This window comes from Bidens hawaiensis, unplaced genomic scaffold (genome assembly GCF_021521415.1).
Source record: "Bidens hawaiensis isolate Kalapana, Puna unplaced genomic scaffold, B.hawaiensis_p1.1 tig00006258_1, whole genome shotgun sequence".
NCBI classification, from domain to species: Eukaryota; Viridiplantae; Streptophyta; class Magnoliopsida; order Asterales; family Asteraceae; genus Bidens; species Bidens hawaiensis.
The window spans coordinates 1,113,275-1,174,320 of NW_027491415.1; the positions used below are offsets into that span (position 1 = coordinate 1,113,275).

A 61,046-nucleotide genomic window follows, 5' to 3' on the forward strand; every position below is an offset into this window, starting at 1 on the left:
TGCCTTCGCGCTCGCGCTCTCTTGACCTTCTGTGTCTGCCTTCGCGCCTTAGCCTTCTCGCGCTGAATCCTTCGAGTTTTCTTCTGTTTAAGCTAGCCGTTGCTTTTGAGTTGTCTTATCTTTTGAGCTGTTGACCTAATCTGCTTTATGTCTGAAAAGTTACTTTCGGCGCAGCATGCGCACCAACCCCATTGGTTGACAGATAAAGTGACTGACATTATCTTTTGAGATCTGCTTTTGCCATGCTTGACCTGTACCTTTATCTGATCCGCCCATGCTTTTTTTTACTGTTCCCTGACAGCTTTATCTTGCCCCCCTGCAGCTGCCATATCTTTCCATATCTTTTGCTTTTGGAATCTTTTGCTTTTTAAGATTCTTTTCCCCTTTTCTAGGGATTGTGTTCCCTAGGGTTTCCCTATAAATAATAATGTTATATTCCTAACACTTCACACACAAACACTTATTTTAACCTCCTCCTTGATCTCTCTGCCGCCTCCCTCTCTGCCTCCGTCTTCCTCCCTGTTCTGCCCTGCTTTTCCGGTAATATATATATTATATATAATAATTTACTTATTAATTATGCTAACTTATAATCAAGACTTAAATCAAATCATTAAAACAATAATCTTTAATTATAGGTTAACTTTGCTTGTTTGGTTCTTGCTTTACCTATCTTCACATCGTTTATCAAGTGAGTAATCTCGTACCTAATCCCTTTTTATTTTTAATGTTTTGGGATGTTCATGTGTTCATACAAACTTAGAGTCTTAAACTTGTTTATGAACTTTAGTCGCGCAGTATCCCATGTGTTGAGGACGTAGACTTGGCTGTTTATTTGTATGTGTGGATCATTAACCGTCTTGTCGGTCTATTCCGCAGTTTTCATGGTACCATTAGATGAACACGGGAGAACAATCGTTTATGATTTCTCTTTTGTTTACACTTGCACAGTTTTCTTGTTTTATGCTCAATTGGGAGCACAGATTGACTATGAGCTATGAATCTTAGACTTGATCCCGATCTGATTACACCCTTGTTGAAAACCAGACATACACATGTTGCGCGCAGATTTATTGTTATCTATGCATTGTATTAAACTTGATTTCTCACCAACACGCAAGTGTTTGACGTTTATTTTAACACATGTTCAGGTTTGCAGTAGCTGTTTTGGAGCTTGTGGACACCTAGGAAGTTTTCTTTATTTTGGACCTAGATTAAAATGTATCAAGACAAGTTATTGCTGTTTTATTATTATAATTTATAATATATTGATTTATGATGATTTATGTTATCTTATGTTTACTTTGCGCGTGCGCGAATGAACGTATTTATTAAATATTGACACCCAATAGTGTCACGAGTAATGAAACAATATGTGGCGCCCCGATGTATAATCCGCCTTTGGTCGGGGTGTTACAAATGTGAGGTTGAAAAGTTGTCCAAAACAATATACATGAGGTGAGAAGTCCAATGATAGAAAAATAATATATAACGTGCAAATAATGCAACATAACTAATCTCATTTTTCAATCTTAACATAAACCACACGGCGTACATTAAACATGGGAAGAAAGAGACATCATATAGCCGGTGCAACAACGGTTTCCAAGTACACGGCACCTAAACCACCATTTAGTGAGTTGACACTGTGAAAATATTGCAGGGGTCTCATATCAGTATCGATTTCATAAAGTGTTCGTAAGTTACTCATGACAAACCACTTCCCATTTGTCATGTAGTGTGTGATTGAGCACCATAAACGCTCTGGTATAGGGGGGATGGGAGGAGGGGTGAAGAGATTGATCCAATGGTCTTGTCTTAGGATCCATAGCTGGAGCGTCCGATTCTTTAGGCCATTTGTAACAATCATGTAAAGATCAACTTGAATAGTAAGCATGTTGGTTTCGAGAACCCCGGTTGTTTGGACTGGTGGGAACTGTAGCTCTGCCACATGCCCAGAGAAGGCATCGAATGCAATGACGACATTTTCACCTTGTATCATGGGTTGGGTAACTGTGTAGTAGATGGTCGTACCACATTGAGTCCTGATGGACCAACAGAATTTGTGGTCTAGGTAGTCTACTTTTGCTGTGAATGGTATTTCCGTCCAAGATGCTAGTAAACGGGAGTATATATGGGCTTCGAAGGCATTTGATTTTCAGACCACGTGCATGACTTTGTAGTCGTTCAAATGGTCCTTGATCAAAGCAACTGTATCTGTGGAGTCTACAAATATGCCTCGGCCAGTAGAGTTTGATAATCTCTTGTAGGCAGTAGTGGTTGGATTCCACAAGAACAATTCATGTGTATCATGTACCCAAGCACATAAGAGGTCATCCATGTGTGAGAGGATGGAGATGCATGTAATATCCTAGTAGAAATGGCATGTGATGGGTTTACCTGGGCCGTATTCACCGGTTGGAAGTCAAGTGGATGAACAGTTCCGATGAGGCGATGGATCACAAGTGTTTTTTGGTTACTCGGAAGAAGTGATCGATACGAATGGAGCTTTTCAAAATTTCGGGTTGATAGTAAGTCGTGTCATTCCTTGCATACAAGCTTAAACCGGCCAACGACTTTTGCTAGTAGCCTTGTGAGTATCTCAAGAACAACTGCGTCTGGAGACATCGTAAACAAGAGGTGGGAGGCTTTCATGGAGCCTTGAACCGGCATATCTAAGTAGGATAAGAAACCAATTTATCAATTTTGTAGTGGTGTGCTACAAGTTATATGAGTGAAATTGGGTAAAGAAAGGTCATGCAATAAAAAATAATAAATAAAAAGAGGTTGGATGATCAAACGTGCAGTATTGACACCAAAAAATTAATATCAATAACACCAAATAAATTGCAATATATGATATCATGCTTAAAACAATATTGTTAAAAAAAATTCAAATTAAGTAAAAAGAATAAAAAATCGAAGAGCTTATGAATATTTATAAAGAAATGAATCTTGACTTTCGCTTAGATGTCTAAAAACGATTTCAATAAACTATATTTTGCTATGTTATATAATGAAGCTTAGCCGGGCATCTTTTTCTCGGCAATTTCATGTTGGATTGCACAACCCTAAAGACGATGGGTTGCTAGGGTCCATTTTAAAATAAATATAAATGTTAGTTATTGAAATCATTTTTAGTTATCTAACTGCAAGCCAACATTCTTTTCCCATTAAAAGCTCACCAGCTCTCGAATTTATTAAACTTTTTTACTTAATCAAAAAATGAAAAGTTTTTAAATTTTCATTCTTTTTATTTCACACATGAGTTAATGAATTATAAATCTCGTCCAACAAAGTAGTTAATTCATTATATTTATGATTTGATCTTATATGTTACATTTACTCTTGTACTCTAAAGTATGTTTCTCATTGTACAACTATTATTTAATTGCATTAAATTGACTTGCATGTTTGTTTATTAGCATGCTCTCCGTATTCATTTAGACATGCCATCGTAAACACTTTTGGTAACTTACTCATCAATCATTTGATTTCTTGAACCTGTACACTATCCTATAATCTTTAGGGAGTTAATAAAACCTATTATTTTTTTATATATAAAACTCATTGTTGACATGTACAAATGGTCTTACATATTAGATGGTTAGATTTTTGTTAAAAATTGCCTAAAGTTGTCTAAAAATCGGCAAACTTTTTAAAAAAGATAATGCAAACAAACCTCCAATTACAAATGGCTGCTCAATAATTGTTCTACAAAGATGAATGCCATAAATTTTCCCACCTTCATCTTTATCCCCTTCTCCCACAATTATACCGGTTTGCAACATTACATGAGTCAATTTTTTTTGAAAACTCAAGACTACCACCTTAAAGAATAATGAAGTGACAATCATAATAAAGTTAATAATAAGGATGTAACATTTAAATTTCATATTAGGTGACATGACACATCAATTGGCTATGAGTTCTCATACAAAAAATCATAATGTTAAAATATATTTGTCATGAAGTATGAAGTAGTAGAACTATACAATTAACATATACAGTTATAGGATAAAAATAGTATGCGTAAAGAAAAGCGGATGGATTTAAAACATACCTGCTTTTGTGGTGTTGGAATCTATGATCGGAAGAGTTGGTGATAGTTATTATAGGAGAAACATTGTAACGACTCTTCATGGTAGTTAATAAGGTTTAATGGGTTTTTAAGAACATTACATTGATTGTAGGCTTTTATGACAATAAATGGGTAATGGAGTATGATATCCAATAATAAACTTATAAACATACATATTGTTAATATTATAATATATTTGCTAGGTTGGTTTTTTGTTGATTACATTCCAACTAAAGAACATGCATAATTATAATTATCTAAAGTAGTTTTAATTTTTAAATCGAATGGTCAACGAATATTTTGTACCCCTATGACGTAGTTAATAAGAGTGGTGCTGCGGTGGTCTTCATTTAATGTGAGCAGGTTGCCCTTGATGAGAATTTTCATTAACAAATAGGGGAAACTATATTTTTTGACCTACTGGATCATGATAACATACGTAGTTTCCTTATCCAAAAGCAGATATCTTCTTTTCAAGGTATTATCACTGACCAACTTTGTTATTTATAAATTATTTTATAACTTTGTTATTTATAAATAATTATTTTATTTTTCATTTTCATAGATTTTATTTTATCAAGCTCCATATGTTACTTTTCCAGCAGGAAGTAGCCAAAGAATTGGGTATACCAGTACATCATCAACGTTTATGACTTTGGGCAAAACGCCAATATCATACTTACCGTCCAAATCGTCCATTGACTTTTTTAGAAGAAGCTCAATCTGTATGTACCTTTAATATTTTTAATTGGTTGGTGATCCTTAATATTGCTGAATCTGTTTTTTTTATTTTAATTTATGTTTAGGTTGGACATTTGAGAGATGTATCAAATAAGGATAACAATGCTGAGTTTAAGTTGTTTTTGGAGGTAGAAGGACATATATCATTTATTGATATGGATTCATATGTAAATTATACACCTTCAGCTCTTTATTATATGGTAATATTAATAATAATATTTTATTAATTTCACTGATTATTTTATTGATGTAGGATTCACAGCCAGTTTCCCCACCTGCGAAAACTAAGGAGGAGATCCTAGTTTTCTTTAAGCTTTAAAAAGGGAGCTTCGGTAACTCTCTCTCTCTCTCTCTCTCTCTCTCTCTCGTGTACACACACATGTATATATGACACTTATTTATGTAAAACTATTTGATTTCTAGTTTTTGTTACATTACTCATTTTCACATAAAACATTATTATCACTTTCATCAACCATATACATCAAATACATGTTTGATTTAAAGTAGCATAAACATTAAACATTCTAATTTCTACACAGCATTCCCCGAAATGAGAACCAACAACGATTAGTCCACCCTTCTAAATCCAAAGTCGGGCCTTGCTTTACGTTAGTTGTCGTTGTCGTTGTCGTTTTGAATAGTATATAGAGAGCATAATAAGTAGAGAAAAGAGAGTTTGTTCTTCATTGGTATGTATGCATGTATACACAAGAAGCCACTATATATAGGCTACCAAAGTTAATAGACACATAATGACACATGAGAGTTAAGAATGTGAATAGTCACCATAATAATAATAACATATTTAAACCAAAACCTTTTGTTTTCTAAAGGATTGAAAAGTAATGTCACAAAACGTGAAGCTTCATGATGTTGTACCAAAAGCTTTAAGAATTGATGTATACGTTGACAAATTACTTTTCTTGCCCTATTATGAAATGTCGAGTTTACCCTTGTCATGCAATTATGAAATTACTTTTGTGCCCATCACTCCTCTTTTATATATAATATAGATAAATAACAATAAAATTTGATTCAAGTTAAAAGGTTTGAAGTATGCGCTCATTATTAACATTTCATATTTTGTGCATTAACAGACATGCCCCTAGGATTCAAGGGTCACCGACCCTAGTGGTTATAGATATGACATCCAATTGATATAATGAAGTTGGTTTTGGTTTTCATGGAATGATTGAAATTGTTAATTATGTTGTAGTTGGTTTTGTTGTTCTCTTGTATAACAATCCTATATATGTGTGTAGGGATGTTCAAAATGCTCGCCGCTCGTTTGTCGTTTGCTCGAAAATTGCTTGAAAAATGCTTGTTCGATTTCGGCTCAGTTTGGAAGTGAGCCGTTCGGCTCGGCTCGGTTTGGAAGTGAGCCGTTCAGCTCGGTTCGGTTTAAAAACAATCCAAGCACGAGCAATGCCTCGCTCGGTTTTGTTCGGTTCGTTTTGCTCGAATTATTTTTTATTTATTAGTTTTATATATAAACTTTATGAATATATATATATATATATATATATATAAAAGTATCAAAAGGATCAAATAAGAAGTTTGGTTTTCCTAAGAAGGCTAGGAAGGTGGGTATTTTAGTCTACTACCTTAATATTGAAACCCACTTAATTTAATTTCAAAAACCCACTTAATTAAAACACACTTAATTAAAACCCACTTAAATTTTCACTCATCTCCTACAACTACCACCGCCCACCGCCACCCACCGCCACCACCTTGCCGGAAAAGTCTTCTGAAATTTCACCGGAAATAAAACACTATGAAAAATACAATGAAAAAGACACAATGTAAAAAACACAATGGAATAAACATTATGAAAATAAAAACACAATGACAAAAACACAATGAAAACACAATTAAATAACACAATGTAAAAAACACAATGCAAAAACACTATGAAAAAATAAAACACACTTGTATAACACAATTTTTGTAAAACACAATTATGATAATACACACCTTGTAAAAACCCATGAATTTTTTTTTATTTTTATAAAGTAATATGGTACTCATATAAAAGATAAAAAAACACTCGTTTTTATGATGAAATTGTTTTGAAAAAAAAATGTCGTATAAAAAAGTTACTGACGTTTTAAAATGATGGGGGAATTTGACATGTGTCTTGCATGTGAAGAGAGAAAGTCAACAAATGTGTTATCCCTATTATGTCTTCACCCTTGTTTTTACACTTTATGATCTCTCTAATCTAATCTTAACCATTCAATTCTCAAATTAATGGACAAGATTATTTCCTATTATTCCTAGGAAAACCAATCTTCTTATTATAACTCAACCCTATAAAAGTATACTATTTTTTAAAGTTTTAAATATTTCAATCTTTTATGTTAAATTCAAAGTTCAAATTTAAACCATAACAACTCGTTTTATATATGTTTTATTGTTAACTTTGAGTTTTATACATTTTAAAGGTGGAACTTTAGACAATTTAGAATTGAAAGTCTTGATTTAATGACATTTTGAAGTTTTAGAAATTTAAAATTGGAAACTTTGTACGAAATCAAGCAAAAAAAAGCTGAACCAAGCCGCTCAGTTTCAAACCGAACCAAGTTCAAGCATAAAGATATCGCTCGTTTCTTTAAATTCAATCCGCTCGGTTCGGCTCGCTTCCAAACCAAACCAAGTATGAGCATAACCGCATTCGGTTCGGTTCGTTTCGTAAACAGCCCAATGTGTGTATCTATCAAAATTATACCAAAATATATCGATAAAATTTTATAGTTGACTTGTCTTTGCATTCATACAATTTAATTGAAATGTAATAAAATTAAAAGGCCAGTGTAATATTTATTTCTTTTAAACTTAATTTATTAAGAGTTATAGAAAAACAAAACTAGATGTAACCTATTTTGGTATCACTTGTGCAATAATCATAAAAGCTTGGCGCAAGAAGATAGGAGTTTTATCTTAATTGCAACAATTGATTAATAAATGAATAAAAAAAAATAAAAAAAATATAGGATGGGCTACAAAGTACAAACTACTAGCTCGATCACAGCACAATTAAGTGCTTAAAATATGCTAGTCTATATATAAAAAAACAACTATACACTTTTAGTGTGTATGAACTCTAAAACATGAGACATTGAATAAGAGCAATTTTAGCTAGTCCAACTTAGACCTAACACTAGTGTTCATTTATTATACATTTGCCTTTAAAGACCATTTTCCTCTTCCTCAATTAACACTTCTTCTTCTCTTCTTCTTCCTTAGCAAATGCCCACAGAAAGGTACATCAGTCTCCCCTTTTTAATTCAATCCATGTAATCAAATTTAGAGTATCCATAATAGTCGTTTTGACGTGCGTTTGAGAAGATAATGTTCTTGTGTGAAAAGACCAAGAAGGCAAGAACCAATATTGTGAGTGAAGTGAGGAGAGAAAGGGTGTGTTTCTTCAACTTGTTTACCCTATGAGAAGGGTAAAGCATGGGTAGTCCATGGGTCTTATTGCCTTAGATACTAATTATCATCGAAGAGCATTTGACCTAGTGGTATCTGCTTCTTTCTTTGAAGGTCGAGGGTTAAAATCCCATGGTTTTATGAGAAATAATCATCATAAGAAAATATAAAGATCAAGCAATATATTACATGCTTGTTGTCACTTTTGACCAACCAATTAAGTTTCTTGTTATACATTTAATGGTTTCTTGATTCTTGTTTCTAGGGAATTCAATGATGAAGCAGGGAAGAGGATAAAAAGAGAGATCGATGATTATATAAACACGACAAAGTTAACGGCACAAATGGGAAGGAGACAGACATTGATTCCGGGACCAGGTACTTTGAACACAATCACACCTTGTGCTGCTTGTAAGCTGCTGAGAAGAAGGTGTGCAGAAGATTGTCCATTTGTACCCTATTTCTCACCTCATGAACCCTTTAAGTTTGCTGCTGTTCACAAAATCTTTGGTGCTAGCAACGTCTCAAAGCTCCTTATGGTATGCTATCTCATACTTGTATATGTCTGTTATCAAATTTATTAAGGTTTCTTTATATGTTGTTTTGATATATTTAGGAAGTGCCTGAAAGCCAAAGAGCAGATGCAGCAAACAGTTTGGTATATGAAGCAAATGTGAGGCTAAGAGATCCAATCTACGGCTGCGTGGGCGCAATTTCCGCATTACAACAACAAATTCAATCTTTACAAGCTGATCTCAATGCAATAAGGGCTGAAATTGCGAGATACAAATATAGAGAAGTTGCTGTGAATACTCGTCACGTTAATAATATTGCTTCTACTTTAGTTTCTTCAGGCTGTACCGAGGCGGCTCAGCTTTCAACCGTCCCTGAACCGCCTACTCCACCACCACCACGGCCGTCCATTGTTATCTCATCTTCTTCTTCGTTGTCATCTTCGTCTTCGGTTAATCTTTATAGTACTAGTACCGTTCCGAATAATAATTTATCAAGCTACTTTGCTTGATTGTGTTAAACCTTAGTTCATTCACTTTTTTTAATATGTTTCTATATGTATTAGTCATTTATAAAAAGTTTATTTATTAGTTAAAGCAAAATAAGTTAATGTCTAGATTGATAAAGTGAAATAGTTGATATTATTATATTATGCATGCATGTTACGTATTAGTCAGCGCCAAATTAATTAAGAGAACGTGAGATGCAATTAATTAAAGCCCACACTCACGCTGAAGAGACAAATTGTATATTCTGCTCCTTCACCATATATATAGAAACTGATTGGTTCATTCTGACCTGATTGAGTCAGATCTGAATGAGCATTTGTCTCATTCAACAACAACAATAAGTCTGAATGATTCAGACATAATTTTAATTATTCAGATGTTTTTCTGTTTGGAACCAAACAGTCTTATTAAAGTGTTTTAATTGTTGTTTTTTACTGTTCTAACTATCATTGTTTTGTTTAATAAAAATACTAATAGAGATAAAAAAGAAACAAAAAAAACAAATAAGATCTATTATGCTGCTACGAATTCGAACTCTACCCACTGTTACATTTAGGAAGTAAACTTACTAGCTAAAAAAACATCTTACTGTGGGGGTGTGCATGTTGATGCTTTTGATGTTCATTCGGATGGTCCGATGATCATTATGTGGTTACGGATGATCATGTTGAGACAAGTTAGTTTTGTAAACTTTAATAGAGTTAATTAAGTTTACAAAAGTGTTGTATCTTGTCATTATGTTTAATTGTTATCTTTCATATGTTCACTAGGGGCTGTAAAATAAAACCACTGGTAGCCAAAATCATTTTCCTACATGTTCGAAAATTTTGACGACATATTGTTTATCACTTAAGTTTGGGTTTTCTACAAGGTTGATGTTGAAATTTCTATGGATGTGATGTCAAAATACAAAAACAAAATTTTACACAAGTTCAACTGAGCCCGTTTTCCTAAAGCTGCCTACGCCCGTATTCTTTAGGAGGAGGAACCATCACTGAATGAATAATGGATTTAATTTTAATTCTATGGGTGAATCAAATTTTAGGCCCATATATATTCTTTATCGTCTGCTTTGGGCAGCCCATTTCATATATTATTCATGAGTTGAGCCCAAGGCCGTCCAAACCGTTCGTCGCTCGAACTCGCTCGCTGCTCGCTCGTTTTTTGCTCGATTATAGATGAGCTGCTCTGCTCGGTTCGGTTTGTAAACGAGCCAAGCAGCGACCAAAGGTCTGCTCGTTCGATTCGGCTCGAATAATTTTAATTATATATATAATTATATATGAACAAATATATAAATAACACACATAAAATATAAGTATACACTTTTTTAAACCCATTTAATTTTTTCCTATTCCGTCAATTTTATAATTTTATTAGTATGATTCAAGTTTTCAGAATATTAAAAGTTTGTTTAAATGTTCATTATATCTCACTACAAATGTTTTTCTTCTAAAAATTTACAACTTATTATACGTTTGACTTAAAAGTACTAATTTGTTTACAAAATATATTATGTACAACATTCAATTTTGTTTCTTATTGAAAATTTTAAGTGAAAAAGAAATAAATAGTGCTCGAAATCGCTCGATGTTCGATCGAAAAATGCTCGGTTCGATTTTGGCTCGTTTCGTTTTTCGCTCGGTTCGAATTTCAGTCGTTCGGATCGGTCCGGTTGTAAACGAGCAAGCCTTCGCTCGGTTCGGCTCGGCTCGTGAATAGCCCTAGTTGAGCCGGACACGATCGACTTGATTACGACCACTGAATGAGAATCGCCTAAACGTCGCTAGGGTGTGACATACTTGTCGGTAAAAACATCAAGACGTGAAGAAACTAAGGGTGTGTAATCGACCATGGTCTGAACTCTTAACACAAATTTACTGGCCCGATTTCTCATTTGTTTGTTTTTTGGATGTGACTTTATTATGATGGTTGGGGTTTCATGAAGAATTTAAGTACAACTATATCTCGTGTAACACGCCTTGTATTATTTTTCCTGCTAGCTACTTTAACCTTTGTTGTTGTCAACTAATTTTCCAAAGTCCACTAGCTAATTATAAATTTAAAGCCAAGATGAATCAGTTTTCCACCAAGTCACTGAAATGATTGGACTACTTTCCGATTACTATATAACTATAATATCATGTTACATGAGATGTGATCGATTCCATGACGTTACTGGAAATCTTTTCATGAAGGTCGGAAAAATTTTGAGTGTCAGCTGTATACTATTAAACGTTAACAAAAATGTTGGTCAGGTACGGGTCAGGTTGGGTCGCGCCACAAAATAATGTACACATTAAAAAATCAACATTCACTAATCAAGTATAGAGGTTCACAAAATAACCGATTCCGGATCCGACCCAGAACTGTTGAGAAACTTCCCCTAGTATTTGCATCGAGCTATCTCCGTTGTGACCGACATAACACAAACCGGATGCTCGTTGTGTTTGTTAAAAAAACACATTGTTTAACATATTCTCATTGTGTTAAAAACTTCTCATTGCGTTAAAAAAAGAAAAGTATATATATTCTCATTGAAGGATACATACACAATATGGTGTCAGCCAGGTTAACAAAATATGAAATGTTAAACATGTATGTGTGTATATTATCTTCATGCATTTAAACGGATAGAAAGGGTTTAATCCATAGTGTCACTTCAATATTCTAATATTTGAAATGTGTAGTATAGGCGTATAGCTATGGATTGTTAAACTTTAAAGCGGGTAAATCAAGAACACGAATACGAGATTTGATCAATACACAATTAACTCTTTTATTAAGAAAACGACAAACGTGAAAAACTTAATAACTAATTACCAAATTGAACCTAGGGTATATATAAACCCACTGTTCCAATCATACACTAACTCAAATACATAATTTGAATCCAAAACAAATACGATTAAATAAAATAAGACTAATTTATCATATAATAATAAATTAATTATTATATTAAATATTATTTAAAATTCTAGAAGTCTCCAATCTAATTTATTGTTGGACACGTTTAACATGTATTGCACTTTATCAAGGATAAATATTGGTAAAGATTTATGTACCTTGAAATTCTGTTTTCCGTCATTCAAAATTGTCCGATCTCCGTCACAGGCTCAAACAAATTAACCCCAATTCCGTCAGGCCACTGACGATACGAAGCTCCTTCTTCAAGATCCGGTAACAACAGCCCTATTAACCCTTACCGGAGCTCTCCAACACGTCCATAACACCACCGCAGCTCATTATTCTCGCTGTACTGTTGTTTCCGGCTACTGTTGTTAACTGTCGCCGCCGCCGTCGTCTATTGCCGCCGCCGGAAAAACGATTAAGGCTCTGTGGAGGTTGCTGGGTTGCTGCGAGGTGTTATCATTGAAGGATCTTAGCTGATTCACCCTCTGCCGCCACCGTAACACGTCGCCGGAGCTCCGCCGTCGCCGCCGCTCAACGCCGCCGCCGCCGAAACTCAAGGGTTGTAGATTGTGTCAAGTTTCTAGCTTATTCTCGTTAGCTCACGGTGTCTCGTCCCGGTTTCAATATTGGTGACTTGCTAAAATCTCGGTGAGATCGTTTCATATCTTTTATTTTTGTTGGCAATAGGCCTAGATGCTGCTAGAGTAGTCAGTCCAATTTATCTGTTACTGTGTGCCGTGTGTCTATTATTATTATTATTAGTTTTTGTTACTACTATTATTATTATTATTATTGATTTGGTGTTCTGTTGCTTGTGTTTGTGTGATTAGTTGCAACCATAGAGCGTAGGAACCATGACTATTACCTGAGACCATGTCCTGAATCGAGGGGTGTAGGAAAGAGTAAAGATAGGGAGCGTATATTGCGTTTGGCTTCTTGGAATGTAGGAACATTAAATGGTAAGTTGTTAGAATTGGTAGATGTGCTTAAAAGACGTAGGGTTCAGATAGCATGCCTCCAGGAGACTAAGTGGAAAGGACATAGAGGGGCTGAGTGTAATGGGTATAAGTTGTGGTACTCGGGGTCTGATGGAGCTAGGAATGGAGTGGGGTTTCTAGTGGCTAAGGAAATACACACTAGTGTGGTGGAGGTGATAAGACATAATGACAGGATCATGGTGTTGAAATTAGTACTAGGAGAGGAAGTAGTGGCAGTAGTCTCCGCCTACGCGCCTCATGTAGGCCTAGGGGATCAGGAAAAGAGAGAATTTTGGGATTGCCTAGACGCAGTGGTAGGGGGCATACCTAGGGGGGAGAGGATTTGCATAGGAGGTGATTTTAATGGACACATTGGTAAGGCTAACGATGGTTTTCAAGCCGTTCATGGGGGTTTCGGTTTTGGTGATAGGAATGAGACCGGAACAGATCTTCTAGAGTTTGCGGTGGCACATGACCTAGGTATTATAAATTCTTTTTTTAGGAAACGAGATTCTCATTTAATCACTTTTAGCAGTGGCGGACGCGACACGCAAATTGACTACCTTTTGATGAGGCGAGGAGACCGACGTTGGTGGAAGGACTGCAAAGTCATACCTGGGGAGGCAGTTGTGACTCAACATCGACTACTAGTGACTGATATAGCCTTCAGAAATAAGCTGACTGTTCGAGAGAAGAAAGGTACACCGAGAATTCGATGGGGAAATTTGAAGGACGAAAATCTCCTTCTGTTTAAGGATAAACTCATACTACATACGCGGGCTCGACTAAATGGGGACTCGACTCATATATGGGAAGCTATGGAGACAAAGATCATCCAAGTAGCAAAGGAGACTCTCGGGGTCACAACAGGAAAGTCAAGTGGGCATAAGGAGTCTTGGTGGTGGAATGACGCAGTGCAAGACAAGATAAGGGACAAACAAGGATGTTTTAGGGAGCTAATGAGGTGCACGAATGAGGAGGAGCGAGTGGATTTGAGGGACAACTACAAAACGGCCAAGATAGAGGCAAAGAAGGCAGTGGCGGAAGCAAAGAAGGCGGCCTTTAAACGGATGTATGAAAGTCTAGAAACAAAAGAGGGGGAACATGCTATGTTTAAGATTGCCAAAGCCAGGGAGCGTAGAAGGCAAGATCTAGGACCGGTGAAGTTCATAAAGGATACAGATGGGCATGTACTGGTCAAGGAGCAGGACATCAAGCTAAGATGGCAAACCTACTTCCACAATCTTTTTAACAATGGGAGAGCTTACCAAGAAGAACATGACAACACAAACTTTCATCGACAACAATCGAATAACTGCTACTGCCGACGGATCACACGAGAAGAGGTGAAGGACGCACTTAGGAGGATGGGAAGGTCTAAGGCGGTTGGCCCAGACAACATACCCATCGAGGTGTGGAAGTGTCGAAGGAGTCATGTGGTTAACTACTCTGTTCAATAGTATTCTCAAATCAGGTAAGATGCCAGACCAGTGGAGGAGCAGCGTTGTAGTTCCTATCTATAAGAACAAAGGAGACGCCCAATGTTGTGGTAACTACCGAGGAATCAAACTACTAAGTCATACTATGAAGCTATGGGAAAGAGTGATTGAGGTTAGACTTAGACGAGAAACTCAGGTTACGGTCAACCAATTTGGCTTCATGCCGGGGCGTTCCACCACAGAGGCAATACACCTTATAAGAAGATTAATGGAAAAGTATAGGGAGAAGAAGCGTGATCTACATATGGTGTTTATCGACCTAGAAAAGGCCTACGACAGTGTGCCACGACAGGTGCTCTGGGAGTGCTTGGAGGGTAGAAGAGTGCCCAGGAAATACATAGAGATAATTATGGATATGTATACCAGGAGTGAAACAAGTGTCCGTGCGCCAGTGGGGGATACTGATTTCTTTCCTGTAGAGGCAGGTCTTCACCAGGGGTCAGCGTTGAGCCCGTTTCTTTTTGCAGTAGTCTTGGATGAGTTGTAAAAGTCGATTCAGGGGACTCTCCCGTAGTGCATGATGTTCGCAGACGATATTGTGTTACTTGCTGAGAAAAAACAAGATCTAAACATGAGGCTTGAGGAGTGGCGAACAACCTTAGAGACAAAAGGTTTAAAGATTAGCCGATCTAAGACGGAGTACCTACACTGTGATTTTGGTGAGATAAACGACAGTGAAGACGCACACATCACAATTGAAGGGCAGGTGGTCCCGCAGGTAACGAAGTTCAAGTATTTAGGATCATTTGTACAGAGCGATGGGGAATTAGACAGTGATGTGACCCACCGAGTTCAGGTAGGATGGTGTAGATGGAAAGCAGCCACATGTATATTATGCGACAAGAGTTTCCCGACTAATCTGAAGGGAAAATTCTATAGGGTGGCAGTTAGACCTGCAATGCTATATGGAACAGATTGTTGGGCCATCAAGAAGGCACAAGTGCGGAAGATGGAGGTAGCAGAAATGAGAATGCTACGTTGGATGTGTGGGCACACAAGGCTAGACAGAATAAGAAACGTTGTGCTTCGCGAGAGATTAGGGGTGGCTGTGACAATCGTCAATTTCAGGTTAACTCCGTTAACTCAACTCCGTCAATTCAAACTTTAAGATCATTGAATCTATAACGCACACATCATTACATTTAAACTAGGGTTTAAATGACGCTTAACACTTACTACATGTGTAGTCTTTCGGGATTTGCACCGAAACGCAAACGAGTTGACGCAAACGATTGATAAATAAACGAAAAACGTCAAAACAATAATTATGTGATAATTATGTGTTAGACTTATGTGTTATGTGATAACATGATTATAAACGTTAACTCAAGACGAAAACAAGCTAGTTAGGCTAGAAAAACAACACTTGAAAGTAGAGGGACTAGAGTGTAACTTGTATATCTATAAATATAACCTTAACACTTAACCCTAACTTATTATTATAAACCTACAAGCTCCGATCGGCCCCTCCCTTGCTCCCTCTTGGCTGCCGTCCACAAGCACACACACATACAAGCCCTAATCAAGTGTTTAATCCAAGAACTAGGTGCTAGGAAGGTATAATTGATCATCCTTTACCTTCTTGTTGTTTAATTTTGATGTTTAATGGGTTAATTAAGAACCCTAGGCAGCCGATTTTTATATGTATGTATGAGTTAACATGATGGTTGTTGAATTCATGATGATTGATAACTAGTATTGATGTTGTTGCTTGATTGATTGTTGTCTTTGATTTGAGTTAAAACACAAACCCTAATCTTGTATGTATGGTGTAATTGATATGCATGGATAGTGGTTGTAGTGTCTAGCATGTTATATGATTGATTTATGGTCCATAGATAGTTAAATTGTTGAGTTTTGATGTGAACAGATTCTGGACAGAATGTGTATACGATGTTTAAGTGACTGTAACGAAGTGTAAACGTGAAAATTGGTTGAGATTGTGGGTACTGCAGTAAACTAGGTTGAGTCTAGTTTCTATAAAGTATAAGTTTGTAATTTTTGGACAAGTAGAAGTTTACTTTTATGATTTTACAAAAACGTTGTGCAAAGCTGAGCTGTTAGACCTGCTGTTAGGTTATGTTGTAAATGTTATATCTCATGAACTACGAGACCAATTGGGTTGGTTCCACTTCTGGAAGTTGACTCATTGAGTTAGGAACCAAACCCAAGTAGTCTTGCATTTATTGGATTTTTCGTTTAACGGGAATTGCAAATAACATTCTGTTGCGCATGAATCTGACTGATATGAGTTTACTGTAGTGTTTTGATCATTATGAGAAATCTATATGGAATAAAAATAAGATAAAATATGTTCTGGAAACCTAAGACATGTATGTTTCAGTGGTGATTTTTGGTGAATTAATTGAGATGATATGATCGGTGAAATAGTACAATCTTTCAAGTAGAAATTCTGTCACAGTGAAACTAGCTGCTGAGTTGTGTATAAATGCATGAAATATGATATTTCTTATATAATTGTTATGTTTTGACCAAAATACCCTTGCGGGGAATAGTTGCAAATTGATTGCCATGATTTGACCAAATTGCCCTTATGGGGAATAATGGCTAGTAATTGTTATTTGTTGACCAAAATGCCCTTACGGGGATAATTGCTAGTAAAATATGTTATTAATACATGACACAAAAGTAATTGTTCACTCACGTATCGTATCACAATTGTACTTGTTTAAGTCACACACGATTCACAAACGAAACACGAAACATGTTACGTGCATAGGTATTATGTGCCGAGTCTAGAGACTCGTTAAACATACCGATACTTAGAAAATCTCTTTGTTATTTAGAACGCTAGAGAGTTTCTACGACGCGCATCACTTGGTGATCTAATTCGGGATATTCTTCGCAAACAGTGAGTTCACTTACCCCACTCTTAAACTGTTTTCAAACGTTTTTCACTTGGGGGAGATAACATACTCCGATAAACGCATTTTTGAGATAAACGCATATTTAAGATTTTGTTATAAATTATATATCACTTGTAAAGACTAAGCGGCAAACGTAACATTTGAAGTCCCACACATCGAACCGGTTAATATTTAGAATAGCGAGTCACTGTTGAGTAGTACTACTGGGTTTGACAAACCCCACCCGACGCTAAGCTCAACTGGAGGTTGAGTGGGTGTAATTTTGGCTAACACTTACCATGGTCTGGATTGACCTGGTGACGGGCACTTGATAAACAGTCAGCTTCGGTGTCGAACCACTTAGTAATACTTGTTGTATAGATTAGCTACCTATCGATATATAATTTGACATAACATTATCTGGTAACGCAAAACGCCGTAACGTGGTTACGCAAAACGCAAAACGCCGTAACGTGGTTACGCAAAACGCTTAAACGCCGTAACGAGGTTACGCAAAACACTTAACGTAAACGCTGAATGCAAACGCTAAACGATTTATCTTATATAACTTGTGAACTCACCAACCTTGTGTTGACACTTTTAGTATGTTATTCTCAGGTAGCCGAGGCGGGCGGGCGGTTTAGGAGCATGCATTAAATGAAAACACTTTTATTATGCAAACTTATTTTTAACAGTTATCTTGGGTTTTAAGTCGTCCTGCGTGACGCAACTTTTGAATTAAGGTTTTTACGCTTCCGCACTTATTTGCATTTAAACGTTTTTATGGTTTGATTATAACTGATGATTCCGATTCTGCCAGTTCACACCATCTGACGGTAAAACTCCGTGAGTGGATTTTGAGGGTGTGACAGATTGGTATCAGAGCCATTGGTTATAGCGAACTAGAAGCTGCATGCATACTAGACTATAACCGCGACGACCCATTAGTTATAATGATACGCACTGCATAGGTTTGTGTAGTCTTGAAATCTTATCTCTTTACCTATTTTCACTCATACGCGCGCGCATACACGGCTTACCTGTAGGAATGTCGACGCCACCCTCATCATCATCCGATTCGATGACGCATGCACACGGGAAGGAACCTCAGTTACCTACCGCCTCGCCACCCCGCGTAGTCCCGGAACTCGAAGCTCCCGCACCGAAGAGGTACCGCCTATCCGGAGGCCTTTACGAAAACGACGTTAGCTGGGATTGGTACCCTAACATGATCAGACGTATGGTCTATCGCGAACAAGTTCCCCCGTTGCCTCACCCGAACCATCCTGCTTATCCCAACATCCTACCACCCATAACCGAACCTGTAGAGTGAGTTCTCGCAGCTGTCGTTTCTTGTTTGGAGCGTGATGTGGGTTACATGCGCTACACGAGAGAGAACGTTTCCAGACTGTTTAAATACGGAACCGAGACTAAGGAGGAGATTGCCCGCATGGCAGCGGCAATGAAAGATATGCAAGAGACTAGTGAGCAACAAATGAAGGTTATGATGAAGATGCAAGCTGAGATGATAGACTTGCAAGAGCAACTCCAAGAAGCAAGGACCCGAACTGAGATAGCGTTAGAGCGTTGCGATGTCTTACAAATGCAACTTGCTCAGAACGCAGCCGAACCTGAGGCAGAGCCTGAGGCCGAGCCTGGGGCAGAGCCTGAAGTAGAACCTGAAGAAGATCCCGAAGAGGAGCCTAAGGAAGATCCCGAGGAAGATCCCGAGGAGGAACCCGAAGAAGAACCTGAAGAAGAACCGGCTGAGGAGGAGGCACACTCAGAGGTGTCCTCAGATGACGACATCTAGTAATGATGACACTTAGATGGAGGGGTTGTCTCCATCCGAACTATTATTCTATGATTTTAAGGATTGATTGGAAATACTTTGTAGCGAATACAATGGTTTTAATCATGAATTTTTTTTTTAGACTAATATGTGGTTGTGATGCGATGTTGTTTCTTATTTTCTTTCTTACCTATCTTTTATTACATGTATGGTGTGTTGTATATGAAAGAAAAATTCATGTTTAACATTTTATACGGTGATTCTAGGAAATGGCTGGAAGAAACGCTGGACGAGGACGTGGTAACATCAGCATGACTGCAGCTGAACTCCAAACTCTGCTGAATGACCATGTTGCGGCCGCCTTAGCCGCACACGTACAGAATCAAACTGGAGGTCCGAGTGGAACGTGTACCTTCAAGAACTACCTTGACTGCAAGCCCAGTACGTTTAAGGGCACTGAGGGAGCTATAGGCTTCCTGCGTTGGGCTGAGAAGGCCGAGTCGGCCTTTGAGATGTGTAATTGTCCCCCTGTCAGTAGGGTCAAATTCGCTGCTGGGACACTTGAGGATTCCGCCCTCACTTGGTGGAATTCAAACGTCCAGATCCTTGGGTTGGAACTGGCTAACGCGATGAACTGGGAGGAGTTCAAGAGCATGATGCGAGAGGAGTACTGTCCGAGGGAAGAAATTTCGAAGTTAGAGTCGGAATTTTGGTCGTTGAAGATGGTGGGCTCGGAAATCGAAGCCTACACTACTCGTTCGCACGAGTTGGCTGTGATGTGTCCGCGGATGGTGGATCCGCCGAGCAAGAGGATAGAAATGTACATTGATGGTTTAGCACCGCAAATTCAGGGCATGATGACGTCTTCCAGACCAGCCACGATCCAACAAGCGATCCGTTTAGCTCACAAACTGACGGATCAGGCTGTGACCCAAGGTGCGTTACCACCTAGGGGTTCGACCACTAAAGCCCGTGACAACCCGAGTAATGACCACGTCAGCAACAGTAACAGCAACAGCAACCCGAACAGCGAGAAGAGAAAGTTTGACAACACCAGATCTTCATCCTCGAACCTCCCACCGCAACAACACTACCGTAAGCCCGAGTTCACTCGGAGCTTTAACACTCAGAATCACAACAACAACAACGGTAGCGGGCAGGTTTCGAGCGGATATGCTGGGAAATATCCAAAGTGCAACAGGTGCAACTATCATCATGTTGGCCAGTGTGACCGTGTCAAGTGTCAAAGATGCGGAAAGATAGGTCACCCAGCGAAAGAGTGTAGAGGAGACCTTGCGGCAAAGGGTGCTCCTAAGCCGCCGATGACAACTAAGGGATGTTTTGAATGTGGGCAGGAAGGTCATTTCCGGAAGGATTGCCCCAAGCTGAAACAGAATGACAACAATGGGGGTAATGGAAGTGGCAGTAATGGTGGAGGAAATGGCAAAGGAAGAGCGTTTGTGATTGGATCGGGTCAAGCCCGCAATGATCCGCATGTGGTGTCTGGTAATTCCCTGTAAACGATTGTTTTGCTTCTGTTTTGTTTGACACTGGAGCTGATAGGAGTTTTGTGTCGAAAGCCTTTAGCCAACTTTTAGACCTTACTCCAACCCCGTTAGACGCTAAGTTTCCTGTTGAATTAGCTAACGGTAAAACTGTAGTAACAACTCATATACTTGCGGGATGTAAGTTGAAACTGTCAGGTCATGTCTTTGACATCGACCTTATTCCTTTTACGCTTAGTAGTTTCGATGTCGTTGTCGGCATGGACTGGTTATCCGAGAACCGAGCGGAGATTATATGCCATGATAAGATAGTCCATATTACCACCCCTTCCGGCGAGATCATTTCGGTCCGAGGCGAGAGAAGCGGCATGACCACCAGCGTCATTACCCTTATGAAGGCACAGAAGTATCTACGAAAGGGTCATCCGGCAATTTTGGCGCAGATTGTTGAGAAACCCGCGGAGGAGAAACGAATTGAAGATATACCTGTTGTGCGAGACTTCCCGGAAGTTTTCCCAGAGGATTTGCCCGGACTCCCTCCTATTCGTCAAGTCGAATTCCAAATCGAGTTGACACCCGGTGCAGCACCCATAGCACGAGCCCCGTATCGGCTCGCACCGGCGGAACTTCAGGAGTTGTCCACTCAGTTGCAAGATTTGTTGGATAAGGGTTTTATCCGACCTAGCTCATCGCCATGGGGAGCCCCTGTCTTGTTTGTCCGAAAGAAAGACGGGACTTTCCGAATGTGCATCGACTACCGGGAGTTGAACAAGGTGACGGTCAAGAACCGTTATCCTTTACCCCGAATTGATGATTTGTTTGACCAGCTTCAAGGATCGAGTTACTACTCGAAGATTGATATACGATCCGGTTACCACCAGCTGAGAGTGCGCGAAGAAGATATCTCAAAGACGGCTTTCAGAACACGGTATGGTCACTACGAGTTTTCGGTTATGCCTTTTGGCCTAACCAACGCGCCAGCCGTATTTATGGATCTCATGAATCGAGTATGCAAGGCGTACCTCGACAAGTTCGTGATTGTTTTCATCGATGATATTCTCGTCTACTCCAAGAACGAGACTGACCACGAAGAGCACTTAAGGGTAATTCTGGAACTATTGAAGAAGGAACAACTGTATGCTAAACTCTCGAAATGTGAATTTTGGCTTCGCGAGGTTCACTTTTTAGGACATGTGATCAACGAGAATGGTATCCATGTCGATCCCGGTAAGGTAGAGGCCATCAAAAACTGGGAAGCACCTAAGACTCCGACTGAGGTGCGACAATTCCTAGGACTGGCCGGCTACTACCGGCGTTTCATCGAGGGATTTTCAAAAATTGCTCAACCCCTCACCGCTTTGACCCACAAGGGCACTAAGTACAACTGGGGTGACGCGCAAGAATCCGCTTTTCAACTGTTGAAAACCAAGCTTTGTAGCGCCCCTATTTTAGCCCTCCCCGAGGGAACGGAAAATTTTGAGGTACACTGTGACGCATCTATACAAGGTCTCGGTTGTGTGCTGATGCAACTCGAGAAGGTTATAGCCTACGCCTCTCGACAACTACGGGTTCACGAGAAGAACTACACGACCCATGATTTGGAACTCGGAGCTGTGGTGTTTGCTCTTAAGATATGGAGGCATTACTTGTACGGTACCAAGTTTACCATTTACACCGACCACAAGAGTCTCCAACATATCTACGATCAGAAGGAGCTGAATATGCGACAGCGTCGTTAGGTCGAGTTGCTTAAAGATTACGATTGTGCCATCAAGTACCACCCTGGCAAGGCCAATGTGGTGGCCGACGCCCTCAGCAGAAAAGAAACAGATAAACCCAGACGGGTGAGAGCATTGCAACTCACGATTCATGCCAGCTTACCCGATCAGATTAGCGATGCGCAACTTGAAGCTTTGAAAGATGAAAATCTCCCATCGGAACTCATGCGGGGCATGAACAAGCAACTTGAAACCAGATCGGACGGGGTCCGATATTTTGAGAACCGGATTTGGGTTCCACGATACGGAGAGTTGAGAACTCTAGTGATGGACGAAGCTCACAAGTCCCGATATTCTATCCACCCTGGCTCAGACAAAATGTATCATGATTTAAAGGCACTTTACTGGTGGCCGAACATGAAAGCCGACATTGCCACCTACGTGAGCAAATGCTTGACTTGTGCCAGAGTCAAGATAGAATACCAGAAACCATCTGGTCTACTGCAACAACCGGAACTCCCAATGTGGAAATGGGAGCACATCTCAATGGATTTTATTACGGGTTTGCCTAAGACACCGACGGGATGCGATACCATCTGGGTGATCGTTGACCGGTTGACTAAATCGGCACACTTCCTAGCAATTAAGGAAACGGACGAAATGGAAAGACTGACTCGCGTATACATGAAAGAAGTGGTGTCTAGACACCTAAGACTCCGAAATGTGAATTTTGGCTTCGCGAGGTTCACTTTTTAGGACATGTGATCAACGAGAATGGTATCCATGTCGATCCCGGTAAGGTAGAGGCCATCAAAAACTGGGAAGCACCTAAGACTCCGACTGAGGTGCGACAATTCCTAGGACTGGCCGGCTACTACCGGCGTTTCATCGAGGGATTTTCAAAAATTGCTCAACCCCTCACCGCTTTGACCCACAAGGGCACTAAGTACAACTGGGGTGACGCGCAAGAATCCGCTTTTCAACTGTTGAAAACCAAGCTTTGTAGCGCCCCTATTTTAGCCCTCCCCGAGGGAACGGAAAATTTTGAGGTACACTGTGACGCATCTATACAAGGTCTCGGTTGTGTGCTGATGCAACTCGAGAAGGTTATAGCCTACGCCTCTCGACAACTACGGGTTCACGAGAAGAACTACACGACCCATGATTTGGAACTCGGAGCTGTGGTGTTTGCTCTTAAGATATGGAGGCATTACTTGTACGGTACCAAGTTTACCATTTACACCGACCACAAGAGTCTCCAACATATCTACGATCAGAAGGAGCTGAATATGCGACAGCGTCGTTAGGTCGAGTTGCTTAAAGATTACGATTGTGCCATCAAGTACCACCCTGGCAAGGCCAATGTGGTGGCCGACGCCCTCAGCAGAAAAGAAACAGATAAACCCAGACGGGTGAGAGCATTGCAACTCACGATTCATGCCAGCTTACCCGATCAGATTCGCGATGCGCAACTTGAAGCTTTGAAAGATGAAAATCTCCCATCGGAACTCATGCGGGGCATGAACAAGCAACTTGAAACCAGATCGGACGGGGTCCGATATTTTGAGAACCGGATTTGGGTTCCACGATACGGAGAGTTGAGAACTCTAGTGATGGACGAAGCTCACAAGTCCCGATATTCTATCCACCCTGGCTCAGACAAAATGTATCATGATTTAAAGGCACTTTACTGGTGGCCGAACATGAAAGCCGACATTGCCACCTACGTGAGCAAATGCTTGACTTGTGCCAGAGTCAAGATAGAATACCAGAAACCATCTGGTCTACTGCAACAACCGGAACTCCCAATGTGGAAATGGGAGCACATCTCAATGGATTTTATTACGGGTTTGCCTAAGACACCGACGGGATGCGATACCATCTGGGTGATCGTTGACCGGTTGACTAAATCGGCACACTTCCTAGCAATTAAGGAAACGGACGAAATGGAAAGACTGACTCGCGTATACATGAAAGAAGTGGTGTCTAGACACGGAGTGCCTGTCTCGATCATTTCCGACCGAGATTCTCATTTCACCTTGCACTTTTGGAAGTCGCTGCACAGCGCACTGGGCACCCGTCTCGATATGAGTACAGCATACCATCCTCAGACGGATGGGCAAAGTGAACGGACTATTCAGACCCTGGAGGATATGTTGCGTGCATGCGTTTTAGATTTCGGAAAAAGTTGGGAACCCCACTTACCCTTGGTAGAGTTTTCGTATAATAACAGCTACCACGCAAGTATTAAGCAGCGCCGTTTGAAGCGCTGTACGGACGGAAGTGTCGATCACTACTCTGCTGGGCAGAGGTGGGTGACAGCCAAATCACTGGTCCGGAACTGGTACTCGAAACCTCGGAAAAGATTGTTCAAATCCGAAATCGCATGGCAGCAGCACGAGATCGCCAAAAGAGTTACGCCGACAAGCGCCGAAAACCTCTCGAATTTCAAGTGAACGATCGGGTGTTACTCAAAGTCTCACCTTGGAAAGGTGTGGTTCGCTTTGGAAAGCGAAACAAACTCAACCCACGGTATGTTGGTCCGTACCGGATAACTGAACGCATTGGCCCGGTGGCGTACCGACTGGACCTACCAACAGAACTCAGTGGCGTACACGATGTATTCCACGTATCAAATTTGAAGAAATGCCTATCTGATGAATCCCAAGTAGTCCCTTTGGAGGAACTACAAGTTGATGAACAGTTACGTTTCATTGAAGAACCAGTCGAGGATTTGGATTGGGAAACCAAAACGCTCAAACACAGCAAAATTCCAATCGTTAAGGTTCGTTGGAACTCGAGACGTGGACCGGAGTTCACGTGGGAACGCGAGGATCAAATGATGAAAAAGTATCCTCACCTTTTTGAAGGGCTAACCAAACACCGAAAACCGCGAAACCCGGCAAACCGTCAAACATCACCGGAGGTATGAATTAAATTTCGGGACGAAATTTCTTTCTACTAGGGGATGATATGACAAACTGAAAATTTTTTTTTTACTCTTTCAGACTCTCATCACGACTTGACTCAAATTTTCGGGACGAAAATTCTTTAACATGGGAATGATGTGACAATCGTCAATTTCAGGTTAACTCCGTTAACTCAACTCCGTCAATTCAAACTTTAAGATCATTGAATCTATAACGCACACATCATTACATTTAAACTAGGGTTTAAATGACGCTTAACACTTACTACATGTGTAGTCTTTCGGGATTTGCACCGAAACGCAAACGAGTTGACGCAAACGATTGATAAATAAACGAAAAACGTCAAAACAATAATTATGTGATAATTATGTGTTAGACTTATGTGTTATGTGATAACATGATTATAAACGTTAACTCAAGACGAAAACAAGCTAGTTAGGCTAGAAAAACAACACTTGAAAGTAGAGGGACTAGAGTGTAACTTGTATATCTATAAATATAACCTTAACACTTAACCCTAACTTATTATTATAAACCTACAAGCTCCGATCGGCCCCTCCCTTGCTCCCTCTTGGCTGCCGTCCACAAGCACACACACATACAAGCCCTAATCAAGTGTTTAATCCAAGAACTAGGTGCTAGGAAGGTATAATTGATCATCCTTTACCTTCTTGTTGTTTAATTTTGATGTTTAATGGGTTAATTAAGAACCCTAGGCAGCCGATTTTTATATGTATGTATGAGTTAACATGATGGTTGTTGAATTCATGATGATTGATAACTAGTATTGATGTTGTTGCTTGATTGATTGTTGTCTTTGATTTGAGTTAAAACACAAACCCTAATCTTGTATGTATGGTGTAATTGATATGCATGGATAGTGGTTGTAGTGTCTAGCATGTTATATGATTGATTTATGGTCCATAGATAGTTAAATTGTTGAGTTTTGATGTGAACAGATTCTGGACAGAATGTGTATACGATGTTTAAGTGACTGTAACGAAGTGTAAACGTGAAAATTGGTTGAGATTGTGGGTACTGCAGTAAACTAGGTTGAGTCTAGTTTCTATAAAGTATAAGTTTGTAATTTTTGGACAAGTAGAAGTTTACTTTTATGATTTTACAAAAACGTTGTGCAAAGCTGAGCTGTTAGACCTGCTGTTAGGTTATGTTGTAAATGTTATATCTCATGAACTACGAGACCAATTGGGTTGGTTCCACTTCTGGAAGTTGACTCATTGAGTTAGGAACCAAACCCAAGTAGTCTTGCATTTATTGGATTTTTCGTTTAACGGGAATTGCAAATAACATTCTGTTGCGCATGAATCTGACTGATATGAGTTTACTGTAGTGTTTTGATCATTATGAGAAATCTATATGGAATAAAAATAAGATAAAATATGTTCTGGAAACCTAAGACATGTATGTTTCAGTGGTGATTTTTGGTGAATTAATTGAGATGATATGATCGGTGAAATAGTACAATCTTTCAAGTAGAAATTCTGTCACAGTGAAACTAGCTGCTGAGTTGTGTATAAATGCATGAAATATGATATTTCTTATATAATTGTTATGTTTTGACCAAAATACCCTTGCGGGGAATAGTTGCAAATTGATTGCCATGATTTGACCAAATTGCCCTTATGGGGAATAATGGCTAGTAATTGTTATTTGTTGACCAAAATGCCCTTACGGGGATAATTGCTAGTAAAATATGTTATTAATACATGACACAAAAGTAATTGTTCACTCACGTATCGTATCACAATTGTACTTGTTTAAGTCACACACGATTCACAAACGAAACACGAAACATGTTACGTGCATAGGTATTATGTGCCGAGTCTAGAGACTCGTTAAACATACCGATACTTAGAAAATCTCTTTGTTATTTAGAACGCTAGAGAGTTTCTACGACGCGCATCACTTGGTGATCTAATTCGGGATATTCTTCGCAAACAGTGAGTTCACTTACCCCACTCTTAAACTGTTTTCAAACGTTTTTCACTTGGGGGAGATAACATACTCCGATAAACGCATTTTTGAGATAAACGCATATTTAAGATTTTGTTATAAATTATATATCACTTGTAAAGACTAAGCGGCAAACGTAACATTTGAAGTCCCACACATCGAACCGGTTAATATTTAGAATAGCGAGTCACTGTTGAGTAGTACTACTGGGTTTGACAAACCCCACCCGACGCTAAGCTCAACTGGAGGTTGAGTGGGTGTAATTTTGGCTAACACTTACCATGGTCTGGATTGACCTGGTGACGGGCACTTGATAAACAGTCAGCTTCGGTGTCGAACCACTTAGTAATACTTGTTGTATAGATTAGCTACCTATCGATATATAATTTGACATAACATTATCTGGTAACGCAAAACGCCGTAACGTGGTTACGCAAAACGCAAAACGCCGTAACGTGGTTACGCAAAACGCTTAAACGCCGTAACGAGGTTACGCAAAACACTTAACGTAAACGCTGAATGCAAACGCTAAACGATTTATCTTATATAACTTGTGAACTCACCAACCTTGTGTTGACACTTTTAGTATGTTATTCTCAGGTAGCCGAGGCGGGCGGGCGGTTTAGGAGCATGCATTAAATGAAAACACTTTTATTCTGCAAACTTATTTTTAACAGTTATCTTGGGTTTTAAGTCGTCCTGCGTGACGCAACTTTTGAATTAAGGTTTTTACGCTTCCGCACTTATTTGCATTTAAACGTTTTTATGGTTTGATTATAACTGATGATTCCGATTCTGCCAGTTCACACCCTCTGACGGTAAAACTCCGTGAGTGGATTTTGAGGGTGTGACAGTGGCGAACATAGCAGACAAGATAAGAGAGTGGAGATTAAGATGGTTTGGACATGTAAAGAGAAGACAGACGACGAATCCTGTTAGATCCGTAGAAAACATTACTATAGAGGGGAGGAGGGGTAGAGGACGACCGAAATTGACTTGGGATGAGAGGATTAAGCATGATTTGATAGACCTAAACCTCTCCGAGGACATGGTTGAGGATAGGAATTCGTGGAAAAGTAGAATTAAAGTTAAGGATTTTTAGAGAGAATTGAATACCTTAGGGCTTAGACTTAACTTATTTAGGTCACATACCATAATGGTATTTCCCTTACATATTTTATTATTATTATTATTAGCTTTTATATTGCGGTTAAACTGTGACCTTTCTATTAATATTATTATAATTAGTAGTAGTTTTTATATAACTGTTAAACTTTGATTTCCTTTTTTTGCTTCATACACATGTTCTTAGAGCCGATGGTCTCTCTGGAAGCCACCTCTTTATTCCTTTGGATAGAGGTACGGTGTGTCTACATCCCACCCTCCCCATACCCTACCTATAGCTCTGCTGTCGGTGGGATTTTACTGGGTATGATTGATTGATTGATTGATTGATTTATGTACCTTGAAAATTGAGATGTGCTTGTAGACAAAAAAGAAAAAGAAAAAAAAAACAATAAGTAGCTAGACTCAAGTTTAAATAAGTAGATGGATCCTACTCACCACTTATAATGTCGACGGGGAGACGCGTTGTAGAATTGTTTTCACCAAATAGTGCTTTAATAATAATGGATTAAAGGCGCAAAGACAATAGTTTATTTAATTCACAGGTGGCCCCATATGAATTATGGCAATTGGATTGCTATAAACGACCGATATAATTAAAGTGGCTGCGATTTTCTTTAATTTTCTTTATTTGTGCATGTTTAACAACGTGGTTCATGTTTTCCGCTGATAAGCGGCGCAACTTGTTATTTGTATATTTTTAAACGAATTAGTTTTGTTATCTAAAAATGACTAGCGACGCAACTTGTTGTTTGCTTGGGTATATATAAAAATTCCTGGAAATGACTTTTTAGTTTTTGAAATATCTTTTTGATTACCAAAAAGTTTAGAGTTTAGATATATAGCTCAAGTCAAAAATATTCAGATCATATTTGTTGTTTGGTTGAGGGGTTGTTTGATAGTCTTTTATAATTTCTTTAAGAAGCTATATCTGAATCGGTCAAATGTAGAGTATGTTTGGTTCACTAAAACGACACCTCTTAATAGTTAATTTTAAAAAAATGCGGACTGATTCGGAGGATATATCTTAATCAGTCAAACATCTTAATGATTCAACACAATATTGCCAAATAGTACCAATAAAACCAAATTAGCCAAAACCGAGTGGCTTTTTATAAACTCCATTTTAAAACAAATGCAATGTCAAAAGAAGAAAAAAAAGTAGTAATACATAAATTAATAATAGTAAAATTTATCAAAAATGCCACAATTCTCACGGACCATATGGTGTGATCATGATGTTCTATATATTCTAATAAATGCTTTCAGAAGTGTTATCCTAAAACAAATCCCATCTTTAACTTATTTCGATCAAATCATCTGACATGCCTCCCAGCTCAACAACTTATCTTAATCTTGTGAAACAACTTGATAAAGCATACAATGTTCCTGCTGACATCATATCTTCATTGTCGCGTTTCGTTATAATCATATACAACTCAGATCTGGATGAAAAGTATGGAAAACCCATGGTTTTGATTGGGATATACATCGCTTTAGCATCACTCTGTTGCATCCTTGCAATGGTGGCTGATTTATTACATGGTTTAAGAAGCAGAAAGCTATGGTTTCCATGCAAGTACTTTACTATTAATGCGGCTTCTCTCTCAGTTATAGCTGTCGCAATGAAGTTACCTGTGGATCTAAGTGCTTCGATGCCTAGTGTTGTTGACCAATTGGCAAAGCTCGGAAGCGTTGCCTTTATGTGCACCATGATGGCTAATCTATTGCCTTGCCTAGCAACCATGGACGGCAATGCGATGCTGGCAAACGTCACTGCAATAGGTGTTCTGGTAATCACCTTGGTGGTGAATGTTTGCATTCAAATACAAACAGGTGTGGTGGCCTGTACTTATTGTAAGGTCCCGTTAATGGAACAAGATGAATAGTATGAGATTCCTTCAGTGGTGTATAAAGGAGAGTACCCTGATTCTTTAGATGTCATAGGTGAAATTCCCTATTCCGCAATAGCCACAATATACGTGACTATGTTACTCGTGTTGTTGATTATACATGTATCTTCATCTATAGCAATTCTAAAATCCAAAGAGATTATAGAATCCAAATACCAAGAAGGTCATGCAAGAGCATCAAGATTCCTACAACAGCCAACCGAAGAATTATTAACCGTTGATAGGCTACGTCAACGTGTGAAAAACTACTGGATCATGGCAGGAAGTGGCAACCCCCAATTCCAAATTGCTTGCTCTCCCACAACCACTGCCTCAGGGGTAATATGCGCTTTAACAGCTATGTTTCACACTCTTACTATGGCTTGGTTATATGAAGATATGAGCGGCTGTGGTTCAGCTTATAAATGGACAACGCAGTTGATTGCCATAGTGCAATTTATAGGAGTCTTGCTTGCTTCAGTTGCACCTATTTCTAGATGTTTTGCATCCTTAAGATTTTATAAGGTTCCCATCAAAAGCATTTGGAGCTATATGAAGGTCTTTAAAGTTGAAAGCTACTGGACTCAGAAGTTATCTGATTGGAAAGATGGTAGTATTCCATTTCCATTTCCATTTCGTACCCACAGAAGCAAGGTAGTCATTAAGAATTTAAAAAGCTTAATTCTAAATTTTTTTATAATACTACAGAAGGGAGTTGTGGTAGTATGCAAGATTATAGCATTGATCTCGTTTTACTTTACGGCGTGTTTTTTGTATTTTCTGCGTTGTTTGAAGCGGTTATCAAAAGCCGCCTTCTGTTCATCATTAGAAAAGGCTGACCACTTGGATGAAAGCTCTTATGTTTTGCAACTTGAAGATGAAATGGAGCTTGCTGAGAGAGCATTAGAAGGTCTTTCAAAATCATTGGACCGGTTGATCCGAAATAGTGGGAAAAAACAGCCCAAAAATCTCATGAAACTAATTAATACAAAGTCTACAGAAGGTTTTCAAGGACTTAAAATGTTTGATAAAAATAATGATCATGTTCAATGTTCACCAACATCAAACGTAAGATTGTTGGAGCTTAGCCGTGGTAACCTTAGCAACCATTGCGGTTACTCTTCGTAAGATCAAAAAGGTGGAAGTGGATAGCTTGTTGAAAAGTGTGAGGGAAGGTCTTGACTATGTCACACTTGTGGAAAAAAACCTCAATGCTACACCTAATCATGTAAGCAGTCAGAAGGCGGCTGAAAAGTTGTGGCAAGAAGTTGATGTTTGCCACATATGGCTAGGAATCAAGTTGAAAGATATTGCTTCTCAAGTAACTAAAAGTGATTGCGTAGAGGATCCAACGATGCAAATTGTTCAATTGTTCTTGGAAAAAGCTAAAAACAAGATCAACAAATCAAGGGTGGGAAGTAAAGATGGTGATTATGAATTCACTTATATTTGTGCCAACTCAATGGTTCGTATAACTGAAACAATTATCAAGGACAGCGAGAAGAAATCATTTGATGAATTAATATCATCAAGGATTGCTGATACAATGGCTGCATGTCTCACCAACTTACCTCAAGTGATAGCAATCAAATGCCACACTAGTGCGATAGAGAAAAGGGAGTCATGTGTCAAAGGTGCAGCCGAACTTGTGGGTGAGACTACGGAGTTAATCAAAAGTCTTCAAGACGCATCTAGGCGTGTTTCAGGCATGAATCCAGACAACATGCCATTTATTGACAAATGGCATGCTTGTATGAGTGAACCCTGAATCATGTTTGTTCTTTGAGTAATGATCAAGTAAGTTAATTAATTCAGATTACTCTGTAATGTTGATTTCCTACTAATACTATACATATATAGATAGATGTATTAACACTAGATTTTGAATCACAGTGTGGTGCTATTATGAATTTCATGGGTCGCGCCTTTGCTCTTCAAACTAAGCTCGATGTGATCAAGATCAAATAAGTATGTTGTATTTTGGTTTCAGGTTAGTGTGTGAAGTTATGTAACAAGTTCTTCTGGCCATGTATGTGATTGTAATAATTGGTAGCTTTCTTTTCCTAGCTTATTTGTAAGATATGGTTGCCTTATATGTTTTTGTTTTGGTGTTTATGTTATATGTATTTATTTGTTTCCTTGGCATATTCCTGGATCATATGATCTTTAATTTCCACGCATATGATATTATGATCCATCCATGGGAATATCTCATAGAATAGTAAACAACTTTCAAAAGTGTTGTAGATTTTGAAGGTGGGAATAGAGGGTATAGGTGCTCCTACGAACATTTTTACAAATTAATTGATTAATATTCCATTGATGAGAGAATGTGATTTTTCTATAATATCTAATTAATTTGTTGTTGTGTTTAATTTTTTTTCTACATATCGATGTATAGTTCTTTTTTGTTTTAAACTGAGATCTATCCAAACTAAAGTATTTTTTTTTATTTATGAGACAGAGATACTTTTAATTTTAGCAACACATCATATCCCACCGTTATGAACTACTCTTAAGTTTTGTTTTGAAGATATCGACGAGTGTGCAGATCCAAACTCTAACCAATGTAACAGGACTTGTACTAATCTTCTGGGAAGTTTCAATTGTTCATGACCTCACGGTTATGAAGGAAACGGGAGAGAAAATGGGAGTGGTTGCACAACTAGGAACTTGAAATCCCTTGCACTAAAGTTATCTCTTGGTGAGAAACCTGGATGAATTACAAAAATTGCCACCTGGACCTTACCCAGATTTTTTTGGGGTGTGTGTGTGGGTGTGGGGGTGGGGGTGGGGGGTGAATAACTTTACCGCCACCCCAATGGTCGATATCTTCAAAACAAAACTTAAGAGTAGTTCATAACGGTGGGATATGATGTGTTGCTAAAATTAAAAGTATCTCTTTGTCTCATAAATAAAAAAAAATACTTTAGTTTGGATAGATCTCAGTTTAAAACACAAAAGAACTATACATTGATACGTAGAAAAAAAATTAAACACAACAACAAATTAATTAGATATTATAGAAAAATCACATTCTCTCATCAATGGAATATTAATCAATTAATTTGTAAAAATGTTTGTAGGAGCACCTATACCCTCTATTCCCACCTTCAAAATCTACACAAACACCATTCTCTTAGCATTAATAATCACTTTGTTTTTTTATAGTCGTCACATCTACCGCTACCAATCACCCAATTAAGCACCACGGGAATAGTCTCTTCAGTGCGAACGGCAAATTCTGGATCTTCAAAATCGAAAGCACCCTGAAAGTTGAATGCACTTTGCTCTCCAAGGAAAGTGTAGCCACATTTGTTGGAAGATCAAACTCGGGTGTGAAAAAAGATTGTGTTTGCAATAGCTACGTAAGTTGTTAAACCTGTGGGCAAGCTCGTCGAGCAGCACCCAATACCTAGATGATGTTATATATATTTTTTATTACAAATTATGTTAATTACAAAAGGAAAAAAAAACGACACACAAGGCTCCCACTTAGGCAAGATCTAAAGGATGCTGAGCCACTTGTGCTAATTAATTATTCATGCCTAAACAAGGTTTTTTTTTACGTATTTTAAATACAAATATTAAAAAAATCAAACACGGTGCACAAAATTCTCGCATATTCCAGAATCAAGATATGGAGGGTGTTGGGCCAACATGGGATTGGTATACAAAATTAACAAGTATTGTTTTTTATTTCAAAAGAATTTTAATTTATAAAAAAAAAGCCCAAATTACTCAATGCATAAGGCCCGGGATATATGCGATCCAGAGGGTGTCGGGCTAACATAGACATGATGTACCAAAACATGAATACCTAAACAAGGGTATTTTTGTTATTTTTTTAATTATATTGACAAAAAAAAAGGCAAAACCCGGGGCGCATAAAGTGTTGGACCAACTTGGGCATGATGTACAAAAGTTTCCATATATACATGAATGCAAACCAACTGGTACATCTTGAACAGTGGAACATCTAGGCACACACTCACTACTAAAATTCTTGCCTTCAATCCCTGCTACCGGAGACATGAATACATAATCGTCACACCCGACAACAAACATCTTGTTTCTTTCGGACAACGTAAAGTACGAGTTATCCACCACTAGCCCACTAGCAGTCTTATTTTGAATCACGACACTTGTTTGATCATAGCACCTCGAAGCAATGGTGTTCTTGCGCAACACTATGTGTGCTTTTTTTTAACGAGGACGATGGGAGAAACATTTTTTTTTACCTTTTTTGTTTTTAATTTATATTTTTAAGTTATGATTTTCTTATAAAAAATTTGAGGGGGATTTATTTAGGACAAAAATCATTTTCATCTTTTGCATTTTTGTCTCCTTTTTATTGAATAACCTGGACCTAAATTTTCATATATTATTGAAATTGCAAATCCACAATATATTAGATTTTAAATTAAATAAAATCAAATAACAATAAAACCTCGGTCCATGAACATTGCATTAGAGATAACACTAGTTAAAGGGTAATATAGTCATATATTCTTAATTTTAGGGCTTATTTTCTAATTGATATTAAAATGATAATAAAAGGTATGACAATAAAAAATCTATTTTCTTGAGATGCACCCTATCAAGTATCAAGGGTATTACTTTAGTGTATTTTTTATGTACTGATAATAAAAGTTATACTTAATATGAGCTCATTGACTCATTGTAATACTCAATTACTATAACAAATTTAAACGTAAGATTTCTACTTATTCTTGTAAAATATAAAAGTATTTTAATATAAAATACTATCAACATACCCCAGACACCTTGACAAACTATCCATTTTATCAGGATACTTGTCAATGAAATCAATCTTAGATTTTCTTCCCAACCATCCACTTAAAGCATAAACCGAGCTACCATCAGCAAAAAAATGAATGCAATAAATAAATAAATGAAATTAAAGAAGGGCATATTGGTCATTTACCATTAATTTTACTAAAAGTTTTAACGTCACTTGCGATGATAAAGTAAATAATTTGTAAATTGTAACAAACATTTAGATGTATAGTGTAATTAGTTAAAATAAAGAACCTAACATGCAAAATCTTTAATTTACTCTTAAATAAATAATTGAACTACACCTTGATTTAATGTAATTTTATTGTTGTGGCTGCTTCCGGCTTGTAGAGCCAGGCCCGCGAGTGGTTTGCTTTTGTTTGTGTTGATGTTTATAAAAGTTACAGTTCAAAAAATAAAAAGAAAAAAAATACAAGGAAAGAAATCTCAACCATGATTCTGTTTTTTCAAACATTTCGGATACAGAAAATAGTCGTTGACTTGGATTACTCCAACCTCAAAGTCAACTTCCTACTTTTGTCCCATTGAGAATTTGAGGTAGTCTGATCAAACACACATTCCTTTTGTCAATGTCAACTAGTTTGACTTTTATACATCAAACAACACAAATGTAAAACATGATAAAGAAAAAACCTTAAGTTATAAGTTATAACCACTTCCAATTTGATCTCACACTAATTGCAAAAATGCTTCTACTCTCCATATTCCTATATCTATCACACGTCTCATTCTTAACCGCGGCCGCAGCCACCAACACCACGCTTCCAGGCTGCCCCACCAAATGCGGCAACCTCACCGTACCATACCCGTTCGGTATTGGCACCAATTCGGGTTGCTCCATCGGCCCATGGTTTGACATCACTTGCAACTCATCCTTCAATCCCCCTAAAGCCTTCTTGCCAGCCGATCTATTTACTTACACTGGAATCGGAGTACCTTTGCACCGGGTAGAAGCGGTGGATATCTCTGATGAGCATGTGAGAGTCAAGAACACCGTTGCCTTAAGGTGCTATGATCAAACCGGTGTCATTGTTCAAAATAAGACCAGTGGGCTTGTGGTGGAAAACTCGTACTTTACGTTATCTGAAAGGAACAAGGTTTTTGCTGTCGGGTGTGATGACTACGCGTTCGTGTCTCCTGTGGCAGGGATCGAAGGCAAGAATTTTAGTAGTGGGTGTGTGTCTATATGCTCTAGTGTTCAAGATGTTCCCGTTGGTTCGTGTTCGGGTATGGAAACTTTTGTACATCATTCAAGCTTCGTCACTGCTAAATGCTAATGCGTCCCCGGTTTTGACATTTTTTTTATTAATATACACTTTAAAAAATTAACAAAAATAACCTTATTTAGGTATATGCATATTTTGATACATCATGTCCATGCTAGCCGGACACCCTCTAGATCGCATATATCCTGGGCCTTATGCGTCGAGTTTGCCCAACACCCTCTGTGTCTCGCATATGCGAGAGCTTTGTGCACCGGGTTTGGCTTCTTTTTTTAATTAAAATACTTTCGGAAAAAAATAAACCTTGCTTAGGCATGAATACTTAATTAGCACAAGTTGGCTCAACATTCTTTGGGTCTCGCGTATGTGGGAGCTTTGTGTATCGGGTTTGACTATATATATTTTTTTGTAATTCAATTCCTAAGTAAAAATAACCTTGTTTAGGTATGGGGTGCTGCGCAACGAGCTTGCCCACGGGGTTAACAACTTACATAGCCGTCGCAAACACAATCTTTTTCCACACCCGAGTATGGTCTTTTAACAAATGCGGCTACGCTTTCCTTGGAGAGCAAAGTGCATTCAAGGTGCTTCCGATTTTGAGGATCCAGAATTTGCCGTTCGCACTGAAGAGACAGTTCCCGTGGTGCTGAATTGGGTGATTGGTAGCGGGAGGTGTGACGACTATAAAAACACAAGTGATTATTACTGTAAAGAGAATAGTGTTTGTGTAGATTTTGAAGGTGGGAATGGAGGGTATAGGTGCTCCTGCAAGAATGGCTATCAAGGCAATCCTTACCTTTCACCTGGTTGCCATGGTTAGTCACATTTCATATCTTTTTTTTTATTTGTAGGTGACATATTTTTACAAATTAACTGATTAATATTCCACTGATGAGATAATTTGATTTGTCTATAATATATATTTATACTATATATAATATAGGAGTGAGAGACCTCTTAAATTTTAAGAGGTACCACTCATATTATACAAGTAGTAATACATTTAATTTTAAAAAATGTAGGGATAAAATAGTCTTTGTCTATTAAAAAATAATATACAATAATGGTCCTTCAACTTTAATAAAGTTTTGTTAATATATTAAATACTTACACATTTTTCCCTTAATTATTAACCAACTACCTCACAAACGGCCGTAACTTTTTCACACGCTAATATTTTTTCTAAAAAATTACACCATAAAAACGAGCATTTTATTATCTTTAATTTGAGTATTATATTGCTATAGTTTATTAATTTTTAAAAACTAACATGTTACATGATTACCAGTTATTATCGACAATGGGTCGGACATGCTCGACTAATGGTATTAGAGCGGGTTTGGGTTGGAACAAGTTAATACAAAAAGGGTAAATTTAGTTCATGTCGGGATGGGTTTAGATCGAAAGGGTTCTTGTCAAAACGGGCTTCGGGTTAACACATTTTCGGGTCGGAACATGTCCGTCAAAAAAGATTTTGTTAAAAGTAGTTTATTTGAAATTATTGTACATTTCATATTTGCTTCTTGCTTGTCGCCACCTGTTATGCGCGTCCAAGCATCAATTACGTGGATGACATTGTTTATACATACAAGGTTGCTCGCGTATAGGCATTATGTGGCGCGCTTACTGGCACCGGTTACACGCCCGATGCCACGTTAAACGCCTGCCACCGTCGGGTTACGCACGTACCATTACGAGGTTACAAACGTACTAACACCGGTTACGTTTGTGCGTACACCGCCGCATCGCGCGGGCAACTGGCTAGTAACTTATAATATCTAATTTTTTTAAATCTTAATACGTTGTTGTTGTGTTAATTTTTTTTTTCTACATTTCAATGTATAGTTTTTTTTTTCTCTTAAACTGACATCTATTCGAACTAAAGTATTTTTTTATATATGTATGAGGCAAAGAGATACTTTTAATTTTCGCAACCCTCACCGTTACGTGATGCACTATTCTTAAGTTTTGTTTTGTAGATATTGACGAGTGTGCGGATACAAACACTAACCCATGTAACGGGACTTGTACTAATCTTCCTGGAAGTTTCAATTGTTCATGCCCTCGCGGTTATGAAGGAGACGGGAGAAGAAATGGGAGTGGTTGCAGGGCTAGGAACTCGAAATCCCCAGCATTAAAGTTGTCTCTTGGTAAGCACCTCATACTTTCATGATTAGAATACTGATACTTGTGTTAATGATGCTAACCTTACTTGTAATACAGGTATCGGGATTGGATTCTTGTCTATATTCCTAGGAATGGGATGGGGGTATTTCAGCCACCAAAGAAGAAAGGTTATAAAGTCAAGGGAGAAGTTCTTTTTGAAAAATGGTGGCTTGCTCTTGAAACAACAAATTAGTTCGGATGAGTCGGGCGGTATCAATCAGCCAAACAAAATTTTCACAACTGAAGAACTAGAAAAAGCTACTAAAAACTTCTCCAACAACATGATTCTTGGTCGTGGTGGCTATGGGACCGTATATAAAGGGATCTTGCCTGATGGAACTGTTGTTGCAATAAAGAAGTCACGTGTTATGGATGAGACCCAAATTGAACAGTTTATCAATGAGGTGGTCATTCTTACTCAAATTAATCATCGGAATGTGGTTAAGCTCTTAGGGTGTTGCTTAGAGACCGAAGTTCCACTACTTGTCTATGAATGTGTTTCCAATGGCACATTATACCATCATATTCATGCCAACGATGAAAGTACATGGTTATCTTGGGACAATCGTTTAAGAATAGCAGTCGAGTCTGCTGGAGCACTTGCATACCTTCACTCGGCTGCTTCAAAGCCAATTATCCACCGAGATGTGAAATCTGCTAACATCTTGTTAGACGAGAACATGGTCGCTAAAATTTCAGACTTTGGGGCTTCACGGTTGATACCCTTGGATAAAACACAAGTGACCACATTGGTTCAAGGGACAATAGGATATTTGGATCCTGAATACTTTCATACAAGTCAGTTCACGGATAAAAGTGATGTTTATAGTTTTGGAGTAGTCCTTCTAGAGCTTTTAACTGGTAAGAAGGCACTTTGCATGGAAAACAATCAAGCAGAAAGAAACTTAGCAACCTATTTCCTTGTCTCTTTAAGGGCAAATAACTTATTTCAAATTTTTCACCCAAGAGTCGCTAGAGAGGGTTCGTTTGATCAACTCCAAGCAATAGTGTCACTAGTAAAACGATGCCTAATCATAAACGGTTATGACAGACCGACAATGATGGAAGTAGCTATGGAACTAGAGGGTTTGAGGAAATTGACTAAACAACCATGAGTTAATCAACATGGTAGTGAAGATGCTTTGAGCGAAGTATGCGAGGATGAACACTCTGATCTATATAATGTCTCGATTAATCCATACACGAACTCGGTAGAGGCTTCAAGCCTCTACAGTTCAGATCAAATTCATTCGTTGTACCCAGTTGATGAACCAAGATGATTACTCTTTTCGTTGCACCTTTGCCAGTATTCAAATCCACTGGAGGTGTCATGTAACTCATTCTATAGTTTAAATGATATTAGCAATGAATTCAACTAATAGGATGAGTTTCAGTTTGTTATATAATTTACTAATCGGATAAGTGGGTTAACTTTGTGTATGTTTTAGTTTGTTTGTTATGTATAACATTTTTTATGAATAAATGCATGTTGTTATATATATATGTAGTCCAGTTTTGGTTTATGTACAAAAACTTTAAAAAACATAGGAACCAACAAGAATGGGGCAAGACTTTACCATCAGTCTCAAGGATCGGGATTAACCCAACAAATATATAGTATATAGATGAAAATTAAAGATCAAATGATCCAGAAATATGCCAAGAAAACAAATCAATATGAAATTGTTTCTAAATCACACCAAAATCAAATACATATAGCAGGCAAACCATATCTTACAAATAAGCTAGGAAAAGAAAGCTACCAATTATTACAATCACATACATCGCCTGGTTACATAACTTCACACATTAACTAGAAACCAAACTACAACGTACTTTTTAATCAGGCATATTAATTTGATCTTGATCACATCAAGTTTAGCTTGATGAGTAAAAGCGCAGCCAATGAAATTCATAAGTGCTCTGCATTATAGTTCAAAACCTGGTGTTAGTACATCTGTATATGTATAGTAGGAAATCAATTAACATTACAGAGAAATTTGAGTTAACTTACCTGATCATACTCAAGAACAAACATGATTCAAGGTTCACTCAGACAAGCATGCCATTTGTCGATAAATGGCATGTTATCTGGATGCATACCTGAGACATGCCTAGAAGAGTCTTGAAGGGTTTTGATTATCTCTTTAGTCTCACCTAGAAGTTGGGCTGCACCTTTGACACATGCCTCTCTTTTCTCTATTGCAGAAGTGTGGCATTTCATTGCTATCACTTGAGGTAAGTTGGTGAGACATGCCGCCATTATATCAGCAATCCTTGATGTTATTAATTGATCAAATGATTTCTTCTCTTTGTCCTTGATGATTGTTTCAGTGATATGAGCCATTGAGTTGGCACAAATAGACGTGAATTCAGAATCGCCATCTTTAATTCTCACCCCTGATTTGCTGATCTTGTTTTTAGATTTTTCCAAGAACAAATGAACAATTTGCATTGTTGGATCCTCTAGGCAATCACCTTTATTTACTTGAGAAGCAATGTTTTTTAACTTGATTCCTAACCATTTGCGGCAAACATCAACTTCTTGCCACAACCTTTCAGCCGCCTTCTGACTGCTTGAAGAGGTAGGTCCCAGCAGAGACCAGTTGGTCCCGCAAGACTCACCTTGAACAGGGACGTCTGCGCAAAGGCCATCTGCTCCCGCAGGACCCACCATGCTCATAGGATCTTACGCGCAGTACACAAGCTGAACAAGCAGGGAAAGCCTCCCAATGGTGAAGTACCCCGCCTGTTCCCGCAGTTGCGGATACAAGCCATCAGGGAAGGCTACCCGCAGACAGCAGGGCTACACGCACAAGACACTAGCTACTTCAGTAGTCACATGAAGAAATGAGCAAGGCGGGAACAATCCCGCCTAAATGAGCCAGTCTGATTCTGAAAGATCTTTTGTACCATGCCTACCAAGGTATGGACAGGACAGACGATCTGACCAGAACAGCCCATGAGCCAATCACAGGGTGACAGCTCATCGACAACAGGGCGAGGAGGAGCACCCTCTAGTACTGTTTGTCACTATTAGCCGCTGCCTACTCACCAACCCTTACTGAGGAGCATGCGCGGCCTACAGTTGGTGGAATAGTGTTACTGTTGGCCGTAACCTATTCACCAACCAGCATGGCCTGCGTACAATCCACAGTAAGTGGGACGTGCATAAACTACAGTTGGTGGAATAGTGCAGCCTACTTTGTTACTGTTGGCCGTAACCTACCCACCAACCAGTATGGCCTGTGCATAGTCCACTGTTGGTTGAACAGGAATACTATTCAGCAGGCTGTACCTTCTTGGAAACCTACCTTCGGCTATAAATACTCCAATATCTTGGAATGGTAAGATCATCTGATATCCAGTTATCTAGCAATCTCTTAATATATACTTATATTCAGAGCAACCTAGTCTGATTCTCACGCCGGAGGGTGGTCACAAGGAGGAACTCCCCCCTTTTCAGTGACGAGCTTACGGTGTTTGTTTTGCAGGTCTCCTGAAGAACAGCCTTCTCAGTTAGACCTCATCCGTGGGAAACATTACTTAACCCCTAGATTATCTATAATCTGTACCGGGTCACTTAGTGTTTCTTCACTGCTTACATAATCAGGTGTAGAATTTAGGTTTTTTTCCACAAGTGTGACATAGTCAAGACCTTCCCTCACACTTTTCAACAAGCTGTCCACTTCCACCTTTTTGAACTTACGAAGAGTAACCGCAATGGTTGATAATGTTACCACCGCTAAGCTCCAACAATCTCGATATTCTTCTTTTGATGTTGGTGAACATTGAACATGATCATTATTTTTATCAAACATTTTAACTCCTTGAAAACCTGCCGTAGATTTTGTATAAATTAGTTTCATGAGATTCTTGGGCTCTTTCTTTTCACTACTTTTTATCAACTGGTTCAAAGATTTTGAAAGACCTTTCAGTGTTCTCTTAGCAAGCTCATTTTCATCTTCAAGTTGCAAAACATAAGAGCTTTCATCTAATTTTTCATCTTCTTTTCCCAATGAACAACAGGCGGCTTTTGATAAACACTTCAAACAACGCAGAAAATACACAAGACATATTATTGAGAAAAATGGGTTCAATGCTATTATCTTGCACACTACCACAACTACCTTTTGAAGTGTTATAAACACGTTGAAGATTAAGCTTTTCAAATTCTTGATGACCACCTTGCGTTTGTGGGTACGGAATGGAAATGAAATACTACCATCTTTCAAATCAGATAACTTCTGAGTCCAATAGCTTTCTACTTTAAAGACCTTCATATGGTTCCAAATGCTTTTAATGGACAACTTATAAAAGCTTAAGGGTGCAAAACATCTAGAAAGTGGTGCAACTGAACCCAACAAGGCCCCTATAAACTGCACTATGACAATCAACTTTGTTGTCCAGTCATAAGCTGAGTCACAGTCGTTTATATCAATAAATGTCCAAATCATAGTAAGACTATGTAACATAGTGGTTATAGAACATATTACCCCAGAAGCAGTGGTTGTGGCACAACAAGCAATGATGAATTCGGGGTTGCCACTTCCTGCCATAATCCAGTACTTGCTCACATGTTCCCGTAGCTTATCAACCGTTAATAATTCTCCGGTTAATGTTGAAGCTTCTTTATGACGTTGTTGATATTTGGGTTCTAGAATCTGTTTGGATTTTAGAATCGCTAAAGATGAAGATACATGTAGTATCAACAACAAGAGTAACATAGCCACATAAATTGAAGCTATTATAGAATGGGGAATTACACCTGTTTGTATTTGAATGCAAACATTAACCACCAAGGTGATTACCATAACACCCAAAGCTATGATGTTCGCCAACATTGCGTTGTCGTCCATGGTAGCTAAACAAGGCAATAGATTAGCCATCATGGTGCACATAAAGGCCACGCTTCCGAGCTTTGCCATTTGGTCCACTTCACCAGGATACAAACCACTCAAATCCACAGGTAACTTCATTGCAACAGCTATCACAGAGAGAGAAGCTGCGTTAATAGTAAAGTACTTAACGGAAACCATAGCTTTCTACTTCTTAAACCGTGTTATATATCAGCCACCATTGCGAGGATGCAGCAAAGAGATGCTAAAGCGATGTATATCCCGATCCACACCAAAGGTTTGCTGAACTTGTCCTCCAGATCTGAGTTGTATATTATGTCAGAGAAACGTTGCAGTGAAGATGTAATATTATCAGGAACATGATATTTTTCATCTTGGAGTTGTAGGAGAAGGTTTTCATAAATTCTTGAGTTGCGACCCATATCTATGTTCGAACTGTAACCACAACTGATAATTTGATTGAGATATGATGGGATTAGTTCTCAGAGAACACTTCTGCAAATCTTATATATATATAGCACATACAGTTCACGTACCTTTAAGCTGTCCGTGTAGTGATATTTTTTATAAAGTTTATTATCAATATTATTATCATTATCATTTTCTTACTTCATTTTGAATTATATTCTTTTCCCACCAAGTTATTACTCTTTTTGTCATATTGTGTTTAGAGGATGTTTAAAATATTAGTTAAAGGGTTTTAAAAACTGATAGTTTTCCAGTTAATTGGCATTAATTGATCCGTTCAGTTATAGTTTAGTCCACCAAGCAAAAAGATTAATATAATTAAATATATTGACTTAGGCTACATGTCTTAACTTATACCATGGGAGGACCTAGCGTACACGCGGAGGAGTACCCGCGCTACCCCTCAACTTTTTCTTGGCGAATACATTTTAGTGCATTTTTTTTATCTAGCTTCTTCGTTATATGTATTTGTCACCCTTGAACAAAATTTTTATAGTCCGTGCTACCTCTCAACTTTTCTTCTATCCATCACTGTTTCAGACATTAATTGTAGACTACTGTCAAACAAGTAGGTGTCATCCTTCATTTTAAGATATGCAATTACCTTAGATGTATAAATAAGCATTAAATAAACCTTAAATCAATCTTGTTCCAAAAGTTACCTGGATGACTGACTGGAGATTCATCATAGATTTCAAAAATGCTGGCGAGTTCTTTACATAAACATTTCTATAAACACGCATTTTGAGTTTCAGCAAAATTCATTTGCCTCAAACATAAAATGGATAAGGTTGTTATTCATACAAAATCAAAGCTCGTTTCTTAGATAGCAGATTCAAGGTTGTGACAAAGTAATTAGGTACAAAAGAACCTGATTATGTCCAATTTCATGAATACCTTAAAAATTGGCCTACACAGTAAAATATGAGAACATCATCCAGTTAACCTTTATATTAAAGGCATACAAATTTAATATGTTACCTTTGTATAAAGACCAACAAAAAAACTGACAATTATTTACTACCACATATTACAGTGACCAGCAGGAAGTGATCTCCTTTCGGGTCACGAGCTAACTGATCAGGGTATGCTAGTTATAATTAAAGTTCGCCAATAATTTCAGTGAGTTCGAGAAAATGGATTTGTCTTGGCTTTTAATTTGCTAGTGGACTTTGAAAATGAGTTAACAAACAAAGCTGCAGAAGGTAGCAGGAAAATAATATACGGCATGTTACACGAGCTGATGGTAATATAGACTGTAGAAGAGTTAGATAACATGTTAAAGTAGGTTCATGTTAATGCAGAATGGACCCTTCGTTTAGGGTTTTCTAGTACGCTAATCGAAATGTACTAGGTAACTAATTATAGATGTTAGAAATGCAAGTGAAGTATATATAATTGATTGAGTGAACTGCGGTTTTCGTCTATGTGGTTTGTCCAAATCTGCGGTTTTTGTCTAATAGTTTCAAATTTGCGATTTTCGTCCATGTAGTTTTATTTCACTTGCAATTAAACCCAAATTCATTAACCTCGTTAATAATGGTCGTTAAACCCATCAGCGTGCTCCTCGCGTGAGGGGCATTTTTGTCCTTTTCTTCCCAAATAAACCCCAGTCATAATTCGCAAGCCCCCTCACGTGAGGGGCTGAGGTGTATTTGGGGAGGAAAAAAGGACAAAATTGCCCCTCACGTGAAGGGTACACTGATGTATTTAACGACCAGACTTAACGGGGTTAACGAATTCGCGTTTTATTGCAGGTGAAATGAAACGATAAGGACGAAAATCACAAATTTGAAACTATTGGACTAAAACCGTAGATTTGAACAAAACACATGGACGAAAACCGCAGTTTACTCTAATTGGTTATAAATCCGAAATCCGTACGTAAAAGTCGATAGTGAGATCATTAATAAGATAATTAGACACATAATTAAATAACAATTACTTGTTTCAAATTAAGCTTCCAAATTACACAAACATACTTAAACCTGCATGTGTAAAGAAAAGAAAATTGCAGACAAATAGCCAATACACAGCAAAATTCCAATTTGCCATATATCCTTTAACCTGAGGCCACCTGTGAAACCATATTTGGCGCCTTTAATCCATTATTGAAGCAGCTACACGTGGAGAAAACAATTGTACAATGCATCACCCGGACAAAGCTGGCTAGTGAGTGAGTGAGTGGGGTCCATCTACTTTTAAAATTGAGTCTTTACATTTTAGGGACGATTGTTGATATATAAATAAGAAATTTGAATAGGAAAAAATGGTTTAGTATAATTGGTTATTAGGTAATCGGTTTTGTATCCAACCCACTCATAGGGTATGCATAGTGTATAACATGTGAATGCATAAACCGTAACCAAACCGGGTATCCAAACAATGGAACCTTCAATAATCAAAAATCACAAGGAAAAAATCTTTTCGGATCCAAAAAAATAGTCGTTGACTTGGATTAGTCAAATATTAAGGATAAGCTTTTAAAACTTACTTATTTACTATTTGTTTGTTGAAAAGCAAAAAATATTTGATAAAGTAACTTCAAAAGCTTCAAAATGAAGCTTTTTAAAAGTTGCTTTTAATTTTCAAAAATCAAATAAACAAAAACAGAATTTTAAAAGCTCTCCCGAACACCCCCTAAAGTCAACTACCTACTTTTGTCACATTGAGAAAGATTTGAGGTAGTCTGATCAAGTACATATTCATTTTGTCAAATGTCAACTAGTTTGACTTTTATACATTAAACGACACAAATGTAAAACATAATAAAAGAACCTTATTAACCATTTCCAATTTGATCCAACGCTAATTGCAAAAGTGCTTCTACTCTCCATATTCCTATATCTATCACCCCTCTCACTCTCAGGCGCGGCTGCAACCACCAACACCACCATAAACTACATCACGTTAGAGAGGGTTCGTTTGATCAACTCCAAGCAATAGCTTCTCTAGTAAAACGATGTGTAAACATAAACGGTTATGACATACCGACGATGATGGAAGTAGCTATGGAACTAGAGGGTTTGAAGAAATTGACTAAACAATCATTGGTTAATCAACATGGTAATGAAGATGCTTTGATCCAGGTATGCGAGGGCGAACACTTGAATCTATATAATATCTCGATTAATCCACACAAACTCAGTAAAGGCCTTCAAGCCTCTACAGTTCAAATCAAATTCATTTGTTGTACGTACCCAGTCGATGAACCAAGATGATTTCTCTATTTGTTGCACCTTTGCCACTATTCAAAGACATTGGAGGTGTCATGTAACTCATCCTCTAGTTTAAATGATATTAGCAATAAACTCAACTAATAGGATGAGTTTTAGTTTGTTACACTTTACCAATATATAAGTTGGGTGAAATTTTTGTTTGTTATAGTTTGTTGGTTATGTATAACCTTTTTGAAATAAACGCATGTTGTTATGTAGTCCAAATTAGGTTGTACAAAAACTTAAAAAACATAGGAACCAACAACAAGGCGACACATGCATCCATATAGGAACACATGCTGTTGATGCTAATAACAACACCCTATAAATTGGTATAACATCAACATATTTTTCGTAATAAGTAAACCTTCTAGAGCTGACCGATAACAATTAACAACATCATGTCAATGACATAACAACGCCCAATTTTTTGTAACAAAAATTTATTCATACATGGGAAAACGTAACAACATAGTGTTAATGGATAACAGCTCCATATTTTTTGTTATAAAAATACTTTCAGACCTGAACAAATGACAACAGCACCATGTTGCCGGTTTCAAGATTTTGTACCACCAGTTATTATGCCTGCGTTAAGCGGTTGGGCACGCAGTTATACATTTTAAAACCTTGGTACAACACGAGTGTTAAAATTTGCAACGTAAAAACATGAGAAAGTTGAAATGCTTTTGCGTAATATAATAAAACATTAAAGGCTAGGAAAAAAAAGTTGGGAAAAAAAACTGGATTAAAAAAATTAACAAAAAATTACTGCTCCAAGGATCAAACCCAAGTGAGGGGAATAAATGGGGTAAGACTTACTGCCTCCCCTAAGGATCAGCATCAACCCAACGAATATATAATACATATATATATGGAAATCAAAGATCATATGATCCAGAAATATGCTAGAGAAACAAATCTATATGAAAATGTTTCTAAATCACACAAAATCAAATACATATAACAAGCAAACCATATCTTACAAATAAGCTAGGAAAATAAAACTACCAATTATTACAATCACATGCATCGCCAGAAGAACTTGTTACATAACTTCACACACTAACTAGAAACCAAAAACAACATTTGAACTTGATCGAGTTTAGTTTGAAGAGCAAAGACGCGTTCCATGAAGTTCATAATAGCACTACATTGTGGTTCAAAATTTAGTGTTAATACATCTATATATGTATAGTAGAAAGTCAACATTACAGAGAAGTCTGAATTAACTTACCTGATCATTACTCGAAGAACAAACATGATTCAGGGTTCACTCATACAAGCATGCCATTTGTCAATAAATGGCATGTTGTCTGGATTTATACCTGAAACACGCCTAGACGGGTCTTGAAGGCTTTTGATTAACTCCGAAGTCTCACCCAGAATTTCGGCTGCACCTTTGACACATGCCTCCCTATTCTCTATCGCACTAGTGTGGCATTTCATTGCTATCACTTGAGGTAAGTTGGTGAGACATGCAGCCATTATATCAGCAATCCTTGACGATATTGATTCATCAAATGATTTATTCTCGCTATCCTTGATGATTGTTTCAGTGATACGAGCCATTGAGATGGCACAAATAGACGTGAATTCAGAGTCACCATCTTTACTTCCCACCCTTGATTTACTGATCTTGATTTTAGCTTCTTTCAAGAACAAATCAACAATTTGCATCATTGGATCCTCTATACAATCACTTGTAGTTACTTGAGAAGCAATATCTTTTAACTTGATTCCTAGCCATATATGGCTAGAGCTAGCATCAACCTCTTGCCACAACCATTCAGCCGCCTTTTGACTGCTTACACAATCAGGTGTAGCATTGAGGTTTTTTTCCACAAGTGTGACATAGTCAAGACCTTCCCTCACACTTTTCAACAAGCTAGCCACTTCCACCTTTTTTATCTCAGGAAGAGTGACCGCAATGGTTGCTAAGGTTACCACTGCTAAGCTCCAGCAATCTCGATATATTACTTTCGATGTTGGTGAACATTGAACATGATCATTGTTTTTATCAAACATTTTAAGTCCTTGAAAACCTTCTGTAGATTTTGTATTAATTAGTTTCATGAGATTTTCAGGATGTTTCTTTTCACTGTTTTGGATCAACTGGTCCAAAGATTTTGAAAGACCTTTCGGTGTTCTCTTAGCAAGCTCATTTTCCTCTTCAAGTTGCAAAACATAAGAGCTTTCATCCAAGTTGTCATCCTCTTTTCCCGATGAACAACAGGTGGATTTCGATAAACACTTTAAACATTGCAGAATATACAAAACACACATCGTGAAGAAAAACGAGTTCAATGCTATAATCTTGCATACTGCCACAACTCCCTCCTGGAGTTTTATAAAAAAGTTGAGAATTATTTTTTTCAAATTCTTGATGACTATCTTGCGTTTGTGGGTACGAAATGGAAATGGAACACTACCGTTTTCCCAATCGGATAACTTCTTAGTCCAATAGCTTTCTACTTTAAAGACCTTCATATGGTTCAAATGCTTTTGATGGATACCTTATAAAAGCTTAAGGATGCAAAACATCTAGAAAGTGGTGCAACTGAACCAACCAAGACACCAATATATTGCACGTCGAGAATCAGCTGTGTTGTCCCTTTATAAGCTGAACCACATCTGTATGTACTAAAATCTAACCAACGTATAGTTAGAGTGTGCAACAAAGCTGTTAAAGCACATATTACCCCTGAGGCAGTGGTTGTGGGAGGGCAGGTAATTAGGAATTGGGGGCTACCACTTCCTGCCATGATCCAGTAGTTTTTCACGTGCTGTCGTAGCGTATCAACGGTTAACAATTCTCCGGTTGACTGTTGTAGGAATCTTGATGCTCTTACATGACCCTCTTGGTATTTGGATTCTATTATCTCTTTGGATTTTAGAATTGCTAAAGAAGAAGATACATGTATTATCAACAACAAGAGTAGCATAGTCACGTAAATTGCAGCTATTATGGAATAGGGAACTCCACAGATGACATCTAAAGTATCAGGGTACTTTCCGCTAGCCACCATTTTAGGAATATGGTACTCATCTTCTTTCATTAATGGGACCTTACAATAGGTACAGGCCACCACACCTGTTTGTATTTGAATGCAAACATTAACCACCAAGGTGATTACCATAACACCCAAAGCTATGATGTTCGCCAACATTGCATTGTTGTCCATGGTTGCTAAACAAGGCAATAGATTAGCCATCATGGTGCACATAAAGGCCACACTTCCGAGCTTTGACACTTGGTCAACAACACCAGGCATCGAAGCACTTAGGTCCACAGGTAACTTCATTGCGACAGCTATCACAGTGAGAGAAGCCGCATTAATAGTAAAGAACTTACAAGGAAACCATAGCTTTCTGCTTCGTAAACCATGTAATAAATCAGCCACCATTGCAAGGATACAACATAGAGATGCTAAAGCAATGTATATCCCAATTAAAACCATGGGTTCGCCATACTTTTCTTCCAGATCTGAGTTGTATATGATTATAACGAAACGCGACAGTGAATTTGTGACAGCAGCAGGAACATGGTATGTTACATTGAGTTGATGCACAAGATTAAGATAAGTTGTTGAGCTGGGAGGCATATCTGATGATGTGATACAAGTTTTCGGATGACCATTTCTGAAAGCACTTATTTAGAATATATAGCACATAGTCACATACAGTTCACGTACCCATAAGGTGCCCCGTGTGTAGTGCCATTTTCGATAGAAATTATTATTATTATTATTATTATTATTATTATTATTATTATTATTATTATTATTATTATTATTATTCTCTTCTTTGTCCACAATGTTATTACTGATATTATTTATGATGATTGCTGTTTAGAGGCCGGGTATTTGAAATATATTACTTTAAAGGAGTTCCAGTCAATTTTGGTTACTTTGGTTTTATTTCATAATTGTAAATTGTAATCATACATTTACATACACAAGGAAAAACACTACCCTCATATAGCAGTAATATATAAAAGAACTTTAACAAAATAAGAGTTAAAAAAAAAAAGAAGAGTTTAATAAAAAAACACATTATGAAACATAAATAATAGTCTTTTAATTATGGGGCGTGGTAGATAGTCCGTCTCGTATAGCGTGGCCACCTTACCTATATGAGGAGTATGAGTATATATACGACGTGTATTGGCGTCTTTGGGTGTCTAGACAGCAAACAACGCGACTGGATAGCCAAAGCCCACTTGAAATCAACCTGTCATCTAATGCAATAAACCAGATGCCATCGTGTCAAGAGGTCATTCCCTGTTAGCTTTATATAAAAGACCAATACAAAATGACAGTTATTTACTACCACATATTACAGGGACCAGGAAGTCAGGAGTGTACATTCTCCTTTCGGGTCACAAGCTCATAGTATGCTATAATTAAAGTTCTCCAATAATTTAGGTGACTTCGAGAAAATTGAATTGTCTTGGCTTTTAATTTGCTAGTGAACTTGGAAAATGAGTTGACAACAAAGAAAGCTGCAGGAAAATAATATATGGCATGTTACACGAGACAGTAATATAGGAGTTAGAGAACTTGTTAAAATAGGTTGATGTCATTGCAGGGCGTTGGGCCCTTCGTTTTAGGATTTCTAGTTCGCTAATTGCAAATCAATGTACTAGGGTAACTAGCTAATATCAATGTAAGAAATGTAAACGAAGTATATATAATTGATTATAAATCAAATGACCGTACGTAAAAGTTTATTGTAAGATTAGAAAGATAACTAAATCAAAATCTCTTGCTGTTTCAAATTAAGCTTCAAAATTACACAAACATACTTAAATCAGAAATTAACAAGTTGTAAAATGATAACTTAACAAGTAATTAGAAAACATGAATCATATGTTGTTAACCTGCATGAGTAAAGAACACAAAATTGCAGCCACTACACAGCAAAATTACAATTTGTTATCCTTTCACAGAATCACAGTGTTTCACTTGGGGCCACCTGTGAAACTACTGTTTGGCGCCTTTTAATCCATTATTAAAGCATCTACGTGTAGAAAACAATTGTACCATGCATCACCCTGACATAACTAGTGAGTGAGTGAGTGGGATCCATCAACTTTTAAAAATTTGTGTCTAATCTGCTTTTAACATTTTAATAATACTAGCAAATTTGTGAAAGATTAGTGAAATTGTTGATATATGCAAAACAAAATTGAATAGAACAAAATGGTTATTAGTATACAATTTTACTTTAACTAGTAACTACCTAATTAATAACTTATACAACTTTGGTGTTTCTGACTTTAGAAAACTCATATGGTGTTTTGCAACTTAAATAATGCGCCAACATGTAGCCTAGTTTTTTTGTTTTCTTTTACATTTCATATGACTTGGATATGTTCCTCAATCGTGTATAGAATTCACTTTCAGATTAATGTATGTTAAAGAAATCGATAATCGGATGGATAAGATACAAAGTAAGTTTAAAAAAGACAAGAAGTTCTATTATGTGGAACTTGAAGTATGAAATGTAAAGAACCTTACATGCAAAACACAATAAGGAGGGAGATTGACATGCAAGTATGCAACTATCACCCTCTCATTACAAAGTTTTAAGTCTAAATTCATTATGATGTGCTATCTTTTTAGACTCAAAACATTTAAAGCCAAACTATATCACTGGAACCGGTCTCACTTGATAAATTCACCAATAAACCGAAAGTTCTGTTATGGTTCGGTTTGAATGTTTGATACAAAACCGGACCGATTCGCACCCTAAAAGGCAGCATATACGGACAAATATGGTTCATAAATGATTAAATGGAATGTAACATTATTTGGTAGATGATTGTAAATGGTTAAAAAATATGTTTGGTTAACACCCTAGAAGGCAGCATATGGACAAATTAGAAATATGGTTCAAAAATCCAAAGTAACATTATTTGGTAGAAGATTGTGTGGTGGAAAATATGTTGGTGAAGGGAAACATAAGGGCCCTCTGTATCAATTCTATGCTTTTTAAAGGACCTTTAGGTGATTATTAGAGAGAGAGAGAGAGAGATGGATGGATTAAAAAGGTTTATTTCATTTTACACTGAACGGGAAACAATTCCATAAGTAAGATGAAATATTGGTATGTTATTTGCATTGAATTCCTTACTCTTGGCGCGTAAGACTTGTGATCTACCTTGGTCTTAAAGTTCCTCGCGATATACTCCACACACGGCTTAACCGGTTCCAATGCGCATTTATCCAACAAACCAGAATTGCGCCTTCACCGAGCTAGAGAGCCTAAATTAATTCATTTAACGCACTACTAGTTTGGTGTGCTAGAAAAGGCAAATTTGAAACCGAACTAGCAACCTGAGGTCCTGAAACGAAACCGGTTTCATCGTTAACCAAACAGTATAATAGTATAGAGTTAAGTGTCATTTTAGTACATGTGGTTTGGCCAACTACACAACTTTAGTACATGTTCTTTATTTTGTGCAAATGACTACCTCAATTTTAAAAAACTTGCATTTTTAGTACTTTTTTTCTAACCCCGTCTATTTTTTCCGTTAAAATAAGGATAATTTGGTAACTTCGTTATTTTCTTTGTTTTTTTCTTTTCTTCTAAACGCATATATCTTGTAAACACGAAATCCACAAATCATAACATCAAAATCCAAATCCTAAATCCCCAAACCCTTTCTCCATATCATCATAGGGTTTAAACTTTTACAATATTTGGGGATTTAGGATTTGGATTTTGATGTTATGATTTGGGGATTTAGGGTTTACAAGCGTTAAAAAGAAAAGAAAAGAAAAAAACAAAGAAAATAACGAAGTTATCAAATTAATTCTAACTTAACGGAAAAAATAGACTGGGTTAGTAAAAAAAATACTAAAAATGCAAGTTTTTTAAAACTGAGGTAGCCATTTGCACAAAATAAAGAATAGGTACTAAAGTTGCGTAGTTGGTCAAACCACAGGTACTAAAATGGCACTTAACTTTCATCGTTAACCAAACAGTATAATAGTATATGATTAATGATTCCCGGTTCCCACCTTTGTTGAACACATATGGCCCAATCAAGGAAGCCCTAAGTAGTAAACAAAATTTTACATATAGCCTATTGAATGTTCTTAGGGCCCAAACAGCCATTACTCTTAAGGCCCAAATACCTAGTTTCCTTTGCTCATTTAAGCCCGATTCTACCCTTTATAAGAGCTAGGGTCGTCCAAACCGCTCGTCACTCGAACTCGCTCATCGTTCGTTCGGAAATTGTTTGGAAAATGCTCGCTTGTTTTTTTGCTTGATTGTAAACGAGCCGCTCTGCTTGGTTCGGTTTGTAAACGAGCAAAGGTCTGCACGATTCGGCTTAAATATTTTTAATTTATAATATATAATTATATATGAACAAATATATAAATATATAGACAACACATATAAAATATAAGTATACAATATTTTTAACTCTTTTAAATTTTTCCTATTACGTCAAATTTATAGTTTCATTATTTCAATTCAAGTTTTCAGAATACTAGAAGTTCGTTTACAAGCTCACTATATATCACTTCAAACTTCTTTTTCTTAAAAATTTATAACCTATTATACGTTTGTTTAATAATAATTTGTTTACAGAATATATTATTTACAACCTTTAAACCTGTTTCTTATTGAAATTTTTAGTGTGAAAGAGAAATAAATAATGCTCGAAAATCGCTCAATGTACGATCGAAAAACGTTCGATTCGGTTTTGGCTCGTTTAGATTTTCGCTCGGCTCGAAATTCAGCCGTTCGGTTTGGTTGTAAATGAGCCAAGCAACGAGCAAGGCTTCGCTCGGTTCGGCTCATGAGCAGATTAAGAGCCAGGCTACTATTCCCCTTCCAACTGCACTGGGCCGTATTAGGCTCACTCTAGGTCCATATGACAGAAATGTTCAATTTTGACCACAAAGTCTACGTAAGTGTTTATTTTTAGTTTTTGTACTTTTTAATTTTAGTTTAATAAAATATTATGAGCCCTCTAAAAGTATAAATTTAAGTCTAATAATATACTATAACTAAGTGTAAATAGAAAAATAATAGATTTTTAAACACACATCTTATATTCATGTTTACATTCATGTTGAAACACCAAACCATCCACCGGTTGTTGAAGATTTGTGGGGTGACGATGAATCGATGATGGCTTCTATTGAAGTACAACTTTCGGTCTAGTCGTTCCAGCGGTGGTGCGATAACCAAACGCTCCGGTTGTGCAACCGAGTATCTTAGTATTTGTAATTAACCTTCATACAAATCTTACTATTTTAGTATTTATAATGGATGACTTTTTTACAAATCTTCGAATCTATGGTGCATCGCAATAATTTTTAAAGTTTTGGAAAAATACTTATTCATAATATAATTTTATTTTGACAATTAACGATGGATCGCCAACCAAATATTTGACGTAAACCATATTAACAGTTTCCTCTATGAGTCGCCACTGATCACCGATCACCGAAGGATTACAAAATCCTTTTGAATATATATATATATATATTTTGGAATTTTACATTATTTCGCTAATCTACAAAAGATTACCTACAATTACTTGAGATTTATCTGAATTCATATTAGTTTTTTATTAATATTATTGATGTTTACACCGGGACAATTACAGACTAACGGCAGATAGACGGGCAACAAGCTGCGCCGCTACCCCCTTCTGAATAGCAAACCCTACCCTACTAAACACAACGTTCCCTTTAGCATGGGTGGAGTTACTGAAGACCACCTGCTGAACCCGCTTAAGGAACTGAACCGCGTCAGGGCCGAGAGCGCCAAAGGTGTCAAAAGCAAACGGTATGAACACGTGCTGATTCCCAAGGCAAGCTTTCTCGTGCTTAGCTACTTTACCCGCCTCTGCCTTGTTTATCGCATGACCCACCACAAACCCATGGTCCCGTAGCCCAATGAGGGGGGACACACCTGTCAAATCAACGCACGCGTGCTTCCCTTTTTCCCATCCAAAAACAAGAATGTCAGCGGGTCGTAGGGTTGATCTCCCATCTAAAGGGTCGGTTAAGAAGGTCACCGGGGCTTCCTTTTTTGCCGAGATCTCGGCCCGCTTAAGGATGTCGTAAAGCACATCTCGAACTAGATCATGTCGATATTTAAATCCTGGTAATTCTTTGCAATGGACTGCATGCTCCTCAAAAGAATCCAAACAAGCCTTTCGGCATACGGGACACGGGTCATCCACCGGGAAAAGGGGTACCATCAACCGGTATTTGAGGATGGCCCGATATTCCACTGGCGACATACATTGCCCTAAACCTTCAATGGTAACAACTGACAGGAAATCCTGAGCATGAGGGGCACGTAAACACTCAAACACGGCTCGCTGTCGCGGGGACAAAGCGAACTTCTCTTCAACTGTCTTGACGATTTCACCATATAAGGCATTCGCCAAAATTTTCTGGGCTTTAGGAGGGGCGATGTCTTTAAAGTCGAAACCGCCAAGATCAAGATCAGGAAGAGAATTATGCAGGGTATCCAACGCACCCCTATAATCAGAGTCAAACAACCCACCCCCACACTCCCGTAGGATGTGGTCTTGAAGAACCCAAGATTGGGCCTTTGAAACCACAAAAGCGTAGGAAGTGGCATCCTCGGCCGAGCAAATCCCAAGACCCCCAAAACGGGTTGGGAGGGAAGCTAACCTCCATTGGAGGTCCCCAAAAAAGGCACCACCACAAACAACAATGTCCTCGATCGCTTTCCGAAGACCCGTGTCAAAAACAGAGACGGCTCCTCCGACATAGGAAGGCTGACACGTCCTAAGCCCAAACAGTAGTTTAGCGACCCCCATACACGAACGAAGCAAGAGGAGTTCACTTTGAGGGTCACGAAGGCCTTTGAGGCATTCCATCAGCTCAACCGCACGTTTTGCTCTTTTGAGGGCCAAGCCACTAATAAACTCCTCGTTTCTACTGACAGCACCACCCAAAAGTTTCACACCATGCACCGGCCTACCAATCTCCCGCGGAAATAAACCCTCATGAGTCTTCGCCCCATCACATGTAGGCCAAAAAACTTCAGCTTTTTTTATGTTGAGAAGGAGGCCCAAAGAGGGGCCCTCCACTCTGATGATGTCTAAAGCCTTGGCAACCAGAGTAGCGTCTCCAATAAGAGTCCCGTCATCCAGGTACCAGACGTGAAAAAGAAGCTTACAGCGATCTCTGATCCGGTGGACAAGAGGGTGTAAAACAAAGGCAAACAGGAGAGGCCCTAAGGGATCCCTTTGCTGAACCCTTGTGGAAGACCAAATATTATCATTTCCCACATAAAGCCTAGCTGGTTGCCCGTATAAAAAATCAACCCAAGCAGAGATGGATGGACACATTTTCCTTACCTCATTTAAAAGAGCAGTTCTATCCACAAGGTTAAAAGCATTCGAAAAATCGATGGTAAGCATAGCCAACGACCCGTCTCGGTGGTGCGCATTTACAAACCTATTCGCACTATGAAGAACTGCCTCAGCCCCGTTTAGAACCCCGACCCCAAACTGAAAGTCGCCAAGGTATTTGGCCATATCCTTCCCCACCCCCTTCATAGCCACCTTGGAGACTACTCTCCTCCAGATTGAACCCACTGCAATAGGTCTAATACCATTATCGGGCTTGAGAAGAGGCGTAAGGGGAGCAGATGCGACGAACCCCGCCAAACTCCTAGGGCACCCACCCCTCAAACATAAGTTAACCATAGCTGCAGTCGCCCTAAGCAGACTAGCCGCAATCACGGACCCTTCCCCACATTGGGCGTCCAAAAGGTGTTGAGCCCTCAAACCATCTCTCCCACACGACGTCCCTTTAGGGAAGGATTTGATGCACACCAGTACACTATTTTATTATTGAACTTTGTTTTATTTTATTATTTTAACTATTTGTCAGTAATACATCACCTATTGGTTTACTGGTATGATATATCTTTCATTACAAAAGTAAGATGGTGGGTTCAAATCCTTGCAAGTACAATGATATGGTCTTCAATCCATTAGGAGTACCTTCGCGAATGAATGTAGGACAAATTTTTGAATCTTCAGTCGGGTTAGCGGGGGATTTGCTAGACAGACATTATCGAATAGCGCCTTTTGATGAGAGATATGAACAAGAAGCTTTGAGAAAACTGGTGTTTTCTGAATTATATGAAGCCAGTAAGCAAACAGTGAATCCATGGATATTTGAACCCGAGTCTCCAGGAAAAAACAGAATATTTGATGGAAGAACGGGGAATCCTTTTGAACAACCTGTAATAATAGGAAAGCCTTATATCTTGAAATTAATTCATCAAGTTGATGATAAAATCCATGGGCGTTCCAGTGGGCGTTATTCATGTCTTACACAACAACCCCTTAAAGGAAGGGCCAAGAAAGGGGGGCAACGAGTAGGTGAAATGGAGGTTTAGGCTTTAGAGGGGTTTGGCGTTGCTTATATTTTACAAGAGATGCTTACTTATAAATCTAATCGTATTAGAGCTCGCCAAGAATTACTTGGTACTATAATCTTTGGAGGAAGAATACCGACTCCTGAAGATGCTCCAGAATCTTTTCGGTTGTTCGTTCGAGAACTACGATCATTAGCTCTAGAACTGAATCATTTTCTTGTATCTGAGAAGACTTTCCGGCTCAATAGGAAGGAAAAAAGATCTATGAGAGTTCTTTCCTGAATCCGAAAGAGAGTACTTGGGTTCTCCCAATAACTAAAAAGTGTAGCATGCCTGAATCTAACTGGGGTTCGCGGTGGTGGAGGAACTGGATCAGAAAAAGAGCGATTCTATTTGTAAGATATCTAATGAAACCGTAGACAATAACTCCCCCCCGAACACAGCTTACAACTTTCATCGTATTGTGCTCTCCAAAGAGCAACTCTTCTCAAAATCTCACTCAAAAGGTTCAAAAGGTGCTGAGTTGGAATCTCATTCTAATTCTAACTAAGGATTCTTGTGGTTCCGGAGGATCCAGCTACAGGAGAACCAGGAACGGAGAGCTTACCCCCTTTTCCGCCGACTCTTTGGCCTTAAGAACGCTTGTTTTAAGAATGAGTGATTGCCCATCTCCGACCCTTACTGTCCAACCTGAGAGCGGACAGCTAATGCGTTCCACTTATTGAACTGGGTTCTATGGTCGACTTAATGGAGTCATATTAGTCATCCTGTTACTGTCAAAAAATATGCTAGACGCGCTCAATTGGGGGAAATTTTTGAATTAGATCGTGCTACTTTGAAATCTGATGGTGTTTTTCGTAGCAGTCCAAGGGGTTGGTTTACTTTTGGACATGCTTCATTTGCTTTGCTCTTCTTCTTGGGACATATTTGGCATGGTGCTCGAACCTTGTTTAGAGATGTTTTCGCTGGTATTGACCCAGATTTGGTTGCTCAAGTAGAATTTGGAGCATTCCAAAAACTTGGAGATAGACTATCGAGCCCTCAATAAAGTTACGATCAAGAACCGATACCCACTTCCCCAAATTGATGATTTGTTTGATCAACTCCAAGGTGCTAGTTTTTTTTCCAAGATCGATCTCCGCTCCGGCTATCACCAATGTAGGTTCCTGGACGGATCGTACACGGGATGTCTCTAACAACGCAGGTGCGGAATCCCTGCGTAGGTAGATACGAGTGTAGAGTATGTAGAGATCGAACACACAAGCAATAAACCAACCACGTTATATTGATAACAAACACGTGACCCGAGGTCACCGTTACAGACTATGACACGTAACTCGGTTACTGAAATCTGAAACGAAAACCCTAAAACGAACAACCCGTAATCTGTTCTGCTGAACAGTATTTAAACACGACAACTTCGCCACAGGCGAAGTTGTCAATAACTTCGCTGATTCAACAAGTTCGCCATAGCGAACTTGTTGACAACTTCGCGCATTACAAAACAAACATAAACAAAACATAATTACATTACAGACTCGAATACAAATGCTAGACTATGAACTACTGACATACATGTACCAACAGACTCCCCCTTGGCAGTAGCTTCATATCTTGATCTTCAAATCTTGAGTCTTGTAATCTTTACCTCTACGCGTGTGCCCCTTCTCTCACACATACCGACACTACCCTTTGATATTTCCTAGCTTGATCCTTCCAAGCAGGAATGTAGAAGATCTTCTTCTCGTTGAGCACTTTCAAATCATCCTTCGATAGATTAACAAGATGCATCGGGTCGTACACCCGAAGTACTTCTTGTTCATCCTCATCTTCCATTACCGCCTCAGCTGTCTCACAATCCACGTACCACCATTTTAAATCTTTTAGGACGTTCTTGGGCATAACTTTCATCGGTACTTCTTTCAAATGACGGACTGGTTTATACTTCATTACCATCCAAGGTTTGCCGTCAGCCCTCATTCCACGATCTTTGTCTTCTATCAACTTTCCTTTTTGAGGCTTTAGGAGTTCAAACTTTTTGTCTTTAATGGCTTCTTTCCAGACGATCTTCCCAATGATTCTTGCCATATCATCATTACTTCTATTGATCAGCCCCAATCTCGCTAAATCTCTCACCTCACATTCTGGTAAGGAATTCAGAGATCTCAACAATCTCTTAAAGTACTGAATGCCGTCGTACCGTTTGATCACAAATAGTTTCAGCTCTTTGTCGTACAACCAGCATATGATTCCTTTCTTTGACTCTGCATAGCCCTTTATATTATAAGTCTTTCTGAACATCGTTGGCACTGCAGGCTTCTTGGTTTTAACAAACCACTGAGCACAGCCTTCTTTCCAGTTCGGCTGCTCCTCCCATACTGTATCTTCTATCACACTCTCATCCCCCAATTCTGATCTCT

General features: G+C 38.2%; 5 protein-coding genes and 1 pseudogene across 6 annotated transcripts; 3 read left to right on the top strand and 3 right to left on the bottom strand.

Annotated features, from left to right (window-relative positions):
• Positions 1-7,843: 7,843 nt before the first annotated feature.
• On the top strand, positions 7,844-9,318 carry LOC143631817 (LOB domain-containing protein 15-like). The gene is made up of 2 exons (XM_077100449.1): positions 7,844-8,799; positions 8,877-9,318. Exons 1-2 carry the CDS (start codon positions 8,605-8,607, stop codon positions 9,282-9,284), a joined length of 603 nt encoding a protein of 200 aa, XP_076956564.1. The 5' UTR covers positions 7,844-8,604; the 3' UTR covers positions 9,285-9,318.
• Positions 9,319-29,907: 20,589 nt separating this feature from the next.
• LOC143631858 (uncharacterized) lies at positions 29,908-32,532 on the top strand. The gene is made up of 5 exons (XM_077100482.1): positions 29,908-30,375; positions 30,472-31,128; positions 31,183-31,477; positions 31,548-32,271; positions 32,368-32,532. The coding sequence occupies exons 1-4, from the start codon at positions 29,908-29,910 to the stop codon at positions 32,240-32,242; spliced, it is 2,115 nt and encodes a 704-aa protein (XP_076956597.1). The 3' UTR covers positions 32,243-32,271; positions 32,368-32,532.
• A 3,449-nt stretch (positions 32,533-35,981) lies between these two features.
• On the top strand, positions 35,982-40,137 carry LOC143631818 (wall-associated receptor kinase 2-like; annotated as a pseudogene). Its single transcript, XR_013153436.1, has 4 exons — positions 35,982-36,522; positions 36,963-37,333; positions 38,498-38,668; positions 38,742-40,137. The product of XR_013153436.1 is annotated as a wall-associated receptor kinase 2-like (transcript).
• Positions 40,138-40,725: 588 nt separating this feature from the next.
• LOC143631859 (uncharacterized) lies at positions 40,726-43,723 on the bottom strand. The gene is made up of 2 exons (XM_077100483.1): positions 42,268-43,723; positions 40,726-41,201 (listed from the first exon to the last, which is right to left on the bottom strand). The coding sequence occupies exons 1-2, from the start codon at positions 43,721-43,723 to the stop codon at positions 40,726-40,728; spliced, it is 1,932 nt and encodes a 643-aa protein (XP_076956598.1).
• A 4,772-nt stretch (positions 43,724-48,495) lies between these two features.
• On the bottom strand, positions 48,496-50,690 carry LOC143631861 (uncharacterized). Its single transcript, XM_077100484.1, has 2 exons — positions 49,746-50,690; positions 48,496-49,569 (listed from the first exon to the last, which is right to left on the bottom strand). The coding sequence occupies exons 1-2, from the start codon at positions 50,688-50,690 to the stop codon at positions 48,496-48,498; spliced, it is 2,019 nt and encodes a 672-aa protein (XP_076956599.1).
• Positions 50,691-55,855: 5,165 nt separating this feature from the next.
• Positions 55,856-57,946, bottom strand: LOC143631862 (uncharacterized). The gene has a single exon (XM_077100485.1). It carries the CDS (start codon positions 57,944-57,946, stop codon positions 55,856-55,858), a length of 2,091 nt encoding a protein of 696 aa, XP_076956600.1.
• Positions 57,947-61,046: the final 3,100 nt, after the last annotated feature.

Coding starts and splice junctions, on each gene's coding strand:
- LOC143631859 (XM_077100483.1), bottom strand. CDS start 43,723: ATGGTTTCCGTTAAGTACTTTACTATTAACGCAGCTTCTCTCTCTGTG. Junction 41,202..42,267: donor AAGCAGTGAAGAAACACTAA/GTGACCCGGTAC, acceptor GCAAATGGTTAG/GAATCAAGTTAAAAAACATT.
- LOC143631858 (XM_077100482.1), top strand. CDS start 29,908: ATGCCTCCCAGCTCAACAACTTATCTTAATCTTGTGAAACAACTTGAT. Junction 30,376..30,471: donor TCACTGCAATAGGTGTTCTG/GTAATCACCTTG, acceptor CAAGATGAATAG/TATGAGATTCCTTCAGTGGT. Junction 31,478..31,547: donor TAATACAAAGTCTACAGAAG/GTTTTCAAGGAC, acceptor ATCAAACGTAAG/ATTGTTGGAGCTTAGCCGTG.
- LOC143631861 (XM_077100484.1), bottom strand. CDS start 50,690: ATGGTTTTAATTGGGATATACATTGCTTTAGCATCTCTATGTTGTATC. Junction 49,570..49,745: donor CATCCTTAAGCTTTTATAAG/GTATCCATCAAA, acceptor ATAAAACTCCAG/GAGGGAGTTGTGGCAGTATG.
- LOC143631862 (XM_077100485.1), bottom strand. CDS start 57,946: ATGGTTAACTTATGTTTGAGGGGTGGGTGCCCTAGGAGTTTGGCGGGG.
- LOC143631817 (XM_077100449.1), top strand. CDS start 8,605: ATGGGAAGGAGACAGACATTGATTCCGGGACCAGGTACTTTGAACACA. Junction 8,800..8,876: donor ACGTCTCAAAGCTCCTTATG/GTATGCTATCTC, acceptor TGATATATTTAG/GAAGTGCCTGAAAGCCAAAG.